This window comes from Arachis ipaensis, chromosome B4, assembly GCF_059453495.1.
Source record: "Arachis ipaensis isolate K30076 ecotype BB chromosome B4, ASM5945349v1, whole genome shotgun sequence".
In the NCBI taxonomy this organism is placed as follows: Eukaryota; Viridiplantae; Streptophyta; class Magnoliopsida; order Fabales; family Fabaceae; genus Arachis; species Arachis ipaensis.
The window spans coordinates 104883638-104955726 of NC_142439.1; the positions used below are offsets into that span (position 1 = coordinate 104883638).

The 72089-nt window shown below is 34.9% G+C and overlaps 2 protein-coding genes across 5 annotated transcripts; one reads left to right on the forward strand and one right to left on the reverse strand.

Moving 5' to 3' along the window:
• The first annotated feature begins 9118 nt into the window (after positions 1–9118).
• On the forward strand, positions 9119–12241 carry FHL (far-red-elongated hypocotyl1-like protein). Of its 4 annotated transcripts, none has more exons than XM_016343048.3 (4): positions 9119–9390; positions 10903–11228; positions 11427–11573; positions 11996–12241. In XM_016343048.3, the coding sequence occupies exons 1-4, from the start codon at positions 9353–9355 to the stop codon at positions 12067–12069; spliced, it is 585 nt and encodes a 194-aa protein (XP_016198534.1). In that variant the 5' UTR covers positions 9119–9352; the 3' UTR covers positions 12070–12241. The 4 variants fall into 4 exon arrangements, with proteins under 4 accessions (XP_016198534.1, XP_016198535.1, XP_088340336.1 ...); XM_016343049.3 differs by having other exon boundaries at positions 11439–11573; XM_088484210.1 differs by having other exon boundaries at positions 11334–11573; positions 11996–12197.
• An 11341-nt stretch (positions 12242–23582) lies between these two features.
• Positions 23583–29658, reverse strand: LOC107639517 (laccase-2-like). Its single transcript, XM_016343046.3, has 6 exons — positions 29475–29658; positions 29201–29352; positions 28711–28955; positions 27923–28054; positions 26336–27301; positions 23583–24033 (listed from the first exon to the last, which is right to left on the reverse strand). Exons 1-6 carry the CDS (start codon positions 29589–29591, stop codon positions 23903–23905), a joined length of 1743 nt encoding a protein of 580 aa, XP_016198532.1. The 5' UTR covers positions 29592–29658; the 3' UTR covers positions 23583–23902.
• Between the last annotated feature and the right edge of the window lie 42431 nt (positions 29659–72089).

Below are 72089 nucleotides of genomic sequence, written 5' to 3' on the forward strand. Positions count from 1 at the left end.
AACTAAGCCTCCAATCACAGTTGCTTCATTCAATTATATATATTGTTACGACCCAATACCATAATTGAACCTAGGCACCACTCCTAACCCAAAGGCACCCTGGTAACTGGTAAGGGACACCCAAGCCCAATAAAGAGGCCATCTAGGTCACATAAATGAAAATTTGGTCACAGCCCAAAAAAAAAATGAAAATCTGACAGGTATTTCCGAGCCATCAGCAACTAGCAATTACAAAACAGAGCCATCAGTAAAGTTGAACAAAAATTTCAAAGCCATCATCAACTAGCAATTACAAAACAGAGCCATCAGTAAATTTGAACAAAAATTTCACCGCCTCAGCAATTAACAATGACAACACATTAAAACAGAGTTATCAATAAATTTGAACAAAAATTTCACAGTCATCAGCAACCAGCAATCATCAAAACAGAGCCATCAGCAACTAGCAAACACAAGTCATTACAAGAAAATTGGAATAAAAATTTCAGAACTTAAAATGAAGAAATCAGGACATTCAGAAATTAAAAGGAAGAAGCGGAGGCGAAGAATTGAAAGCAGGGCCACTAACCTTCGACAGAGATACGGACGACAACTGGCGAGACGAGGCAATAGGCGAGACAACGACAAGCGGCGACCCGACGGCGAGCTGCTCCAATTCACGAACACAGAGAAGCTAGGGAAGATGGGGACGACGTGCCATGCTACTTGAGTTCCGGATAGGGGTAAGAGGAAGAAGTAGCGGCGCTGAGAACCTGGGGACGGCAGTAGCAAGGAACCTAGGGATAGGGTTTTTCTTTGCTTCAGAGAGGGGCAGGGGGTGCACGAATGATTGGGGGAAGAAGGGGGTTCACGAATGGTTTCGTCTGGTTTTTCTTTTTTTTTTTTTACAAAAAAACAAAACGGTGTCGTTTTATTAAAACCGGCCGGTTAACGGTCCGATTCAGCCAGCCGGGTTCAGCAGTTTTCAAACGGTTTTCTATCCAGCGGTTATAGGCAGCGGACTGGACCGCTTTACTGTCGGTTTTCAATTGAACCGGTTTGACCGACCGATTCGGTTTGATTTTCAAAACCATGGTATTTCGGATGGAATCATGTGAATTCTTTCATATTCGTCCAACTAACACTAACACATTGTTTGGTATAGAAGAATTTCGAGGGAAAGAAAATGGTGGAGAAGAAAATGGATAGAAAATGGATTTTCCATTATTTGGATCAAGAAAGAAATTGAATGAAAAATACAAAAGTATATATGGGGCCCATATTAAAGTTTTCTCTCCAAAGTTGCAAAAAAAACTGAGATTGAAGTGTAAAAAAGGGTAAAAATACAGATTTGCCCTTTCACTTTTTTATTAGAAAAATAATTTAAATACATTAGTATATTATAATTTATATATAATATATGTAAGGGTATTAATGTAATTTCACTTAGATATGATTTTCTCTTTTCTTACTTTTCTTTTCATCCAAACAAAAGAAAAATTTCATTCTACTTTCTTTCCTTTCATTTTCTCTTCATCCAAATAATACAAAAAAAAAATCAACTTCTTTTTTCATTTTTTTCCTCTCATTTTCTTTCTTTCCATTTTCAAGTGTTGAAATTCTTTATAATACTCCTACCAATCGGTACAAAGGCCAAGATTCAATGGAAGTTTCTGCTTCTCCTTCATGAAGGGTTCAACCCAATAACCCAACTGGACACACACATGTGCATGTATTCACAGGCATACAAATATATATATATATAATTAACTTGCATATCAATTAGACAAATATAAATTAGCAAGTTTCATTCTCAAAAAGAATATGAAGTAATTTTTTCAAATTATTAGCAAAAAAATTTAAAGATTTGTTGTATTTTAGAAAAATATTATCATCATTTCAATAGTAACATAGTGTAAGAAATCAATATCTCTCTAAAAATAATAATTCAGACATGTCTTAAAATCTCACTAAATTAAAGTTCTTATTTTTTTATTCATCATTTTTTTCACACCTCGATGTATAAACGCCAATCGTCAAATATATCAGGCTCATTTTTTTGGTTATGGAAGCTGTGAATGTGTTGTGCTTTGGTTATGAATTTTAGAGGTGCTAGACAAATTTGTGGGACAGTTTTAGCTCAGTTTTGGTGTGAAGAAATCGGACCATCCGATTTTCCTGGAAAAAAAATTTTGTAAACAAATCGGAGAGTCCGTTTTCCATGGAGGGAAGATTTGAATTTTGATGGAAGCTAATCGGACCGTCCGTTTTGTATATGTATTAATTTTTTTTATTTTCAGAAAATCAAATCGGACGGTCCAATTTGATTATTATATATTATTTTGAATTGAGCTTAAACAAGTTGCTGGTCCAATTTATGTGTGTGTGTATATATATATATATATATATATGCTCTTCTTTTTTTTTATGGTCCTGTATCTGTCTTATTGGGTATGAAGAAAAAAAATTGATAGTGAAGTTTCTGTTTCTGTTTAAGTGAGTGAGAGAAATGGATGATAGAGTCCTTTTGAAAGTGTATTATTTTGGTCAGATTTTGTTACAAACATCTGAAGGAGAAAAATTTATTTGTGAAGATTCGTTAGATGTTGTTATTCCCTTCACAATTTTATTTGAAGAGCTCAAAGGTGTGATTTGTGAGAAGATATATTCGGAGATGTCAAGAAAAATATCATGTATTTTATACAGATATCCCATACCGGTATTTGGTGGATTCGTTCAATTTCAAACAAAATATATAACGGATGAAACGAGTATGCAAGAGATGTTTTCAATGTATATTGAAAGTCGTTCTCAAATTTCGTTCATCGAGTTGTACATTGAATTCGAACAATCTGAGGCCGACCAAAATATTGTACGGGAAGATTACAATAGTGACAGCGAGGAAGAGTTCGAAAGCAATTACGAAGTTGTTGGTCCAAACGGAGATGAAGATCAAGGTGACGGCACTGTGGCTCCGAATGTGACAGACGTGGCAAATGCACTCGCAAACGAAGTGCTGTTTGAGGAGCCATCTTTCATGCAAGTTTTGAATTTGGAAGCCATGCATGCTCCGGAGTTTCCGGAATATATGAGTGCAGGTACGTAATTGCCTATATTTATAAGATTAGAATTTTCTAATAGTTGAGGTTGATCGATGGAGTAAATAGTTAAGTGACTTGTGAAAATATACTCAATTAGCATTTGTAAAAGTGTTTATTTAGTCAAGTTTAAGATAATAATATTTTTAGTTAATTAGTATTTAGGAATCAGTATTTATTTAGTTATTTAGTTAATTAGTATTTATTTTAGTATTTATTAAGTTATTTAGTTATTTTGTATTTATTAATCAGTATTTATTTATGTGTTTATGTTTTTATTTTATTAAGATTGAGATAATAACCTAATGTAAAATTTATTTATATCATTATTGATGTAGTGAGTTCTGATTTACTTTTAATTTCGGTTATTAAGATTTAGATAATAACCTAATGCATCAACTCAGTCTTGAAGGGTGCACGCAATCTCCCCATCACTGCACTTGTGAAAGCAACGTTCTACAGACTTAATGAGTTGTTCACCCAGAAAAGAGCCGAGGCAGAGGCTCGGATTAATGCTGGCTATGTTTTTTTTGAGCTTGTGATCTCAAAATTGCATGCAAATCAACTTGCAGCAGGAAACATCCAGGTTAATTACTTCGACAGACAGAATGAGGTCTTTAAAGTGCGTGAGATGCCAAGTGGACTGAAGTATGCCGTCGACCTCTGTCGTCAACGATGTGACTGTGGTGAGTTCCAGGTGGACCGGATTCCTTGTCGACATGTGTTTTCATGTTGTGCAAATCAATGACTAGATTGGCAAGTGTATGTGCATGACGTTTACAAGATGGACCAAGTTAGACGGGTTTATCGAGCTAGGTTTAGGCCACTCGAAAATCCTACTACCTGGCCTACTTACAACTATCCTCAATTCGTACCGAATCCGTACCTGAGATGCGTTATCAAAGGTTACCCCAGGATGACGCGCTTCTTCAACGAGATGGATACACGAATGTTACGTCATCTTAGGCGATGTAGGCAATGTGGGGCTGAGGGACACAGTCGTAGTAGATGCTGTCTGGCAGGTAGTGCAAGTGCCGACAATAATGCTCAGTAGAATTATATTTTGTGATATTTGAAACATTGTAACTTATATCAATCTACTCTATAAAATATCTGACTTTAGATTCTGTCCATACATTTTACAATATTCGAAACATTATAACTTGTCCAAGTATTCCATCACATGCATAGTAATGATACATATAATAATAGTTAAATGAAACTTAGGAAAGTTAACTCAAGCATAGAATAGTTAATTGGTACTTAGGAAAGTTAACTGATACATAGAGAAAACTAACTACACCAGAACTACTTTTTCGTTGCCCACTTTAAACCTTTCACATGATTCTTACATTTCTTGGCGGCCTTACTGAACACAGACAGAGTATATCGACTAGCGCTACGACGCGGCAGATCAATCCTGAGATTGTAGCCTTTGCCTATCTCATCTGGAGTACATGCCTCACCTGTATACACTTTAATTAATTAGACCATCCTAATTAATCAGACCATGCAAGTATATAATATAATCAATCCTAACTAAGATACCATACATGAATATAATAACATCAATTGACCAAACAAGTAAAGTAATAATAGGACCTGCATCATTACAGGATTCTTCATCCTCATCCATGTCCTCATCATCATCCTCGTCCATGTCCTCATCTTCATCTTCCTCATCGTCCTCGTCATCTGGTTCATCCACTAGATACTCATCAGTCTCATGCTCAAGTGTCTTAGCATTTTTTTCAATCAGAGTCATCGAAACACGGTGAGGATTTTGACTATTAAGAATTTCTCGACCACCATCACTCCTACTAGAATCACCAGATACCAACTCTCCAGAAGCACGCGAGGAAGTGCGACATGGATGCCTCACGTCGAAGGAATACCTACCCATCATGAAATTAGGCTGATGGCCATATTGTGTTTGGCCGGCATCTGAAGCCATGAACCCAAGCAACTGGCTAAAAGAAGCTCCGTCTCTTGAGTCAAAATGTGGCATACTCTAATACTGCTGATGTATTGGGAACGATGGGGTAAACTGTGTTTGAGGTACATATTGGCTTGAGGACTGAGATTGTTCTTGTGGAAGTGGAGGTGGAGGTGGGGGTGGAGGTGGAGGTAGCGGTGACTGTGGCTCATGCTCTTGATTGTCATCATCCATAACCTGATTACCCTCAACATCCTCTTAAACCACAAGATCTGACAAGTTCAAGTGATTGCCATATTTTGAACGGTACCAGTACATGTAAATATGTAAGGGATGCTGTGGTGCCATGGGAAGCTCAGTAAGAACGTGATTATACCTATTTGTCTACTGTAACACCCAAAATGAATGAGTCGTGGCTGTGGCTCAGTTAAGATTCTTAGGACCAGTCAAGACTTTTTCGTGTGCCTTGTCTAGATTCTGTTCCTGATGAGAAACTCCCTGAACGAAACTGAACTGTCGTCTAAACCTATTGGTTGCATGTCATTCAATACATTCAAAAGATACCAACGGCACCGTAGCACTCCACACAACCGAGTGCATGTAGATGTCTGAAGGAATTATATCCGGATCAATGCGATTAACAGCATATGCAACCCACACAAACTAGGAAAAATAAAGCAAACAAATGATTACAATCTAAATAACAATATCACTAAACCTGAAACAAATACTACTTTAATGAAAACACACCTGGCCTTCCTGAAGATCATCCAAGGCCTTCCTAAGTGAGCAAGCTTAAGATATCTATAGACTCGGTCTCCACGCTCCCAGTTACGCCACCTAATATGACTTATTTCATTAACACAATTGGATTCTAAATATGAAGATACGGGGTAAATGTAAGATGATGTTACCTGTTTGCAAGCGAAAAACTACGGGGTTCCCTAGGAGCCGGCGCTAGATATGGTAGGCGAATCCAAGCCCAACCGAGCAAAAGTGTTAGCGGACCATCGATTTCCTTACAGTCAAAACGTGATGCCCTGCATAACGCCCTGTACAGGTGTGCTAGGCATGTTGATCCCCAACTGTACTGTCTGATACTAGTAAAATCACGGAGCAGAGGCAGAAACTTTCAGTGCACAGATACCTCAGACTTGTCTCTAAACAAGATCGTACCGATTAACAACATAATGTGGTACTTCACGTACACCTGTATACTATTTTCATCACTCAACTGTAACCGTTCTTTTAAATCTCGTAGCCACGTCAGTTTTATGCAGCTTCCTCTACAGTCCGACTTTCTCGGTGCAACACCAAATTGGTGCAGACACTCCGCCTCTAAGGTTTCAAAACTACTCAGAGTCATCCCTGTGACTGGAAGACCGTCCGTCGGAAGACCGAGAATCATAGAGACGTCTTCTAGTGTCATGGCACATTCTCCAACCGGAAGGTGAAAGGTATGTGTGTCCGGGATGCCACCTTTCGACTAGAGCATTTACTAATGCTTTCTGATATTGGACTACTCCAATCTGGGCCACATGGTAAAAATCAGTAGATCATAAATGCTCCTCCACTCATTGTATCGATCCGGAGGAACAGGGTGATCACATGTCAACATCCGTGAATTCTACAAAAGCATAGCAAATATTAATTGAAATTCCACAACTATCATAGATAATTTTAAAAAATCCAATTAAAACAAATAATTTTATTGAATCCAATTTACTAAGTAATAATATTTTAACTTCTAAATTTAATTAATATTCCTAGAGCTTATTTCTAACTTACTACAAATAATAATAACCAATAGATACTTTAATTTCAATTTCTACCTAACTAATAATGTTCCACTGTGATAATATTAAAACCTCAACTACAATAACATATTTCTGTCAATTAAAAGGCTAACAATAATACTTTAATTATAACAATTAACTAATTAATTATAATTTCTAAAATTATTAAAAAAATTTTAAACAAATCATTTTAATAAATCTATTATATTGAAAAAAATTCTAAACAAGAATTAATTACATTTAAAACACATATTTTTAATTATTATTTAAACATATATTTCTAAATTTCTAAAATTAATTATAACAATTAACTACTTAATTATAATTTCTAATATTATTACAAAAAATTCTAAACAAGTATTTTTTTTATTACTAATCTATTATATTATAAAAAAATCTAAACATAAATTAACTAGATTTAAACATAGATATTTCTAACTATTATTTAAATATATATTCCTAAATTTCTAAACTTAATTATAACAGCTAACTACTTAATTATAACTTCTAATATTATTGCAAAAAATTCTAAAAAAGTATTTTTTTATTACTAATCTATTATATTACAAAAAATTCTAAACAAGAATCAACTACATTTACACTTTATTTAAACATATATTTCTAAATTTCTATCAATAAAAATAATAATTGAATCACATATATTTTCTTCAGTTCAACTTCTAACAACAATAATTATAATTAAATTTATAAAAATAATAATTATAATTCTGAAATATAAAAAAAATTTAACAAATAAACTTACATAATCAGAATGGGTGAGATATTTTACAATGTGAAATTCAGCACGATCAACATTTCTAGATTTTTGTTTCTTTGATATTTTAATTTTTTTTGGGTGCAGACAACATTCAAGGAAGAAGAAGATGAAGGAATAATGGATACTGGGTGGGGATGAAGGGAAAAGAGACTCGGAGAGTGGGTGTGCATGCAATGAAGGGGGTGTGTGTTGGGTTAAAGGACAGTGTTTATGGAGAACAACACGCATGCGACACGTGACTGGAGAGGAACAACTCGGACCGTCCGTTTTGTCACGAAAAACTCGCACCGTCCGATTACTCATTGCTAACACCACAGGCAGGTAAAGCACGCCTGCTCTCCATATCGAAGTCCTACTCCATTCTAATCTCCATAAAATTAAAAAGTGCATATATATAAATGTCATTAGGCCAACATTCAATGTATTATAATAAACGTTATATACATATTAAAAATTAATTATTAAATCAGTTATTATATATTTATAAATAAATATATGTATAATTTAATTTATTTTTAATATATATTTTATATTATATATATTTATATTGAAAATTGATTTTGGGGACTAAGAGCATTTTTAACGGGCTAAATTTTGGAACCTGGTTACTATTTTGGAGCCTGGTTACTATTTTGTCAGAGAAAAAAGAGAATTGGAGCGTTGGAGTGGAACTCAAGTGAATTTTTTCACTCATTTTAAGACGAGGGAGTCCCTCTAAATGGGGACTCCCATTAGCCAATCCACACTTGCCAAATGGCAAATTAGATAAAAAATAAATAATTGTATAAAATGTTAATTAATTAAATAATTATGTTAATTAATTAAATAATTATATTAAATATTGATATTTTTATTTAATTAATAATTTATATTAATTATTTAACTAATAATTAATTAGATTAAATAATTAAATTTTTATTTAATTAATAATTTATATTAATTATTTATATCATAATTAATATTAAATATTATTTATATTTATATTATTATATTAAATTAGCCATTGCAAAACTAACCATTGTAAAATTAGCCGTTAGAAACTAGTCGTTACTATGTTACTGTTATTATTAATAAATTAATATTTTGTTACTCTATATATACCACTTAGATACACTTCTATTCTCACGCTCTCTACTACTCTTCTTCATCTTCTTCCAAATTTACGAAATCAAAGTTCTGCTACTATTATTTTTTGTTCGAAAAAATAGATCCAAATCAACTCAACTCTTTCTTCAATTATTTTTAAATTTATAAATTTAAATTATATTATTGAAAAAAAATAATTATATTAATTTCAAGTATTTTAATTAATTAATTAAATGAGATCACAATAGAGACTAAAGTTAGTTCCTCCTAATGGAAAAGAAAGAAATATTTTAAATTCTTATTTACTGTTTATGACGCAAAAATTAACGTGGAGTTACTTTTTATAACAGGTGGCCATAAACAGGAATGTAATGAGTTTCTATTGGAGATAGTTTAACGATCCATTACAAGTTACATAGGAGAGTTAATTTCTTCCGTGCAATGCATGTGCCCATGACTCATGAATCATGACATAATGCAAAAAAAAAAAAAGTTGTGGAGACTGTATTCTTGGACGATATCCAATTATCCATATCCTCATCTCAGCGTGAAACATCCTTAATAAAGATCTCTCTCTCTTCTCTCTTCTCTCTTCTCTCTGTCTTCTCTCTCTCTTCATAAACTTCTCTACAGTAGTATCTGTGCTTTGATCAGCGTCTTTGATTCTTAGTAGATCTAGATGGAGGAAACTGAGGAGAGCCCATCTCAAATGAACAGGTTTATATATGGATCTTCTAGATCTTCGTCCCTTCTTGCTTTTGGTTTTGGTCTCTGTTTATTTTTACTTTTCGTTTCTTCTCTTTAATTTTCTGCATTATTATGTTAAGAGATTTGATGCTAATGTTGTTTTGAATTGATTATGGTATATCAGAAGCTAGATAAATGATTTTTTTTTTTTTTTTTGCTTATTTGAACTTAGTAAGTAAGTAAATAGATATTTGTACCTATCATCTGTTTGAGCAGAATATTATTTAATAGCAAAGGTTAAATGGTAAAGTAATTGTAGATGCAAGTGTTTTAGATTGCATATTGGTGCACAATATATGAGTTTTACTGTTCTGTTCAGTGAAAATTCAGCTTCAAACTCCAGAATTGTTCTATATTTTGGGGGAAATATCTCCTTAAAAATTCAATCTATGAATTACCCCTGTTTTTCTTATAAGACCTTCTCGGAGAAATAATTGCAAATTTACAATGCTTTGTTATTGAGTTCAAGAATCCTTCACTGTGTAGAACTGGAACTAGTAGATAAAAAAACCATTAGTGTGCACTCAGCATAACTTAGAGTGCGTTTTTCATTTTTAGTACTTTTTGTTTGGTAAAGGAAAAAGAAAAAATAGTAAAAACAGTAAAATCATGTTATTTGTTTTTACCTCTTTATTTTTCATAAAATGTTTCAAACAAAAAACACTGAAATTGAAATCGCAAACCAAACACACCCTTAAGCTTTTGGAAAAGATGGTTTATAGTTATGACATAGAACAAAAGCTTATATGGCCAAGATGTTTTATGCACTATCCACACTTCAAGCCCAAATGAGGCTCTTATGTGGGGAAATATATTAGATATATAATTATTGTGTCTCTAACCAATTGTTTAAGCATTTTTGATAGATGGTTCATGTCAAGAACCAATAACCGATTTTGAATTCCAAGTATGTAATTCAAGAAGCCTGGTTTCTTGAAAAATAAATGGCAGCTATAACAATAGCCTCTTTTTTACTGTGTAGGGATCAGCTCATTAAATTGGGTTCTATCAAAAAAGGATTTTCAGAAAGTCTATTAAAGATTTTGAAACAGCTTTTAGATTGTTCAGATTATAACTGATTATTTCTTGCGACAATTCTAACATTTTCGGTGCTGTATGGTGTCAGCTGTGGCTAGTGTTCTCAGTGCTTAGTGATTAAGCTTTTCTCTTAACACAAACTATTTAGTGACTAGGGTATGTTTGGCTACAGTAAAAACTGTTACAGAAACTTTCATCCATGAGAACAATTAGGAATTTTACACATCAAATTCATCAATGAAATTTTTTACCCTCTTTCACATAGGTAAGCAAATTTGACCAATGTTGCATTGACAAAATTTGAATGATTGATAACAATATATAACTCTGCTGAAAAATGAAATTGTCTAATTTCTAGTACCATTGTTTATTTCATTCTTTTTTTTTATCATATTATTGTTTCATTGTCCTTTGATTCTCATTGACATTTGTCTATTCTTTTAGACTCCAGGTGGACGGAATGTATGGTATTAGTTTTGCTGAGTTTAACAAGAAAAGAAAACTTCAGAGTGATCAATTGGATCTAGTTAGACCAAAACATAAATGGTGGGTTGGGAGCTTCTGTTCCGAACATGCTTCAATGTCTGATGAAAATCAAGTTTTAGAGAGTGTGCACAACCAGATGGTCAAGATTCGAACAGATGCAGCATTCCTTGATGAAAGGTCTGAACCTGAATCCGCAAAAGACAGCAATAGTTTTATGGAGGATTCTGATACTGCCATATCTGTGAATAAAGAAGCCAAACTCGATGCGGACACTTACCTATATGGTAGGCCTTCCACTTGTTTTGTTAATTGGAATCACCATAATATTTAGGATAATCACTCTCTTTGCATGTATCAACAGAAAAAGAAGGTAAGCTCTAATGAATAAGGATACATATGTCGAGAGTTAATTTTCCCTTCATCTTATCGTGGATCTTATTTACAAGTTTTCAATGATAATAAGGAGCACCTTCTGGAATTAGAAAACTATGCAGGCCATGCGTACTCGGAAGATGGTAAAGATGGCGCAGAGCTCGCCATAGAAGAAGAATTCGAAGATTTTCTTTTGTCTAATGGAGTGGATCCCAACATGTATGTCCTTTCATCTGGAAGGCGGAATGTCAACCGAGGTATATTCAGCATGCTCAAGATAGTTCTTGCTACAATTTTCAAGATAAATTTCTCCTCTAAATATATTTGGTTAATATTGTTAGGTTATGTTTTGTTGAGGGTAAGAAGCTGGTGAAAAACTTTCATGATATTTCTAAATTTACACATTAAAGTCATAGGTGAAAATTCAAAAATGCCATGTGCACACTAAAAATCAACTACCATGTATTTGTGTATAAATACATGTGTTGTGTAACTCATTTTCCATGTGTATTTTGTATTTTAACATGTATTTTATACGAGTGACTATTTTGGTGGCTGGTTTTTGGTTTACATCTAATATGGTTGGTGAAAATTTCCACCACATTATTACTCCTCAACCAAACATACCCTTAGACTAATTGCGAGGTTGAGACATGATAGTACTCTGGTTTGAATGCAGAAGCTCAATCAAGCACAAGGCCACCAACAATTGATCAAGAATTTGAGGAGTACTTTTCCATGCTTATGCTTTAGCATAGCACTTAGCAAAGGTTAACGATAATAAATAAAGGGTATAGTCATTTGATGTATATATAATGGTGAAAATGGCTATTGTATGTATTTCTTATATGAAGATTTACAAGACTAATTAACATTAGGCAGCTTTGAAGTCTTCATAAGATAATGTGAGCGTTCTTTTTTAAAACTTTCCCTTCTCTGTTTATTTCCCTCTTGATTTCCTTGCTGCTTCACTTTCTTGGCATCATTTTTCAATATATTAAATGATCCCATTTTTTATTTATTCGTTTCTTTGGTATATTTAGCTTTGTCTCTTGGTTTCCTTAGCTTCATTATTTATACCGTGGACCACGAGTTGTAGAAATGCGTGGCCTCTGTTATGTTATGTTAGAATAATTGCAAATGCAGCAGAACTGTAAATTCAAGGAGTAAATTGTGCATCCAAACTGTATCTGCAGTGGCTTCAGCTAAGCATCTGAATTCGGCCTCTGTGGATGAGCGACTTACAGTGCTTTGTTTCTTACTGGACCATAGAATTGGATTGCAACCAAGATAAAGGCAATATCCACTTGTGATCGATGATCCTCTAGTTCACTTGTCCAATCTGAATCTGCAAAAACTGGAATTCTACAATAAGTGATCTTGCGAAAAATGTATACCTTGATCAAGGCATCTAGATAGATATCTTAGAATTCTTTTAAGAGCAATCCAATGAGATTGAAGAGGGTTTTCAAGAAATTGACTCATTCGGTTTACAGAATATGCAATTTCAGGATGAGTAAGTACAACATATTGTGATCCTCCAACTAAGATCTGTAAAAGGTAGGATTTTCAAACACATTTGTCTCTTGAGAGGTGAGTTTAATATCGCTTACCATAGGAGTAGGGGTTGGTTTGCAGTGTTGCATTCCAACTTTAGCTTAAAGGTCTCAAATGTATTTAGTTTGACTAATATAGAGATAATGAGGTGAAGTTTTATTAAATTCTAATCCAAGAAAATAAATAACACTGCCAAGATCTTTTAACAGAAAAAGAGTATTAAACTAATGAAGTATCCTCTAAAGAGAAACCAGGAGGCTGTTGCATGTACACAATTTCATCCAAGTCTACATTCAAGAAAGCATTATTGAAATTAAACTGTTTTATTGGCTAGTCCTTGGACAAAGCTATAGATAGAACAGTTCTAATAGTTGCAAGCTTTATCACAGGGCTAAAAATTTGGGCATAATCAACACCCTGTTGTTGATGACAACCTTTGGCTACTAGATCCAAAACTGGTCACTTAAAGCCACGGGTTTTAAATACAATTGATAATTCAGTTCTTCACTTTTCCCTGTTTTTCAATTCTGTTTCATTTGCAATTATTCTAACATGATATCAAGAGTTTGAATCTTGATTACTCGATCCTTCCTTCATTCATCATGGCCATCACACCTTCAAATCTTATTGCCTCTACCCAAAAATCTCTTCTCTAATCCATCCCTGATAAACTTCATGAAAACAATTTTTCTACTTGGAAGTAACTTGCTTTTTTTACAATTCAAAGTCAGAATCTGCAAGATCATCTTCAAATCAACAAAAGCACCTGAATTTGAGTCTGATGCAGATAAGCTTGCTGGAAAAACATCCATCAAACATCAAGAATGGCTACTTCAAGACTATAATCTCTGCTCCTGGCTTTTATCATCATTGGATGATGAATTCAAGAATCAAATGGTAAAATGTGCTTCTGCTTATCAGATTTGGGATCAAATACAGCAATATTTCATCTCTTCGAACAAAACAAAATTGAGGCAATTCAAGAATCAGCTCAAGAATGTGAAGAAGCTTAATCTTTCTGCTAAAGATTACTTAATCAAAGTCAAGAAACTTGTAGATTCACTCTCACCCATAGGTCACAGTTTGAGTTCAGAAGATCACATTGAAGCAATTTGCTTGAAGAGTATTCTTCAGTCATTACTACTGTACGTGCTAAACCAGAAATGTACACAGTTGGGGAAGTTGAAGCTTTGCTAACCTCTCATGAGGATCTTCTTGAGAAATTCAAACAAACAACTCTTGGTCTTGCACAATCAAACTATGCTCAATCAGCATCTTTCAATTCTTTTTCTTCCACTCGAGGCTTTGATACCATGTTAGAATAATTGCAAATGCAGCAGAATTGAAAAATAGGGAAAAGTGAGGAACTGAATTATCAATTGTATTTTCAGAATGCTCATTAGTTCAACCCTAACTATAACATACCCTTTTATATATATAGCAGATAAGAGTCATAGGAAAAAATAGAAAGGAAAGCTCAGTCACGTGGCAAAGAAGAAACTGAGCTTAAAAATAGCAATAATAGTAAAGTAGTTATAACTTATAAGTTTGTTAGGTTAGTTTCTTTCCTATCATTATTATTAATATATGTCAATTCTAGTCAAGGTTCTAAAAATTGGACTCGTCATTGAACCAGTAAAATAGATATTTAAAGATTTAAAGATTAAATTAAAGTTCAACTTGAGATGAACATGATATAATTAAATGATATGCTTATATATATATTCCAAAAAATGATTATTCTTTCTTTGAAAAGATTAAAATTTTAATTTGTTTTTTAATAAAGAATCAGATCAATTCAAGTGGTGTTAACTGCATCTGCCTAAAAATATTTAAGAATACTAGTCTTATTAAGTATATTTCTTGTAATTTTCTCAAGAAGATGGTTTTTTCTTTCAATGACATCATTTTGTTTGGATGTTCTAGAGCATGAGAAATTACAAACATTATCATTCTTTTCACATAAACTTTCAAAAGCAAAATTTTGAATTCGCCCCCGTGTTCACTTCTAGTGAATATAATGTTTAAGTTCTGTTCATTTTGAATAACTTCTGCAAGTTTTTTAAATCAACAGAATGTCTCATTCTTGTTTGCAAGAAATAATGTCCATGTATAAAACAGAAAGTTAGAGATCCCTCCTTCACACAACGTTTAGCTATGCATCTTTCTGGGGGAGCCTTGTTACGAAAAATCTCGAAATGATTAAGGTTGCGTTTGTTTATAAGGACAAGACACTGAGACAGGGACATAGCAACACAAAATTATGTTGGCATATGAGACATAGGCAGAGACATTATGTTCAGAAACAATGAATTAATGTATTTTGTATCCATCTTGATAGGAAGGACATTGAAACACTAACGAGGAACACAATTTATTTTTTATTTTTTCTTTCATTATTCTTATTAATTTTTTATAATTATACATTTTATTATTATATTTTTCTTCTAAAATTTTTTGAATAAAAAAATGAGAATAAATTGGACTTTCATTATTTGTTCTAGCTAATTTATTACTAAACAAAATACAAACACTAATTTTTATATCTCTATCCTTTGTGTCTTGTTCTCAGTATTTTATCTGATCTTATTCTCAGAACCAAATGCAGCATAAGGGCTTTACAAAACATGAGCCATCTAAATAAGAGTAACAAACTTACCTTTTAAGAGGATTATATCCATCTATATTGAATTGTACTAGTAATCGTTGCTTTCTTCCCAAGATGAATAACCAGCTAAACCATAACAGTGAAAAAGAATAGAGGAAATATCTCTTTCACATGACAACATACCAAAGTGTTCCATGAGAATATAAGAATTATGGCTCTTTAGGCCAAATATCTTTCTCCTCTTGAGATTGATAAATTTAGAAATGTTTGTTGGGTAACCATATGAAAAGGCACACTTTTGAGAACATAAAAGAATATGTCTTAGGAGTAGGAATTACTATGGACATTTAAGAGATATTTTCTTCACACAGAATAATTGTAAACATATAGCTGAATGTAAACTGACGTATGTTCAGCATGCTCAACATAGTTCTTGCTACGACTTTTAAGATAAATTTCTCGTCTTGATACATTTGGTTAAAAATATTCTTTTAGGTTATGTTTGGTAGAGGATAAAAAACGCGTGAAAATTTTTATCTCATTATTACTACTCAACCAAACATACCCTTGGTAATTGCAAGGTTGAGACATAATAGTACCTAGTCTGAATGCAGAAGCTCAATCAAGCACAAGTTCACCAACAACTGAGGATCAAGAATTTGAAAATGGCTATTGTATGTATTTCTTGTATGAAGATTTACAAGACTAATGGTGAGCGTTCTTTTTAGAACTTTTCCTCCTGTGTTTATTTCCCGCTTGATTTCTTTGCTGCTTCACTTTCTTGGCCTCTTTTTTCAATATATTCTATATGATTCCATTTATTCGTTTAATTTCTTTGGTATAAGTAGTTTTATTCTCTTATTTTCCTTAGCTCAATTTATTCTCAAGTTAATTATTTTTCTTTCTTGGCAGTTGATTGAACTCCCTTTATTACCAAGACAAAGATTGAAAGGCTAACAATGGAGTTAAGAAAGATAGCAGTAAGGTAAAAATAAAATATCTATCTGATATATTTTTTCTTGTTTGGATGCATAGATATGATTTTGAATGGATTAAGAATTTTTCTCCTTAATTCCAAGAAATCATTGATTGTAAGAATATATTCAAAACAGAATTCTCTAAGTGTATTTGATGTTCTAAAACTATATATACATTATGTGATTCTAACTCCTAGGTTGATGATAACTTAAAAAAGCAATAACACCTTTTTTATCTCAGTTTTTGTCTCCTATTTTTCTAAAGGTAACATATATGTATTATAACTGTACAGTATTTACTAAAAAAACTAAACTATAGTTAATCAAATCCACTTTATCAATTTCATTTTGCAGGCATTTTCTATCAATTTCTTTGGAGAGTGGGGTGACAAGAGCCAGGTGAGCGTAGTTATAGAACATTTTTTCTCTTGCATATGCTCCATTCTTAGAGACTGCTTTATTCTTCATTAGTCATAACTTTGTTCACTTTCAACTGGCTATCAATTGGTTTGGTTGCAGATGAGAACCTATTTGATGTCCTTCTTAAAGTGATTCTATAAGTTTATACTTTATATTCTTAATTTTTTTGTTTATAATTTAGTATCAACCTATTTTTTTGAAGATTTTGATTATTTTTTCTTTGGTTTGCCATGATAGAATATGTGCTTTCAGAATATTATGCTAGAATTCTGCAAAGACATGATTTCTACAAATATATTTATGTAAGCAATATATTCCATATATGTGAGCCTAAAATTTTTTAGGATGATCAAAGTTTTTCAATTTTTTTCTTCAAAGGACAAGCACTGTGCACTGCTGCTAGTGCTGTTATTGGAGGAAAGAGTTTAGCATCTCAAATATCTGAAAAAATGGTATTAATTTTTGTTTCTTTTTATCTACTTAGCTTGTAGAGATTAGATTATAATGTGTAATTCTGATTTATCTATCACACTGCTGGTGTAGTATTAAGTTGTATGTGCATGTTACCTAAATGTTGTACTTCAATATTTGGTATCCAATCATTTTTCTCTCCACTGAAATAATGAAGGCTTCTTATTGGTTAGTGATTATTGATTGTTCTTAATGTATTTGAGATTGTAGCAAACTAGCTTCTTTAGCACATTGGATTGACTGTCAACAAATAGATCATTATAGTGTTACCATGGTACAAAGGGTGTAGGAAAGAAAAGAAGAATTATTTAGAAAAGTAACATTTGGTCTTATTCTCTTTTTGTGATTACAAGGTTTTTACCAATATATAGATTAAGAGTACGCTAATAAGTACGCTAATTATGATATAATATCCTAATAAATTACATTGATTTTTTTCTGACCCTCTTTGATATTTTTCTGATTTTGTTCCTTAATTACGATATTCTAATACTCCTCCTCAAGGTGAGTAGTGGGATCACCAATACTCAACTTGGTTAGTACTTTAGCAAGGGCTTGTCTTGAAACTGCTTTAGTAAGAATATTAGCCAACTGATTTTCTGATCTCACACATGGAAGCTCAATAATGCCATTCTCAATTTTTTCTTTGATAAAGTGTCGATCCACCTCAACATGTTTTGTTCTATTATATTGTATGAGGTTCTCTGAAATACTGATTGCGGCTTTGTTGACACATTTCAACTGGCTTGGCAATTGCGGTGGAAATCCAATCTCAGTCATTAATTTTCTTATCCACAATACTTCAGTTATGCCTTTAACGATCATTCAAAAATTTTGTCTTTGTGCTTGAAAGTGCTACAACTTTCTGCTTCTTACTTTTCTAAGTTACCAGGTTGCCTCCAACAAGTGTAAAGTAACCGGCTGTTGATCTTTTATCATTTGGGTTGCCCGCCCAATCTGCGTCAGTGTATGCCTCAACCTTCAAATGGCCATTCCTTTTTAATATAACTCCACTTCCTGGAGCTCCCTTCAAATATCGAACTATCCTCATGGTGGCTTTCATATGATCTTCTTGTGACTTATGCATAAATTGACTTACTATTCCCACAGCATAAGATATGTCAGGCCGAGTATGGGATAAGTAAATTAGTTTCCCAACCAGTCGCTGGCACCTTTCCTTATCCGCTAGGGTGGCACCTTCTACTATCTTTAACTTGTGATTAACTTGCATGGGGATATCTATTGGTTTGCAGTCCACCATTCCTGTTTCTGCTAGAAGGTCCAAAATGTACTTTCTTTGGGAGATAAAGATTCCTTTGCTGGATCGTAGAACCTCTATTCCTAAGAAATATTTTAGTCTTCTCAAATCTTTCATTTCAAAGTCTGTAAATAGGTTCCTTCTCAATTTTGCAATTTCTTCAACATCACTTCCCGTTATGATCATATCATCCGCATAGATTATTAGGCAAGTGATTAAATCTTCCCTTTTTTCAAAAAATGGTATGATCAGAGTTGCTTTGCTTGTACCCATACCTTTTCATGGCCAATGTAAATCTTCCAAACCAGACACGTGGAGATTGTTTAAGCTCATAAAGAGCCTTCTTTAACCGGCAAACTTTATATTTTCTAAATTCTGTTGAGAAACCTAGAGGAGCTTCCATGTACACTTCTTCTTTCAACTCTCCATGCAAGAAAGCATTCTTGACGTCAAATTGATGGAGTGGCCAATCTTCATTTGCTGCAATTGAAAATAACACCCTGATAGTATTAATATTTGCAACTGGTGAAAAATTTCAGTGTAGTCGATACCATAGGTCTGTGTATAACCTTTGGCCACCAACCTTGCCTTGTACCGTTCAATGGTGCCATCTGCCTTGTGTTTAATGGTAAAAATCCATTTACATCCGACTAATTTTTTTTCTATTGGTAGGATACACTTCTTCCAAGTTCCGTTCTTCTCTAGAGCTTCCATTTCTGTATTCATGGCTTTTCGCCATTCAGCTATTTCATTGGCTTTCCGAACAATTCTTGGAATGTCTTCTGTCAAGAGTGTGGTGGAAAAAGCCTTTGCAACATTTGCTATTCCTTCTCTAGCCACCCTTATTGGGTATCTTGAGTTACGAAAAACATGTTCTGGTGAGTACCGATAAGGAGGCATCCCTCTGTTTCTTCTTGGAGGAAGAATAAAAGTATTGGGCTCTGGTTCTTCATGTTCCAGTGCTATCTATTATTGTTAGTTGCCTCATTAAAAACAAGGAGTAAATTATCAGATTGATAATTACTTACCTCTTGTTTGACATTCTCAAAAGAACTCTCACTGGTTGTATGTACCGAGTTGTTTTCTACGTTGAGTGAAGTATTCTCGGTGGCTCCATCTACTTGCTCTGTTTGAATAGCTTCTGGACAACAAAGGTTATTTAGCCAACTTGGTGATTCATTATTGTTCTCCCCCTGAATGCCATGTTGGTGGCTGAAGTAAAATTCGGATTCTAAAAAATCACAATCCATGGTCACATGAATACGACGAGTGATTGGATTATAGCACCTGTACCCCTTTGGTGTGTAGCATACCCAACAAAAACACATTTTCTGCCCAAGGATCAAGTTTGGTTCTATTGACTTTGGAGATATGGAGAATGACGGAACATCCAAATACTCGAGGTGGTAAGGTTAGAATAGGCGGGATTGGAGTCTGAGTAGCCAAGATTTGTAAGGGTGTTTTGTGGTGGAGAACTTGGGTAGGTAGGTGATTCAGTAAGTAGGCAGAGGTCACTATAGCTTCAGGCCAAAAGGTTTTTGGAACTTGTGCATCAAAACATGGCTCGGGTCATCTCAAGTAACTTATGATTTTGCCGCTCAGCCACACTATTTTGTTGGAGTGTATTTGGGTAGGAAGTTTGATGGATAAGACCATTTTGTATAAAAAAAAGTGCGCATTGATTGGTTTATAAATTCCCCACCATTATCTAAGCGAAGTACTTGAATTTTCTTGTTGAATTGAGTTTGAATCATTTGGTAGAAAGTAAAGAATTTATCAGGCACTTTAGATTTGTGTTTTAAAAAATATACCCAAGTCATACGAGAGAAATCATCCACAAATAACACTAAATATTGAAAATTATTATGGAAAATAGGGGCTGGGCCCCACACATCAGAGTGTATTAGAGAAAAACTGGAATTGACTCTAGTGTTGGTTCGAGGAAAAGAAACTCTGTGATTTTTTGTACGAATACAAGTTTTACATTTGAGGGGTTCAGTGCTACTTGTAAAAAGACTAGGAAATAAAAACTTGAGGTACCCAAATGAAGGATGTCCGAGACGCCTGTGCCATAACCAAAGTTGCCTAGTAACCATTCCTTGAGCAAGCATGGCATGACCTGGATGTGCTACTTCATCAACGTAGTAAAGGCCTTCTCGCTCAGTATCACGCCCAATGATCTCCTTCGTAAGAATGTCCTGTAAAAGACAAAAAGTAGAGTACATGAGTACCACACAATTTATTTTCTTTGTTACTTGACTAACAAACAATAATTTTGATGATAGTGCAGGGACATAGAGGCAATTTTTTAGTCTCAATTTTTCTGAAAAAGTAATAAAGTCTCCTCCTTTAACATCAATTAATTTCCACTAGCTGTTTTAATATGGGCTTTTGAGGGTATAGTCAAGCTGTTAAAATCATGGAGGTCATGAGCCATAGTATCGGTAGCCCCACAATCGAAAATCCATTCATTTATTTTTTTAATTGGATTCTGATTTTGAGTCTCCCTTTCATATTGAGTTGCGGCTAGACTAAACAGCCAATGAGTTCAGTAGTCCTTGCCCTTACTACCGCTGCTGCCTTGCCATAGCAACTTGCTTCCTCTCTTCTGGCCTCGCCATTGCTTCCTCTGGGATGCTCACAATGGCGGCTCCCGTACTCTGATTTCTCGATGACTTGGAATTGTTTTTCCACTAATTTGGGTAATCCACAATCTTAAAGCAATTTTCTTCGGTGTGTTTCTTCTTTCTTCTTCCACCAATTATTTTTTTCATCAGAGTTGCCCATAATGGATAATTATCTCCATTTAATTTGAAATCAATTGAAAAATTGTCAGAATTGGTTTGTGATGATTGCATTCCAAGACTATTGCGTAGCATATTTGCAATTTGTAATGTCAATTCGTCAGAAATAGTTGATTTTGAGTTCCTAGAACCTAACTCTACTATGATACCATGGTACAAAGGATTTATGAAAGAAAAGAAGAATTATTTAGAAAAGTAACATTTGTTCTTATTCTTTTTTTGTGATTACAAGGTTCTTACCAATATATAGATCAAGAGTACGGCAATACGCTAATAAGTACGCTAATTATGAAATAATATCCTAATAAATTACATTGATTTTTTTCTGACTCTCTTTGATATTTTTCTGATTTTGTTTCCTAATTATGATATTCTAATATATAATACCAACTAAATTCATCATAAAAAGTTAAATTAAATAGATTGTTCAATTTTTACGTATAGAAACTTTTCAAATTTATATCTTTGTCTTGTTTCATGCATATGTAAATTTGACTGATGTAATTTGTTCATTTCAACCAATTTGATTGATGTAATTTGTTTAAATTTCTGTTCATTTCATATCAATTACTAATTTTTTTAAAGTTAAATAATTTTTAGTTTGATTGATGTAATTTGTTCATCAATAATAGTAGTTTATAACTTTTAAATTTGTTTAGTTTTAATTTTAAATGGTTTGTAACCGTTCAATTTGCTGCAATTTTTTAATTTGAAAATTCAATTTTTGTAGTGGTTTTAAACAATTAGAAAATTTTTTTAAAAATTGTTGAAAAATTTAACTCAAAACCCCACAAAGCAGACAAAGAATCGCCACTAAATTATGTCCTGGGGGTTCTATAAAACCGTCGAAAATAAGTTCGTACAACCTCAAATTTTGGAGGTTTGAGAAACTCCCACTAACCTCTTGGTGGGAGTTTCAAACCGCCACAAATCAGCTTAATCTTATAGTGGCACATTATCAAAAGTATTCATCATTATATACATCTTGTCAAGACAATAACGGAGGATATTATCCTTTTAATATGGCAAATTTTAAAAAATGTTATTTTTTTCATTGTTTTAGGCCTCTAAATCGTTGACTGCTTTGTGAGGATATTTTTCGACTTTCCTTAATTTGGAAAAAATAACTGTACCCAATAATCGCTAAAGAGGACTTTTCAGTAATGTGAAACTATCAAAGGAGTACTTATTTGTGTCTTTTATTCGTGGTTATGTGGTGACCATCGAAGATGTCTCATAAATCCATTATTTCACCCTAACAAGTTATCAAAGTTTGGAAAATCATTAATAGTAAAAATAATGTAGCATGTAAGGCAAAAGGTTTTACTGTCAACAGAACCATGAGCATCAACTAACGCATTCTCATAATTCCCTTAAGCAGCAATTGCTAAAAAATTTTAATAATTTTTTTCAAACATCTTAAGAGTAGAAATTATCATAGACGTTTAAGAGATATTTTCTCACATAGGATTAGAGAAAAAAAAATTGTAAATATATAGTATCACTGGTGATATACTAAGGGTGAAACTTAAAGTCTCGAATGGATTGAAGCTATTAGTTGTTAAACCAAAGTATATGTTACGAGAATCTTTAACAAATTTTGGATACTTTATATTAAACTGTTTCCATGTTCTATTATCTCTCAAATGTCTTAATTTCTATCCGGATAACTTTAGTCAGAATGTCATTATACGAGTCCTACTATTTTAGAGAACATGTATAACTTTCTCAACAATCAAATAAGATAGAAGTACCTTAATACATTTACGAATATTAATTTTTTTTTCTCGTTATCCTTGATCACATTCTTATATTGTTATTATTATTCTCTTCTACTTTATATCAAGATGTATTATAAAAACGTGCACTTACGAACTAAATAACTCTTATTTAAATAATTCATAATCAGTTTTATCTGTACTTAAATCTTTCATAGTCACAAATATTAGTAATAACTAATATACCCAAACCAAATATGTTTAAGTAACAGCTAGTACGTGCATTGTTTGAGTATCTCGATCCATATGTAAGATTAAACCAAGTTTCAAGAAATGATCATGTTATTGCCTGTAATTTGAAGCCTAATTACTTGATTTGTAGCTTATATAAACTTTGAGTAGAAGCAAAACAAATAGCAAATTAAGAGAACATTATAATAAGAAAAGTTGAGCTCATCAAATTTTAATAATCACATGATTGCTTTTGATTATTCAAAAAGAAAGCAATGCAAATTCCTCCTTTGACTAACACTTGTGAACTGCTCCTTAATTATCCCTAATCCAATTCAATCCCACCCAACCAACCAAACATGACAACCGACCGAACAGTTTTTACTATCCACATAACAAACCCCAAAGTACACATTCTTTATTTTCCCCTCTCACGTCATCAATACATCAAAAGAATCTCACAATTAAATTTTTATTTGACAAAAAAGGGGAAAAATCTTATTGGAGGAGCAAAGCCCAATAATGAATCCAGACCCACAAAGTCAACATTTTGGAAGATCAGACGGTGGTGGTTGGAGCTTCTGGTTGGGCTCAGGTCCATCTAATACTAGCCATGCCATTTTCAATCCCCAGCTTGTATGAATGTCTAGGTGACAGTGCATGAACCATACGCCTATTCATCACACGGCAAAGAAAATGAACATGAAATCACATTGAATCAATTATGACATAGCAAATGAGAAAAAAAAAAAAAAAACAACACTGATGTCTATTTCTAGTATTTTTAATTTTTTAGAAATACAATAAGCCAAAGACAAATTTTAAACACTATATCTCAGTAAATAATGATATTATACCATTTTTTTAGAAATAATCAAATCCAAAATTATATATAAATTAAAAAATAAATTATTAAAATGGTATTAAAAAATTTATATTACTAACAACAAAAAATTCTAAAAGCTGTTAACGACAAATAAATTTCTGAAATGTTAAAAGACGCGATTAAAAAGTTAGATATTAAATATATATTTCTTAAAAAAAATTAGAGATAAGATTTTGATACAAATTTTTACAATCATTATTAGAAAAATAAAATCTTTTCATCTTTAAATTTTAGTAAATTTATATCAAGAGAATTTTTTTTAAAAAGTTTTTTATTGTGAATTATTATAATTATTTAAAAATTAAAATTTGTTTAAATTTTTTTTGTGTATCTTCTAAATATTTATTTTAATATTATCACAAAATTCATATCAAATAAATACATCATTTGTTAAATATAATTTTTTTGTTACTTATAAAAATATAATTATAATTGATTATTTATATTATATTTTTAAATCATTCAAAAATTATCTATTCAATAACATATTTTAATAATATTTTTGTTAGCGGTTGAATTTTTTAGATATGAAATTAGTAGTTCATGCCAAATTAAAAAGCGACAACACTGATGTGAACTAATAACTAATGTACAATGATAATGTCACTCTATCTAGTTCTTTGTTACGGAAAGTGACAATGCCCAATTACGTGTTACATTCGTGAATTTTGGACTAGCGATACGTGTCTTAAATTTGACCTGATTATTATAAGAAAGCATAAAGTGTGCGATTTAATTGTTCACTTCCATTAAATGTTGAATCTTGGATTTATGAATGTCACTCTACCGCAGCCTTTATCTCGAAGAAACTGGTAAGATTCAATAAAGTAAGTAACAAGTATTGCCTTTTTTAACTTGCTTGAAACATTAAGTTAATTAAGGTTGCAAAGGTATATACAGGAATTAAATAGATGCACCTAGCCTTTCCTTCCTTTATTTATTAACACTGTCATTTTAATTTATTCTTTTGTGAAAAACAGTAAAAATAATAAAATTTTATTTTCTGTTTTTACTTCTTATTTTTACTGTTTTTTTTTTACAAAATTCAAAAAAAGTAAAAAACATTAAAAAAAAAAAAAAACCCAAACTAAACACACTTTTAATTTTTTTTTTATTTTTAAAACACAAATCAAATTCTTTAATTATCTTCATACTAAATTAAAACACATCACTTTTCTATAATCGAAAATAATACAACAATAATTTTTATATAAAAAACAAATCAGCCACTAGCTATTCCTGCTCTATATAATGACTACAATTTCAAAATGTTCATAAATTTATTGGATAATATAGGAAAATGAAAAATATCACATAAAACTATAAAAGAGATCATAGAGATGCTACTTATGTCAGCATCATTTTAAAGTTTAAGGTGATACCGCAATGTCAATCATTTTTTCTGTAATCATAGATTATGACAGACGTTCAAAGTCATTCAACAACCACCAAATATATGTATTATGTAGGCACCTATTATCATGCTCAACCTAGAATTTGAAGGTTATAGAATAATATTTTTCTTCACAATTTAAAGTTGATTATAAAAAGGGTTTTACTTTACTATCATCATTAATAAACAAATTGTCTTACGATAAAACAGTAATTTAAATAACAATATCCTTTACTTATAAATTAAAATTGTAAAAAGTTAATTTATTTATGTAATATAATGAAATTATAATATTTTTTACAAAGAAATTGTGATTTCTCTAGATAAATTGAATAATAAAAATATCTATATATTGAAAAGTTTTGATTTTAGAGTTACATTATATATTTATTGAAAAAATTAATTAATCTATGTAGTACTGGTAAACTAAAATAGTATGATTTAGTAATTTACTTTTTATATACAAGCATGATTGATTTCTCTTATTAACAGAGTATGATTTCAAATATCTCTAGACCAGGAGAGTGTAAAATGCTGCAGCTAGCGAGCACCTAATTAATGAACACATGCATGCATGCGCACGTGGATTTGATAATACGTGTAATGAAATCATTTTTTTCAAAAAAATATAAATTGATAAAAAAAACATGTAAATTATTATATGTTTAATAATTTGTGTAGTACTAGGAAACTAACCGGGGTTATCTGCTTGAAACCGAATTGCAATCCATCCGGCTGGTGGAACTCCAGCAGTGTTCCTCTGAACAGGATCCACAAGATTAAACTTCTCAGGGTCTTTGTTTTCATCATAGTTCCCGAAACCTTGCCCAACAACAAAGAAATCATAGCCATGAAGATGAAGAGGGTGGCTCTCAGCACCAAGAATACTAGTACCCTGCAACACCACCTGTACACTAGTGTTGAAATTCAGAACCACCAACTTCGTATCATTCGTAACCATTGTGTTATTCGGTGGAGTTCCTGTGTAATTGAAAGGGTTGATTGGAACGGAAGGAAAATCTGTCTTGAAAACACCGTTTGATCGTTTTGAATAGTAGGCTTGGATTAAAGACAACGAATTCGGAAGCGCGAAAGAGATGTTGTTTACGGAAGCTGCGAATTTCGTGTTGTTGGTTGGTCCTTGGCATGTTGTGTTCTTAGGGCAAGGACTAGTCCCTAATCCTACAGTGAAGAAGAATTTCTTGTCCACCATTTTAGGTACCTTTGAAGGGAACTTATCATTCCCTAAGCTTTTAAACTTCGCAGTGAATTTTGTAACGAAATCTGTTGCGTTTATTGGTGGAAGTGTTGGTTGAAGAAGGGGGAGGTTTTGAGGAGTGGGTTTGTGAGAAGGGTGGGTGTATTCAAGGATGGCGGCGGCAGTGGAGTTGTCGAAGGTGCCTCTGCCGGTGAAATAGGGCTTAACAGCCATGAGGAAAGTGGCGTTGGGGAATTTGGGTTTGGTCTTTAGGAGAACGTTTGTGGTTTGGCCTGGTGCTATTAGGATTGTGTGTGTTTCAAATGGTTTTGTGTATGAAGCATCTGCTTCAACAACTATGAGTGTGTGATTTGCTATGCTGAAGAAGAGTTCTTCGTTGAGTGCAGCGTTGATTATCCTTAGAAGATATGTTTTTCCGGCCTTCACCTTTAGCTTTAATGTATCTGCATACAAATAAAACTACATGATTATGGATTTATTAATTAGTGATAATATATCAAAATGAAGAATCACGGTCTAAGTTTTGTTATTTATGTATAAAAATATATAATTTAATTTATTTTTAATATAATTTATATTTTAGTATATATTTTATACTAATATTTAATTTTAATATACATTTAATACGTTTGTATAATCAAATTTATCAAGTTTTAGAAAATTTGAATATTAATAAATATATAATTTAATAATCATATTCACTTATATTTTAATATACATAGAAATAAAATATTATATTTTGACATGTCAGAGTGTGTAAACTGATCTCTTATAAAATGAAAATACTCATATTTCTCTTTATAATAGGTTTGAATGGAAGAATTGAACCTGACAATTGACAAGTTTGTTGTGGTTAATTATTAAACATTGTGCTTCAGTTAAAATGAGAAGGGAAAAAGCAAAAGATCTAAATATTTAGCGAAGTCATCATGATCCCCTGCTGCAGCTAAAATGCCTTGTCAATTCTACTCTTCCACGCTCTATCTTTTCAACTTCAAATTAACTTTAATTATTTAATTTTCTAATTGCACCTTTTAATTTCATTTTTTGTTTGGTTATTATACCTTTATTAGAGGAACAATTATAGAAAGGCCCCGGAAGACCATTGATGGTGTAAGCATCTGAAACATTGGGACCCCCTCCTGTTTGAAGGGCCTGACTTATAACTGCTTCTGGGTCAACGTTGAACCATTCACCTGAAGTCCCACAACTTTGCCAGTTAGTTAATAATTATATTCTTAAACAAAAAAAAGAAAATAATTATACAATTTTGCTACCGTATTTCTATCAATTTCTCTCAACCAATTTCTGTTAACTCTTGTTTATGACTATTTTTAATGGAAGTATCTTTCTAGATGTGTCTAATAAAAATATTTTTTTTATGGCTATGTCTAATAAAAATATCTTTATAATGTATTTTCTGAATATGTCTCCTTATATATGTGTTTAAAATATAATAATTAATTATTATTAACAATAAATTGACAAATAGTATATTGATATTCATACTTTTCTATAATTATATTACACGACAATAAAAAATTAATGTAAATTTAACTAGATCTTGAATTCTTGATACATTAATTATTTAAATATATCATAAAAAAAAGTGACGTTTATTTTAAAATCCTCCATTTTAAATAAATATCACTTCGACTTTTTTTGATATATTTAAAAATTAATGTATATAAATTTAAAATAGTTCTAAATTCAGATACCTTAATTTTTAATGTATTATAACAATAAAAGCGACTCTTAGTTTAAAATAGAGGGAGTTGGTTAGAATATATGATTTTTCAAATAATAGATATAAAATACATATATGAGTGGTGTGATGCTATATAAATAATACCGAAAATGATAGGGATTTCCTTATGTGGTTTCTCAAACGGATAAGGGTCTTTATGCTTAGGGAGGATTATGATGGGTCCATAAATGGTAGCTCTAAGCCATGAAATGTGAGCATGCCAAAGAAGGGTTCCCCTTTGGCCAGTAATGGTAAAATTGTATGTGTAGGACTGATTGCTTTGTATGGGACACTGTGTCACATATGCTGGTCCATCTGCCCAACCACTTGTTATCTGCCGAATCCCATGCCTGCAAAATTAAACTCGTGTGTAGTTTTAAATTAGAGTTATAATTATGAGTGCATTTGTACTTATGCTCTAATTATATGTATGTAATGGTGGCAGTTAGAGTCATTATGATATTATTACAAATAATGTAATGGGCATCATCCCAGTTCACAATAGCAATATTAGAAGAGTCGCAACTGTTGTTTTAATTAATCAGGAATTTGGGTTGGCTTCAAAATAAACAATGAGAACACAAAGCAAACATACCAATGAATGGTTACATTGTTGGAGACATGGTTAACCACCTTAACCAACACCCTATCACCTTCCCTTGCCACTAATGGTTGTCCTGGGAATTTCCCATTCACACTCAGAATAGTCCTTGTGTGACACAATCTTGTGACGTTCAAATACTCAATCTTCACATGGAAAAGGGTAGCATAAAAAATTAGTATGGTATAGTGATGAATAAAATAATGCAATTGATAGAAAGAACTAATAAACTTTCAGAAGCTAAGCATGAGTTTGTTAAATATTGTACATTGAATGTATAGTGCCTTGTTATGCCAACTGCAAACTCAGAAAATAAAGTTACAACCCAAAAACCAAAGACAAGAACTCTCATAGATGCAAATGATGGGAGGTGGAGAAAGTCCATTATGCAATTTCTTGTGTATGTGTTTTATGGTTGGGATGACTGAGTTCACTTCCGACTTCATATATATAGAGAGGATATTCCAAAAATAATGAGACACTTTAATTTGATCTTTGTTGTTATTTATTTATTTATTTTTGTTTTGTGGTGGTAATGTCTGGTAGACATAACTTTAGGTCTAGCTGAATTTTAGAGTGGATGTGAAGTAATAATTTTGAGGTGCATGCCATCCAGTACTTAAGATTTTTGATATCACAATGACTCTTATAACATTGGATGAGTGTATACACGGTCTTGTCTCCAAAAACAATATATAACATAAAAAGTTTGCTTCTAGTGTAAAGACTAATTAAGTGCTTAACGTGGATGCACTTGGATGCACCGTCCTTGTACAATAACTTAATACCGTTCATTTTGATTTTAGTGAGAATAAAAATAGTCGTTAAAAAATATTTTAATGACAATTTAATATTAATTATTTTATATTCTATATTTAAAAAATTTTAATAATCATAAAAAATATATAATAATTATTATAATATATATAATAATAATAATAAATATATAATTATTGTAAAAATATAAATTAAATAAGTTCTATAATAATTATTATATGGTGAATTCTATTTAACTCTCTAAATTAAAGAGTAAGTTACTCTTTATGACATGTCTTTTTATTATTAAATGAAATAAATTGACTTATCATGGTTAATTTTAACTTTTAATCTAGTCTAAATTTTGTTAAATTAATTAATTTATCATGATGTAACTTTTTTTTCAAATTATAATATCAAAATTTTTTCTTTTTCTTTCTTAAATTTTTTGAAAAAAATAATAAAATAAGTTACAAAATTGATTTTAGAGATTTTTATTTTTTTTTAAATTATACATTTATTAATCAATTTTACACAATTCTTGTTTTATTAATAAAATTTTAGAGATTTTGTGATTTTGATGGTTTAGGAGTGCTTTAGTATGAGCTATTAGTGAGTTCCATCCCAATTTTCCAGTAGATAAGGTAAGAATTCACTAAACCCTTGTGATTTATCAAATTTTATGAATCCTAAGTTGATATATGTGTGAAATTAGTTACACTAGAGTTGTTGGGTGATTTTGGTACACATTAGGACCTTGATTTTGGCTTGCGAAGCTTTTGGATAAACCTCGCTTGTTTGGAGCATGGGTGTCATTGAGAAGAAAACCCAAGTGTTAGGTGTGAACCGTCATCATGAAGGTACGGTTTAAATTTCATTTAAGTATCATGTAATGTGACATGAAATCCTAGGCTAGGTACCCCTAGGAATAATATTGAATTGTGCGATTGGATAGAAATTAAATGTGGTAATTGTGAATTGAGATGTGACTACTTGTATGAGAATGTAGTATGAATTAATGATTAAAATTATGAATTGATGAATTGTTGAATTATTAAGTTGATCGGATAAATGAATGTTGGGCCGGAGGATGTGAATTTGGGCCGAAGGCCATGAAAGATAAGTTTGGTAAGTGATGAATGTATTGAATGTTGATGCATGAGCTTGAAATGGTGATTATGGAATTGAGTATGTAGATATTGGTAATGATTTGTTAGAATAACAGAATTGAGGATTTGAGATGAGAAGTTGATGATTTAGAGTTGCAATGTATGGATTGAGTAGGTTCGAACTTGATTGACTGTAAATGATTGAATTTGATGGTTTGGGGATCATTTTGTTGAGTGTAAATTGAGGTGGCTTGTGAAACTTTGGAAAGATTGGTAAGTTCTGTTTTTAGTCAAAAACTAATTTTCGACCAATTTTGGCAGATCATAACTTGGTCCTCGGAGCTGAAAATTCAATGAAAGTAAATTTTTATGAAATTTATTTAATAATATTTTCAATGGTTCAAGAATGGTTGAAAATAATTTTTGTACAAAAAGATATAAAAGTATGAAAACTGGTTGAAAAAATGAATTTTGCAGGATATCAGCTTTTGAAAACCTGATATGCATGTGTATGCGAAATCACTCATGCGTACGTGAGCATTTGGCTTGGCTAAGTCCTCTTGCGTATGCAAACGTGGCTCGCGTACGTGACTATGTATTTTTAACACTCATGCATACGCGAGCTTTGCAAATTTACACCCATGCGTACGCGAAAATAGGCATGCATACATGACCACCCCTGTTTTTCTGAAAAGTGAATTTTTAAGTTCTCAGCTATTTTTCGAGCCTTCTAAACTTTTGTAAATCCTGTTATGAGTCTAGAGTCGGTGTAGTAGAGGGTAGAGGAGTTAAGAATGAGAATGTATGAGTTGAGTTAGTAAATTGAAGAAAGATGGATAAAATGTGATGAGAAATGAGGATGATGAGGATGATTATGATGATGAGGAAAGATGATGATTGATTTGATTGAGGAAGATGAGAATAATTATGATAACAAGAGATGTCGATGATTGATTCCGACTATGACTATGAATGCGGTGAAATAAGATTGAGAACATGTTTGATAACGAATATGGGGAGTAGGGAGCCTGAGTTTGGTAAATTGATGACGGATTGGAGAGGTTGAGGATAAGGGTGGGCATGGTTTGGACTTTCAAAAATCCAAATTGCATCCACTTTAGACCCGGTTTTGTGGTTCATGAAACTAAACTGGAACCGGATTAAAAAGAGAAACCGGTTCTAAACCAATTTAAAAAAATAAAAACCGATTTCAAATCGATTTTAATATTTAAATCCAGTTTTATATATAAACCGATTTTAAATCCGGTTTTTTAATATCCAAATTTAAAATCAGTTTTATTTTTGAAATCCAGTTTTAAAATCAGATTTATTAACCAAAAATCTAGTTTAAAAAAATTCATTTTCCAAACTAGATTTTTTAACTAAAAATCTAGTTTTAAAACCAATTTTTAGAAATCTAATTTTCAAACCATATTTTTTTTAAAAGTAAAATTAATACTAAAGTCTTTTTAAGCTGTATAGGTTCATTACAACTAGGATTTTGTTCTTTATAAATCTAATGACAATGCTAATCTATATAACATTTAATCATTCTCAAAATATCAAAAGGATACCATCGAAAAATCTTTCTAAAACAACAACCACAAAATGTCAAAAGATGCTAACAAAATCTTTAAACAACCACAACCTTTGAGAAAAATATATCTGCAAAAAACAAAATATATCTTTGTTATTTTGAGACAAAACCTTGAATGATAGTATAAAATCAAATGTGAATACTAAGCATACCTAGTCATCATTAAGATTATCGATTGATGTTGCCATAGAACAAGCACCATCATTAGAGGAAAATATATCTGCCAAGGGAATCAAATTAATTATCAAGTCATTCAACAACTTTTAATTGGTAACTAATTCCTAAATTCTAAAATAACAAGACAGTAAAAACAAAAATAAAATAAAATGAGAAGAAATATGAAAAAATTCTATACCTTGATCAACTTGTTGAAGAACTTCACCATCATCATCTAAAGCAGAGAAAAGATCTTCCTTAAGCCAATCTCTTGTGCAGACTAAGGCCTCTACCATTCGAGGTGTTAAGGAACCTGGTATGGATTGAGGACTCTTCCTCCAGTACTAAATGCAAACTCCGAAACTACCGTAGAAACTGGTATAGCCAATACCTTGTGAGCCGTATTTCCAAGAATTGGAAATCGGATTGAGTTGACCTTCCACCAATTTAGGATATCGAACTTATGGGAGTATGGCTCACATTCTTCTTGTAAATATCTATCAAGGTCAGATTTTGTGTTTGTTCTACGACCGGTTGCTTGCAGAAAAAAAGCCCATACCATGAACATCAGTATTAATGTTGTTGGCTTGAACATCTTGCGTATCAACTTCACTTGCTTCCTCAAAACATTGATATTACTGATAAAGTAACTTTATGCACTTGGACAAATTTGACCTCAATTCGCCTCCTTTTTCTTCTCCAAATAAGTAATCCAAGAAATAATTGACATACTCAATCTTTTGCATTGGATTAAGTACGATAGCAATCAATAATAAGATATTCACCGAATCAGGATTCCCCTAATACTTCTCATATTTAACTCTCATCCTTTCTGCCTTTGACATAGTAATGAAATCAACAGAATCACAAGAATGACGAATAAATCGTCCAATTGCAAATACTTTCTTCATATACATATCACTGATAACATATAAGGTATCAGAAATACGTACAGTGGCATCACTGAACACTCACAAAAATGGTACAATGGACTCAGCATTCTCCCAGTCTGAATCAGAAGGCACACCTCTCCCTTTTTCTCTACTCATCTCTCCTATATAGGTATTATCTTTCAAAGCTACCTCTAACATTTGATAGGTAGAGTTCCACCTAGTCTTAACATCCATACAAGGCAAGCCTTTATATTGGATTTTTTCTAGTTCAACACACTTTTGAAACCTAGTGGCTCTAGATGGAGAAGTTCTAACATATTTTACTGCACTACGAATTCTCAAGACTGATTCATCAATCTCTTTCAATGCTTCTTTTACAATCAAGTTTAGAAAATGTGCACAACACCTCATGTGAATAAATTCACCATTCAAAATAATTTTATTTCAAGAACTTAATTGCTGCTTCAGATATTTAATTACAACATCATAGACGATGCATTATCAATTGTAACACTAATTACCCGATGCAAATTCTAATTATTTTAACAAGACTCAATTGTTGCTCCTATAACTTCTCCTGAATGACTTGTTACTTGGCAAAAATTAAGTATTTTTTTTATGTAAATTTCAGTCCAAATCAACAAAGTGTGTTGTCAAACTCATATAAGTAAAATTTTGAATTAAAGTCCAAGTGTCAGTTGTTAGACATACTCTACCACAATTTGCTGAGAGAAAATCTTGCAACTTCATCTTCTCTTCAGCATAAAGAGCTCCAATGTCACGAGCTAATGTAGTCCGTGAAGGAATTTTGAATCTTGCTTGTAGGGCATGCACAAATCTTCGGAATTTCAGGCCTTCAACAAAGCGAAATGGTAGCTCTTCCCCAATAAACATTTCCACAAGTGCCCTTCGAGCCTCCTCTTGGTCAAATTGGAAGCACTGGGTGAATTTAAAATACCACAGTCATCTAGTCGGTGTGGTCGTTGTTTTTCTTCTTTTGTTCAAATCATTATTAGGATTTTTCTTGCATGTTCTCAAATGACCACCCATTGAGCTGGTTCTATTCCAATATTGTATTAAGCTACCACAATATTTGCATTTAGCCTTCATCTCAGTAGCATTCTCTACATCAAAATGATCTCAAATAGCTGACCAATTTTTTACGAACACCTGATGGTGGAGAAGATGGTTGAGTGCTAGCAGACATCCCTACTGCTTTAATATTTCTATTTTCAGTAATCTTGCTCTGCATATAAAGCAAGGTATATAAATCAAAATGAGAAAACACCTAAAATTGAAGTGATCTGTGATCCAACAATAACAAGTAGCCAAAATAAAGAAACACCCTAAATAAATGACTTGAACTTTTTTCTACAGCCAATCATGTAAAATAACTTACAGAACAAAAAACTATAGAAGCATAACTCTGAAGAGGAATTGAATTTTAACACGGTTGAAGTTTAAAAAGTCCAATTAATGTTCTTGTTAGAAACATTTTCAGTCAAAACTTATAAGAGTGATAATTTTCAGTTCTTTATCAGAAGCGACCAACCAAACTAAATTGAAATTTACTGTTATCAAAATGTATAAATATCACAATCAAGTAGGGATGGGTATGGTTTGGAGTTTCAAAAATCCAAACCGCATCCACTTTAGAACTAGTTTTGTGATTCATGAAATCAAACTGGAACCAGATTAAAAGGAGAAACCGGTTCTAAACCGATTTGAAAAAATTAAAATAAGTTTCAAACCGGTTTTAAATTCAGTTTTTTAATATCCAAATTTAAGATCCATTTTTTTTAAAATCTACTTAATATACTAAAACTGGATTTTCCCCCAACTAATGAAAGTGAGGTGTCAATTTCTCATAATTCATTTTTCCTCCAAAATGAATGCACTATTCTCTCTTGTAAATTTACTTTAGAAAAATATCTTTATTATAATTATATTACAGTTAGCATTTAATAAATAATACATAATTATAATAATTTAGAAAAATATCTTTATTATAATTATATAAAATCAATATTTAATACATTATTAAACTAGTTATCAATTATCAATCGAGAATATTTTTAATCATTTTAATTATATTGATACAATTCTAATTCTTATTCATTATACAATAAATTTATTAGTGACAAGTTGTTAATTATGCATATGAATATAGCAGGAATTAAAGAATATATATGGATATAAAAAATAAAAAATTATTGCATGATTGTAGAATAAAAAATAATCATATATATAAGGAAATAATTATAACAAAAAAATAATTTATATATGTGATTTAAATATTTTTATGTATAATTAATATATATGTATGCATAAATAAAAAAATATTTAGAATTATTTAAAAAAATTAATATATTCGTATGCATAAATAAAGAAACTACTGTAATTTATGAAGATTACACATGAACTTTTTTCTCTGTCCAAATGAATTTACTCTAATTATATTACAATTAGCTCATAAATAATGTATGATTATATTAATTTAAGAAAATATTTTTATTATAATTATATCAAATCAATATTCAATGTATTATTAAACTAATTATCAATCATCGATATTTTTAATCAGTCTAATTATATTAATTGATATAATTCTAATTCGCATTCATGTGCAATAATTTTATTAGTAGATAGTTGATGTACACATTAATGGTGATCCATTTAATTTGATATCAATTAGTGGATAATAATAATAATAAAAATAGAAAAGGTCTAGACGGTACATGCATTATATTTTAAAAAGGTAAAACATATTTTAAAAAAGATTAGGGTATCAATAATAAATTTTGATTAATATTAATATCAATAATTAATTCTTATAATTATTTTGTACTACTAAAGGCTACATATAGTGTTTCTTTTGTGGAATAAAAAGGTTGTGATTCATAATATTTTCGTTAAATTATATTATATGGACACAAAATTAATTAGTTAACAAATTGAATTTTAATTACTATGTTTTATTTTTTACTCATATTTTTATTCATTAGTTATTTTACTTTTTTATATTTACAGTAAATATTGAATGTAAAAAAGAAAAAAAAATATTGATTGTTATCTATTTTATTTATTTAGAGTCATAATTAAATTTGATATAATTGTAGCAAGTATCTAAAATTAATAGTAACATGATACTATAATTTTAAGTTGTATAATATAATAAAAAAGAACGTGACAATTTATATCTGCTTTCTATATAGCAATAATATTTTATATATTTATATATCTCCTCTTTTAGCTCTTTTTTAAAAATATTGGCATATAATTAATGTAGATAATATATATACTGAGCAAGTATCTCTATTGAATTAATCATAAAGGTTAATAAAACGTGATGTCATAATTTTTATCTAATTGTAGCAAGTATCTCCATTGAAAATATTCGCTAATTATTACGGTGTATAATTAGTGTGTGTGTGTGTATGTATATATATATAAGGAGTAATATTGAATTGTTACGATTATTTATCATCTAGAAAATTTGTTCCTCAGACATAGTTCTTCTTCTGTTTGTTATTTTTCATACCTAATGGCTACTAGCTACGATTCTATTAACAATGTTACCTATGATAGATTATGTAATGAAAAAGTTTAAAAAATAAAGGCAAGAATTATAAGGTTTTGGAAAGTTCCATCCAAATTTGACAAGAGCAAGACGGCTTACATATAAATGGTTCTCATTGATGATAAGGTAAGTTGATTATTTTCCATGATTCTTTCAAGTGATGCTAGGTCCAGTTTATAATTATTTTTGGTTCATATTTTAAGTTTATTTGATAAGTAAACCTTGCACGAATCAAAGACAGTGAGATTTCATAGATTTATAAGTGCTGGTAGCCTTTATATTTAATTTGGTTTATAGTGTGATAAAATTCATTGTTCAATCAAGAATTATTTGGCAAAGATGTTTGAGAATGATCTGATCGAGGGGAAGGTTTATGTCTTCTCAAATTTTCTAATTGAGGAATCAAACGGAATTTATTTTTCAACTGCACACATGTGTAGAATAACTTTTAAGAAGGAGTCACGTATAATAAATACGGTCGATGATCGTAAAATTCCTGACAATCATTTTATTTTTTTTGCTCATGTTGATATATTGAGACAAACAAATGAAAAATCTAACTTATTTGGTACGTAGTTAATTTGTATTATTATTATGTTATTCATTTATTTGTCCTTAATTTAATACTTTTTAATTCATTTTTTTCAATTAGATGTAGTTGGACTTTTGACTGGAAAAAATAGCTTATATTATGGTCAAAAGCAAGAAAACATTCTTATATCATGGAAAAAAAATTGACAAATTCTAGGTGCTAATGTGTAATACATTTTTATTGTACATTTATAGCTTGAGAATACTAAAATTATCATAAAAATTCGTATTATTTTATTCTCCTGATAAACAATTTTATAATTACATTAATCATATAATTTTGTATACTAACATTGATATAATATTATTTCGGATATATATTTTGCAGGCATCAAAAGATAGTGTTGAGTTGTTATTTAGTGGGTTTAAATTATTTATTGTTCATTGGAGAACTTTCTGCATTAGAATTCTCTAATGATTTGTTGTTCATTTTGTGCTGATCTTGATATGTTCTTACTTCACATTAAACCAACATATAAAAATTTGTTGGTGGATTTAAGTATTACTAGATTATTTATGGTCACATTGAGTATATATGTCTGATTTATTGAAGAAAATAGATTACTAAAACCAATTAATAACTATTTAGAGTTAATACAATTAATACTAGATTAAGAAAAAATAAATAATGTATAAATGTTACTTTTTTATTAACCAAATTATTATAATTTAAATTAATTTTAACAAAATAACTTAAAATTATAATTTCAATTTTATCACGTGCATGACACGGGTTATTACACTTGTTTAGTTTTAAAACCAAATTTTTTTAACCAAAAATCCAGTTTTAAAACCAGTTTTTAGAAATCCAATTTCCAAAACAGATTTTTTAACAAAAAATCCAATTTTAAAACAAGTTTTTAGAAATTTAATTTTCAAACCATAATTTTTTTAATAGTAAAATTAATACTAAAGTCTTTTTAAACTGTATAGGTTCAATACAACTTGGATTTGGTTCTTTATAAATCTAATAACACTGTTAATCTATATAATATTTAATCTTTCTCAAAACATCAAAAGGATACCACAAAAAAAATCTTCCTAAAACAACAACAACAAAATGTTAAAAGATGCCAACAAAATCATCAAACAACTACAAGCTTTGAGAAAAATATATCTGTAAATAACAAAATATATCTTTGTCATTTTGAGATAAATCTTTGAATGAAAGTATAAAATCAAATGTGAATACTAAGCATACCTAGTCATCATCAAGATTATCAATTGATGGCGCCATAGAACAAGCACCATCATTAGAGAAAAATATATCTGCCAAGGGAATGAAATTAATTATCAAGTCTATATTCAATAACTTTTAATTGGTAACTAATACCTAAATTCTAAAATAGCAAGATGACAAAAACAAAAATAAAATAAAACGAGAAAAAATATGAAAAAATTCTATACCTTGATCAACTTGTTGAAGAATTTCACCATCATCATCTAAAGCAGAGAAAAGATCTTCCTTAAGCTAATCTCCTATGCAGACTAAGGCCTCTACCATTCTAGGTGTTATGAAACTGTGGTATGGATCGAAGACTCTTCCTCCAGTACTAAATGCAGATTCCGAAGCTACCGCAGAAACAGATATAGCCAATACCTCGCGAGCCATATTTCCAAGAATTGGAAATCGGGTTAAGTTGACCTTCCACCAATTTAGGATATTGAACTTATGGAAGTATGGCTTGCATTCTTCTTGTAAATATCTATCAAGTTCAGATATTGTGTTTGTTCTATGACTGGTTGCTTGCAGAAAAATGCTTATGCCATGAACATCAGTATTAATGTTGTTGGCTTGAACAACTTGCGTATCAGCTTCACTTGCTTTCTCAGAACTTTGGTATTGCTGATAAAGTAACTTTATGCACTTGGACAACTTTGACTTCAATTCGCCTCCTTTTTTTTTTCCAAATAAGTAATTCAAGAAATAGTTGACATACTCAATCTTTTGCATTAGATTAAGTACGATAGCAATCAATAACAACATATTCACCGAATCAGGATTTCCCCAATACTTCTCATACTTAACCCTCATTCTTTCCGCCATTGACATAGTATTGAAATCAACAGAATCACAAGAATGATGAATAAATTGTCCAATTGCAAATACTTTCTTCATATACATATCACTAGTAACATATAAGGTACTAGAAATACGTACACTGGCCATCATTGATGGTACAATGGACTCAGCATACTCCCAGTCTGAATCAGAAGGCACACCTATCCCTTTTCCTCCACTCATCTCTCTTATATAGGTATTGTCTTTCAAAGTAAGCAACTTAAATGCTTTGCGATGCTTCAATGCTACCTCTAACATTTGATAGGTAGAGTTCCACCTAGTCTCAACATCCATGCAAGGCAAGTCTTTATATTGGATTTTTTCTAATTTAATACACCTTTGAAACCTAGTGGTTCTAGAGGGGGAAGATCTAATATATTTTACTGCACTACGAATCCTCAAGACTGATTCATCAATCTCTTTCAACCCTTCTTTTACAATTAAGTTTAGAATATGTGCACAACACCTCATGTGAATAAATTCACCATTCAAAATAATGCTATTCTAAGAACTCAATCACTACTTCAGATATTTAATTGCAACATCATTAGACGATGCATTATCAACTGTAACACTAAATACCCAATTCAAATTCCAATTATTTAAATAAGACTCAATTGTTCTCCTATAACCTCTCCTGAATGACTTGTCACTTGGAAAAAATTAAGTATTTTTTATGTAATTTCAAGTCCAAATATAAAAAGTGTGCTATCAAACTCATAAGTAAAAATTTGAATTGAAGTCCAACTGTTAGTTGTTAGACATACTCTACCACAATTTTCCGAAAAAAAATCTTGCAACTTCATCTTCTCTTCAGCATAAAATGCTCCAATGTCACGTACTAATGTAGTCTGTGAAGGAACTTTGAATCTTGCTTGTAGGGCATGCATATATCTTCAGAATGTCAGACTCTCAACGAAGCAAAATGGTAGTTCTTCCCCAATAAACATTTCCACAAGTGCCCTTCAAGCCTCCTCTTGGTCAAATTTGGAAGCACTAGTTGAATTTAAAACACCACGCTCATCTATAGTCAGTGTGGTTGTTATTTTTCTTCTTTTGTTCGAATCTTTTGTTCAAATAATTATTAGGATTTTGCTTGCAACTTCTCAAATAACCTCCCATTGAGCTAGTTTCATTCTCATATTCTATTAAACTACCACAATATTTGTATTTAGCCTTTTTCTCGGTAGCATTCTCTACATCAAAATGATCCCAAATAGCTAACCGATTTTTACGAACACCTGATGGTGGAGAAGATGGTTGAGTGATAGCGGACATCTCTGCTGCTTCAATATTACTATTTTTAGTCATCTTGCTCTACATATAAAGTAAGGTATATAACTCAAAATGAGGAAACACCCAAAATTGAAGTGATCTGTGATCCAATAATAACAAGTAGCCAAAATAAAGAAACACCCAAAATAAATGACCTGAACTTTTTTCTACACCCAGCCATGTAAAATAACTTACAGAACAAAAAATTGCAGAAGCATAACTCTGAGGAGGAATTGAATTTTAATAGGGTTGAAGTTTAAAAAGTTCGATTAATGTTCTTGCTAGAAACATTTTCAGTCAAAACTCATAAGAGTGATAATTTTCAGTTCTTTATCAGAAGCGACCAACCAAACTAAATTGAAATGCACTGTTATCAAAATGCATAAATATCACAACCAAGAAACAAACCAAGAATAAAAAACAAAATAAGAACAAAGATCAAGAACAAAATATAGTCTAGATCCAAGAATCACAACCAAAATCATAATAGTATTGATATTGAATAAAAAATAGTTCAAAAAAGCAACAAAATAAGAAAAAAACATAATACAATAACAAAAACAAAACAAATAATTTCACAATAATAAAAAATAGTCCAACCATCAACCTTAACCAGGATCAGAAAAATCAGAACCAAGAACAAAAATAATAAAATATTCAGTCCAACCATAAACCATAACCACAATCAAATTTTCTCAAGTCTAAGAACCACTAATCATCAAACTCCAGTAAAATTTGTGGATACAGATTTTTATTGTAACATATTTCTTTCAAAAAATAAAGGAAAAATCAAAACAGGGAAAAAATTTAAGAAGATGAGAAAATGGCAAATGAGGAACTAGAAATCCAGAATATGTAGAAGCAGATGGTGACCCACTGGCCCAGACGCAAGAAGAAGATCTAGTTGCTCGCACCTGTGACAGTGAGTCGGCGACGGCGAAACCAAAGGACGACGATGGCAAACGTGTAAGGAAGCACTAGAAAATGCAGAAGATGAGAAACAGAGGTGAGGCTATTGAAAGAGACAACACGGTGCTGGTGCCAGTGCTAGTGCCAGTGCTAGTGCCAGTTGCCTGCTCCGGTGCCAGCTGCGGCGGAGACCAAGAGGGAAGAGCCAAAAAGAGAAGACCAACACGGTTATGTGTGTGAACTAGATTGTGGATTCACGATTCAGTCTTAGATTAGGTTTTTTTCTAATTTTGGATTTTAATTTGGAATGGATTTAGATCTAGATTTAAAATTGTTTAAATGGTTTGAATTTGAATACCAAACTTTAAAATAGATCCAATGTAGTTTGGATTTTTTTTATTTAAAACTGTTTTTTTAAATGGTTTGGTTAGGATTTGGTTTAAAATCCAAAATCTGGATGTTTTTGCCCAGCCCTAGTTGAGGATTCCCTCTGAATTATATGTTATATACGAGAAATGAAGATTATGATGAGATTATAATTGAGAAGTGTGACAGACACTATATCCGAGAGTGAATAGGTGAGTTGAGGTTGAGGATTTCCTCTTTTGTGTTTGATTGAATTGAGATTTTGATGACATAGTGAGGACGATGGCTTTGTCCCATTCACGTATAGGCAAGTTGAGATTGAGGATTCTCTCTCTTGCTGTGATAGACAACTTGAGGTTGAGGATTCTGTCTCTTTTTGTGATGGGCATGTGGGGTTGAGGATTCCCTCTCTTGCTACATCAAGGAATTGAATAGAGAAGGTTGAGGATTCCCTTCAATTTAATTTCTGGCCGTGGTGTAAACGAGTTAGGTTGAGAATTTCCTATCGTTACATTATATTCTCTCTCTTATTGGGAGGTTGAGGGTTTCCTCCCAGAAGGTTGAGGATTCTCTTTGTGTTGAGAGATGATATCTGGGTTAGCTACTAAATGTTTCAGGTTTTGGCTATATAACCGACAGATGAGCTCATTAGCCATAGGACAGACATCATCATTTCCACTTGATTGCTTTGTTTGTGTTTGCTATACGTTTGGCTTGTTATTTGTGCATATTAAATGACTTTGTGCTAATTGCTTTACTTGATTATACTTATGGGTTATTTGTTTATCTTGCTTGTGTTTGCATATCTAAGAGGTCCCTCATGCTGGTGTCGGTTGACGCTGAGGGCTGTCCTTGATGAGATGAAATGATTGAATAATAAAGATAAATATTGAATGAGATGATTTGAGCTCCCTGGGTAGATGCAGTGGAGTGATTCCACTTGCTCCGGGTGGAGATTTGATGTGTTGACATAGGATCACTGAGTTCGAAATATCTGAGGGCTGCTCTGATGCGTGAGAATCTTATACCCTTTTTCTAGTTATTTTTATATTGTTTTAAGTTAGATTTTATTTACTTTTGCTTGATTTTAGATCAAAAATCACCTTTGGATGCTACTTTGAGTTTTTCTTGTGTTTTTATGGTTTTAGGTGAAATTCGGAGCAGTTTGGAGGAGCCTGGAGCAAAAGAAGGAAATACTGCCAGCACCTCCCTAGGTGCTGAACGCCCACTTGGCGTTTCACGCTAGCAGGGAAGTAGGGCCAGCAACGTTACTCTCCCTCTCTGGCATCTCACGTCCAAATTCTAAAGTAAAACGCCAGTAGCAGCCCGAATCACACTCAATTGGGCCTCCAAGTGGATTTAGCTCTCCTTAATTTTATTTTATTTTTTTTTTTTGTAATTTTTATTTACAAGTAATATCTTTTAGATCTAGCATTTATTATTAGGTTAGTATTTAAAGGAAAAGATCACTTAGGTTTAGGGTCTTCTTCCTTCCGCACTTTTCAGAATCCTGTTTTCTCTTTAAGTTATGAGCAACTAAACCTACTGGTTAAGGTTAGAAGCTATGTTTATATCTATGGATTAAGATTATTATTCTTCTTTTTAATATATGTTTGATTCAATTCTAAGGAGTTGTTTTCCTTCTTAATCTTATGAATTGGGTGGAACGGGAGTATGACCATTTTCTACATGAGTTCTTGTGATTCTCGGGAGAGTTATCTTGCTTGAACTACAGCTTAAAAACACTCCTCCTAGACGGCTAATCACACGACCTGATGGGGATAAGCAACATCTATTTAGTCGAAATTGGGGTGATTAAGGCCTTTGTGGTATAAACTAGTTTTCTGAACTTCACCCTCCGGTCCGAATTGAATGACCACGGGAGCGGCGTTTAATAAGGATTAGAGGAGATTAAATCACTAAAGGATTAGGGTTTGATCACTTACAGTTTGTCATAGAATGAATCATTCATCGTTAAACTAGTTAGTAAGAAGTTTTAATCTGGAAAGATAAACATCTCTGAGACCTTAACTGATTTCTCATCATTGTCTTTCACTAAACCTTTACTTGCTTTTCTCTATTTGCTTGTTTATTTGTTTTATGCGTTACAACAACAACAAATGTCTTTATTGTTTTCCTAACTAAGTCCAACAGGATAACCATTGCTTGCTCAGCCTGACAATTCTCGTGGGATCGACCCTCACTCACCTGAGGTATTAGTTGGATGACCTGGTGCACTTGCTGGTTAAGTTGTACGAGTTCTAATTTCACGCACGAAGTTTTTAGTGCCGTTGCCAGGAATTGTTCATGATTGACAATTACCAATTCTCTTGTTGCTTAGATTAGGTAATTTTTTTTAGTTTTGTTCATCTACTTTTTTCTTTTAATTTTCGATTTTTTCTTTTGTTTGTCTTTAAAATTTTCAATTTTTATCTTATTTATTTTTCCATTTTAATTTCGAATTTTGTTCTACTTATTTATTTTCCTTTAATTTTGAATTTTATGTTTGGTGTCCCTTTAGTCTTTTATCTTTTCTTTTCGAAAATTTTTGCATTTTTATTTTTCATTTTAGTCTATTTTCGAAAATTTTTAGGTTATTTGTTCATCTTTATTTTCAAAATTTTTTTGGTTAATTGCTTACTTTATTTTATTTTATTTCTTTTTACATAGGATATCTCACTGGGAGTTCTCTATACTCTGACGTTGAGACTCCCACTTTTTCTTTGTTTCTTGTTGTTTATGAGCAGGAACAGGGACTAAGAGCCCCTTCTCGAGTTTGATTCTGAACCTGAAAGAACCTTGATGCGGCGTTTGCAACAAGCTAAAGCTTACAAAGCCGGAGAGAATCTCAAGAAAATTTTTTTGGAAGGAAGTTGAAGAGACCACGATGGCAACTAATGGAGAGAATCCGAATGTTGAAGAGCAAGCAAGGAAGGTGCTTGGCTCATACACTGCACCTACACCTGACTTCTATGGGCGCAATATATCTGTACTTGCCATTGGTGCCAATAATTTTGAGCGTAAGCCTCAATTGGTCACTCTGGTGCAGTAGAACTATCAGTTTCATAGACTCCCGTAGGAGGACCCCAACAAATAAATATCTGACTTCCTGCAGATCTGTGACACTATTAAGACGAATGGAGTGAACCTTGAGGTTTATATGTAACGACCCAATTTTCAATATGTTTAGATCATACCGGAAACTGAGTGCTACCAATTTGTCTTCCTAATTATTATCTATTATTTATCATATGAGCCTAATTCGTTGTTAAAAATGTAGTTAATTTTTGAGGTATTTTTTTTGAAAACGTTTGGGATAATAGACAGAATCATTCATAATCAATTCACAACTGATAACATATAAAATAGTTATAAAAAACCACACATAAATACATCACAAGCAGTTGAAAACATTCGATTGTCCAGCCTTTATTAGAGTATAGACTTTTAGTTAGAACACCCCTAGATATAACTAGATAATAACTATATATATATATATATATATATATATATATATATATATATATATATATATATATATATATATATATATATATATATATATATATATATATATATATATATATATACATACAACATCCCAGGCCCTGACCTGTTCAAGAAGTCCCTAAGCTGGCACCCAGGCTAGCCTAGACTCTATACTCACCTAGTCCCTCTAAACTACTAAACTGAGGAAAAGTACATTCTAAGTCTTCAAAACTCAAGTCAGGTGGAACGTCATCAAAAGGTGGAATATCATCTACTACTCCTCTGCACGATCAGACATTGCCATATGACGTCTCTCTGTTACCTCATCAAGTAGCCACATAACAGGAGTCTCGTACACAGGATTTAGGTTAAAGTTTGCATACAAACGGGGTGCAGACGATGGCTGGTCTCACAGTACATATAAACATATAACAGAGTTTACTCTAAACTCAGAAGACTATCTAAAGTGAAATCCTCTTTGCAAAATGATCATCAACAAACTACGGAAGGGTACTCTTACTTCCATCTGAAGGGGAAGGGAGAGAGAAGGGGTAAGAACTGGGGAGTTCTTAGTAAGGCTGTGGTTATTAATTAGGTTCATTAATTCTGTGTTGTTTAGCAGATAAATAGCAGAATACAGAGAAGCGGTAAATAGAAGATACAGATAAATAGAGGAAATAGAGAAAACAAAATGCAGAAAACAAACAAAATAATACAAGAAAATAAAATACAAATACAAAGAATAGAATACAAACAGAGAAAACATACATTCACACAACAGTCATAAAAGAGGAAGTGCACAACCAATTATGTGCATGTCTAGCCCTAATGCAGGTAATGAGTTCATTTGTCGGTTACATACCCGCTCCCGACGTTACCTGGAGTCCTTTGACCAGGTAAGGCTTCCTTGTTGGCAATTCCCCTCACAAGAGTCCTTTGACTTGTGAGGTAAACCACTACAAGAGTCCTTTGACTTGCATGGCGGAGCTAGTTAACTTATATCTGCCCAACTGTAGGAGTCCTTTGACTTACAGGAGCACACACACACACACACTCACTGTAAGAGTCCTTTGATTTACAGGAGTATATGCTAGTTGTGTTTTCTCGATACCTCTGTAAGAGTCCTCTGACTTACAGAATAGCATTATAGCTAAGTATCCCAGGAAAACACTCTCAGTGGTCATACCACTATTTATCTGACTGCCTCAATGCATCAGATGAACACACAAATATCTCTGGAGTTGCTTAAATGCAACATATGACCTTTCAATAGGCAATTTCAATAAGAGTCTAGCCAGCTCGTCTCTGCCTTGAGGCCAATAACCAATGATTTTTTTTGTTAACCACATGTAGAATATCTTGTGTAGTCGAGTAGGCTAATGTCAATCCATCTTTCCTTTAGTGTGTAACCAATTTCTATATGTTTAGCTTCCCTTTTTTTCTCTCCTTTTCTTTTGCCCCTCTTTCCTCTTCTATCTATTTATTTGAAATAAGTAATTCTGCTTCTCACTCTAGAACGACTCCAACCCCTTTGGATAGATAAACTTATTTTCGAGTGATCGGGAATTTCTCACTGTGGGATAGATAAACTAAAAAGAGAGTGAGCACCTAAGACCGTCTTTTCATTAACTCCTGGGCAATCAGGTTCGGTTTCTCCCGAAGAGCCTGCATTCCATGCTTCCAATTCAAGTCCTGAAAACCTTCGCGCTAACAAGCCATTCTCTTCGAAACTCTTCCGAAAGTGCCACGGTGGATTCTAGAACAGGCGCTTGTGAATTTCCAAGTGCTTTCGTGTTGACAATTTGATAGTTGATCTGTCTCCTATGTCAATGCGTAAAGCTGCTGATGTCAAATCTCCAATAGGATGGTATAACTATGTTATATCCATGCCGAAGTTAGTTCGGTTATCTACCTTACTGAGAATTGCCTTTCATCTTCATTTTCTCTAGTGGTATCTGCTGCTTAAGATTTGACTTTTTCTTCCAAAACGGAAAGAAAGGTAAAAGTTCACCTGTTCGCCCTTCTTTAATTGAATTTTATGGAATGCTCAAGTCTAGTGAGAACAAAACTCAAGTTGATTCGAATGACTGGATCCGCTGGAACTAAGGCTATTTCCAATGCCCGAAAGTAAGGCACTTGAAAGAGTGGCATGTCTAAAGGGAGGCCTTTACTTAAGATTAAAGATGGGGGCACTATAGGCTTAAGCTCGTCATTCATGCAATTCCCCCGTCCATTGATTGATCACGCGAGCATCTTTTATAGAAGGGCAGCACATAGCAAACGAAAAAGCGTTCATCCTAGATTCTATTCCTCAAGAAAAATGTCTATCAATTGATACCTATTCATTCGGTCAAAGTCTCCATGACGTTTTCAGCCTTTGTAGCCCCTCGGGAGAGTGAGTCTACTTAGCGAACTGGCAGGAGGTGGAGATCGATTGATCAATACGAATCTCGAGAGTGGATGGTTGCTCCGTTATATGCATGCGCCCCCTTGTCCCGGAGGCTCTCCGGCCGTTGAATTGAGGAAGTTCAAGTTAGCAGCTCAATCGGATCCTATATTTATATTCTCCACTCCTTGGGAAGTTAGGGATTCAGTTTCACTTTGAAAGGATAGCTTCAAGTTAGAGAAGGGCTATATAGTAGGTCAATTTCTGCCCTTGATTTATTAGCTGTTAAAGAAAGAACATTTGATAGATCAGTTAGAGAATGCCTCTTGACCGGAAGAAGAGAGGGGACAAGTAAGAGAGGAGGCTGCTCTTACTGGTCTCCTAACCGGTGCTAGTGAAAGCAAATAACATAGTAAAAGAAGAAGAGAATGTCTTGAGAGAAGGAAGACTAGATAAATATCATTTTTTGGTAGCATCCGATTTGTAACTACTCGTATTAGCTCACCCAGTAATAAGTGCTTAAAACAAAGGCTGGAATAGAGATATATTGAATTTCCAACCAAGCAATTCAGATTGAAATATGGGAATTTAGACCGAAAGATATCCATGTCAATTAAAGATGTCTCTTTTTTGAGTTATAGGAACAGAGCGAATGGCTTGTTCTCTAATCTCTTTATCATATTACTCTTTTCACTTTGTCTCTTTACTCTGCTCTGATTACTCTTTTCTCTTTGTCTCTTTACTCTGCTATGGTTTTTCTGTTTAACGTTTGTATTTAAAGGTTATGTAAATTTCGGTATGAATAGTTAGCCTGTCCTAAGTATAGGTTCATTAAGTCTATACTGAAACAGTATAACTTTTCATATAATACCTAACCCTAGTCACAACTCAAGGACTAACTATATTGCCCTAGTTCGTTCACTAATCCCTGTCTATTGTTCTGTCATTAAAACTTTACAGAGTTTTCTTTGGTTTTTATCTTTTCTTTAACTTCTTATCTTTCCTTTATCTTTGCCTCACTATCATGTTATTACCACCCCTAAGTATTTTACGAAGGTAATTAAGAGATTCTGCGCTTAAAGTTGTCTTTCTAAAGCTTTTACAGAAAACTTCCTTTTCCGTATTATTTTATTATTATTTATTATTTTATCATTAAATTTTCAAAAATTATCCCTTTTTAACTTTTAACTTTTAAAATTCACTTTTTACCACTCGTAACTTTTAATATTTGTACTTTAACCACCCTAACTTTTAGAAATTACAAAATAACCCCCCAAACACCAAAAATTTTACTTCCTTGCCCTTTTCAAGATCTACAGTCAAAGTATTCTTTGTGTTCTTCATATTCTTTCTCTATTTTCACCCGTTTTTCAATCTTTTCAGTAACTGATTTTTACCAAAATTCATAATAAATTCCCAGCCACTAAAACCCCATCTTTTCCACATGATTTTAACACAAATTAAACCCCAATTTAGGCTCTAGGGTTTCGGTTTCCAGCTGCACTCAAGAACACAAATTCAAAGCTTGAATTTCATCAAATATCATCAAATTTCATCAAATTTTCAACAAGAATCACTCATATAAATCATCAATTCCGAGCACAGACAAACCATATCATAATCACACAACTCAAACACAATCAATCAAGATTAAATTTGTCAAACCCTACCTGGTTTTACTGCTCCTAATTCGGTTATACTTTCAAGTGGTCCTTAAGCACTTTTCCCTCCTAAATCACATCAAGAACAACTTTAAATCCAAAACCCCTCAACTAACCGAATCTTATAAAGCATGTTAGGAAGGGATTTCTCACCTTAAACTTGCTGGAAATTAACGTTTCTTGGCTCTCAAGTCAAGTTAAGCATGATTCCTAAGGAAGAACATCAAGAAAACATATGTTTAAGCATGCTTCCTTGAAAACCGAATTCAAAGGGGAAAGGAACAGCCATCTCACCTTATTTACAGCCTTGATAAGTTACATGGTTATTTAGAGGAAGAAGAAAGGATCATTTTGGTGAAATCGGAGTTTTGATTTGAGTTTTAGTTCAGCAGAAATCAAGCTTTGAAGATTTGGAACTAAGAACTTTTCTCTCTTTTTCTCTCTTGGAAATTTCGACCACAAGGAGCAAATGAACCAGCCTTGGGGGTTTTGGGGGGTGTAGAGTGAGTTGTGATTGGTTGGCTTGGAGGTGGATTAAAATAATATTACAATATCTCAAGTGTATAAGTACTAAAACTAGATGTATCGGAACACTCATAAAAACATCTCTAAAAATTCTTTTCTGAGCTACTAGCATAAATGACACTAGTAACATATTTAATTTTGAGAATAGAACATGTATGATGAGGCATTAGCATTGCTAAAGTCATTAGAGAGTTCTGGTGCTAAACTGCACCAGTAAACTATGAACCCGGTTAAACCGATTTTCCTATTTTTAACTAAAACAGACCAGGTAACCTTATAATATCATTCAAGCATATTCTAATACTAATATAATGATAATATTATACTATTACCTTTCTTCCCTCATGAATTGAGTCCGTTTTTGTCAAACTGAGACTATTTACGGAAACCAGAATCAAAACTCCTAACTGATACGGTTCAAAAACTAGGTTCATCATGATTGTGTTGTCGAGCTTGTCTCAAAAGAAGTTCTTGCTTAATGATGATGTAATGACAATGAGGATTGAGATGCTTGATGATACAATAGAGGTGTTCCCTTTACTGATCTCCCGGAGGATTCCGTGCCTTTAGAAAAGATCTCGCGTACTCGAAAAGCCGGGTTGTTACATTATAAGCTCATGCTCTTTCCTTTTGCTGTAAGGGATAGAGCAAAGCAGTGGTTTGATTCTCAACCCAAGGAGAGCCTGGACTCATGGGACAAGGTGGTCACTAGATTTTTGACCAAGTTCTTTCCACCCTAGAAGCTGTGTAAGCTTAGAGTGGATGTCCAGATATTCAGACAGAAAGAGGAAGAGTCCCTCTATAAGGCATGAGAGAGATACAAGCAGATGATCAGGAGATGCCCCTCTGACATGGTTTCAGACTGGACCAGGTTGCAGATCTTTTATGATGGGCTCTCTAAGATGGCCAAGATGTCTTTAGATTACTCTGCAGGTGGTTCTCTACCCATGAAGAGGACGTCTGAAGAGGCAGATGAGCTTATTGAGATGGTTTCTAACAACCAGTACATGTACACTTCTTAGAGGAACCTTACAAACACTGGGACTACTCAAAAGAGAGGAGTCATGGAGGTGGACACATTGGATGCTATTTTACTCAAAATAAACTCATTTCCCAGCAGATAAGCATGATCTCTCAGCACTTGACCAGGTTGTAGGTTTCACCTGTCAACACTCAAGATGCATCCTCTAGCATGACTGGGAGCTACACTCAAAGGGACATTTGTGATATTGCTCAGCCCACCATAGAGGAAGTAAATTACATGGAAAATTTCCCTAGAAATCCCAATAATGATCCCTATGCAAATACTTTCAATCAGGGATGGAGAAATCACCCTAACTTTGGGTGGAGGGAGTAGCAGAAGCTTCAATCAGGGTGGAACCAATCAAAATAGGTTCAACAACAGGTAGTTCCAACCCTCTCAGTAGCAGATGGAGACTTCAAAACACATCCTCTCTAACTTAGCCACAATAGTCTCTGACCTTTCCAAGACCACTTACAGCTTTATGCAAGAGACTTGGTCTTTAATTCGGAACTTGAAAATACAAGTGGGTCAGTTGAGCAGCAAGATACCTGAGAGACCCATCAACACTCTTCCAAGCAATATAGAGGTAAATCCAAGAGAGGAGTGCAAGGCCCTCGCCATGGGCAAGGAGGCCGTACTAAAGAGGAGCATGCTGCTGATGATTTGAAGGAGAAAAAGGCTCAAGAGTAGACTGGTAGTGCACTAGTACACGCCCCAGTAGTGATGAAGGAGCTTGAAGTACAAAACCTTTAGAACGTGTAAGAGGAGACTAAGGAGGAGCAACTTGCTCAATTCTTGGCAGTCTTTAAGAAGTTACAAATCAATATTCCTTTTGCCGAGGTGTTGGAGAAGAAGCCTCCCTATATGGCTAGTATGAAGAGCGTATTCTCTGAGAAGAAGGCCCTGAGGGGAGATGAAACTGTGGTGTGATAAACCCCAATTTTGTCGTTTATATTGTGTAGAATTTGGCGGGTTTTATCAATATTTTCTACATTTATTCATAGAAATTGCATGGTTTTGTGTTCTCTTCCTAATTTTGCTTCATGATGGAAAACATGCCTCTTTTGCCTTAAAAATGCCATATTTTGATCCTCTTCTATTATCGTTTGATGCCGTGATATGTTTGTTGAGTGATTTCAGAGTTTGTAGGGCAAGAATGACCTAGAAGAGAGAAAGGAAGCATGCACAAGTGGAAGGAACACGAAGAATTGGGCTTTGGAAAATCGGCTGCGACGCGCGTGCGTAGCCCATGCGCACACGTGGGTGCAAGGAGCTAGGCATGGTGCGCGAAGATTGACGCATCCGCATAGATTGGTAATTTCCCCATCGATGCGTACGCATGCTTCACGCATACGCGTGGATCGTGAAACTCAGGCGACGCGTACGCGTGACGTGCGCGTACGCGTGACAAGCCTCACGTGACCTCATTAAAGAAATCGTGGCTGGCGATTTCTGAGGCTCTAGAGGCCCAAATTTAAGCTGATTCTGCATAGAAAAAATCCAGGAACTCTAGGGGAAAGCGGGGGGATCATTCATTACACACTTAGAGAATTTTTGGCTAGTTTTTTGTTCTTGTTCTTTTAGAGAGAGAAACCCTTATTCCTTTCTAGATCTAGTTTGATTTGATCTTTTCTTGTTGAATTCTGAATTGGGTTTTGTTGATTTCTAGTTTTGATTACTTAATTTGAATTCTCTAGTATAATTTTGTTGAGATCTTATGTTAGATTCATGTTTCCTTGTTATTTCCCATTTTCTATTCATCTTATGAACTTTGTGGATCTTGGATTGTTAATGATACATTGATGTTTTCTTATGATTAATAGTGTTGTTTAAGTAGTTTCCCATTGATAATTGTTAGTGGGTATCTTTAATTTCCAATTTACTTGCAAATTGAATATGTCTTTTATTAATGCATACCATGTGTTTGATGAAATGTTTCCCTTGATTATGGAGTAGTTTTCTTTATTCTTGGTCTAGGCTAAGGGAATTTGACAAATTTGAGTCATTGGGTCTAATAGATTTGGTGATTTGAGAACCCTTAGTGGTCAATTTGATAACCATTGATACTAGCCTACTATTAAGTTAATTAGTAGCTAGGTTAGGGCTTATGGATTGATGTTGATCAAGCCATTTGATATACTTCAAGTATAGAAGTAAACTTAATGAGCTTGGTTCCTCACAATTGTCAAGATATGGTTATTAGACAAGGATGGTGACCCCAATTCCTATGCCTAGCCAAGAGTTCCTTTTATTATTCATATTTGAAACCCAAAAATTTCCATTGCATTAATTCTAGTTATAGTTACTTGCTTTGTTTTAGATTATAATTATATTTGATGTTCTCTTGTTACTTTGAAATTTCTCATACCTTGCTTTAGTTACTTGATTTAGTTTCTTGCACTTTAAGATTTCTTGCTTGTTAAGTCTAGTAGTTTAATTTCTTGATCATGACTCCCAACCCCAGAATTCTAACCAATGTTGATGCACATGTTTGCCCATTCCTTGTGAGACGACCTAAGGTTTGAATACTTCGGTTTACTTTTATTGGGGTTGAACTTTGTGACAACCATATATTTTAAATTTGATCGAGAGTTATCAGTTGGTTTGGAATTATGCTTACAACGGAGTTCTATTTCTATTGAGAGAAATTCTAGACCGACAATAATTCTTGCGTCAAATTTTTGGAGCCATTGCCGGGGAATGGTTGCAACGTATGCCTTGACATTGGTTATGTGAATATGTGAATAGCGTAGATAGTTTACTTGCTTTCAATACTTAGTTGTAGTTTATATTTCTTTTATACATGTGCTATGACTCCCAAGTTTGATGACTCGGTCTCAACCGAACTATAGCTTAGCCAAGCTTGACCTTGAGATTGAAAGAACTTTGTTACACACTCGGTAAGCTAGACGGCGGTTGGACTATACGGCTAGTACTTCGGCCTCTCTTGAGGAGCATACCGAATCACTAGACGGAACCGAGAGTGACTTGGAATCCGCTACTTTCTATTCTTCTGTTGGCACTACTAATACATCTTTGCATCCTACAGGTGAACAATACATGGCGGAGCCACGCCGAATCACCTTGCATGAACAAGGGGCTCCAGATATCATACTTCAACCTTTGCAAGCAAGGTATCCCAATCTTGATCCAAACTTCGAGTTGAAGAATAGCTTGATAAATCTACTCCCCAAGTATCATCGGCTTCCGGGTCGAGACCCCATCCGACATCTAAGAGATTTTCAAGTTGCTTGTTCTACGGCTCGAAGGCATGGGGCCGATGAGGTTGCTATAATGGTTTTTGCGTTTCCCTTCTCTCTTGAGGGATAAGCAAAAACGTGGTTCTATTCCCAACCGGATGAGATTGTGACCAATTGGGATTTCTTGAGAAGAGAGTTTCTAGACAAGTTCTTTCCGCCAGAAAAGACCGACTACATCTGGAAAGAGATCTCGGGTATAATGCAAAAGGACCAAGAGATTTTGTATGAGTATTGGATTAGGTTCAAGAGGCTATTGGAATCTTGTCCACACCATGGATTGGACACTCACTTGCTCATTAGTTATTTCACCGGAGGTCTTTGTGCGGAATATAGAAGATTGCTCACCGCCTCTAGTGGTGGTTTCCTTTCCAAAAACAAGACGGCGGGAGAAGCTTGGAGCTTGATAAATGATGTTGCCGAGGCCACACAACATGTAAGGGTAAGAAGCAATCTCCTCAAGAGTATAGTGGAAGCACCTTTTTCCGAAACAAGCTTAACCAAGATGCTTGGGGATATGACTACTATCCTTACGGAGATGCACAAGGAACAAAAGGCATTCTATTCCATCCAAGCCATCCAAGCCCCATCCCAAATTGCCCAACTTGAAGGTCCTCCTAGAATTTGTGGTTTGTGCTCTAGCACCACACATTACACCGATCAATGCCATCAAATTCAAGAGGAGTATACCCTTGCCGTAGCCAATGTGAATTATAACAATCGTCCACCTTATCCCTCTCAAGGCTAAAACAACTACTCTCATGGCAATAACTCTAATCATGGGTGGAGGGACAATGCACAAGGGAGTAATCAAAATCAAAGATGGAACAACTCTTCTTCTCACTACAACAACAACCACCAATCTTCATCCCAGTACCACCATAACAGCAACAACCATCAAGCCAACCAAAATCACTACAACCAAGCACTTAATCAAAACCAAAACAACTACCCCAAATACTAAGCACCACATCATAGGCAACAATCCAATCAATCATCTTCTTCCTCCACTACTCAAGGTGATGACCCCAACCGTGCGCTCACACAAGAGCAAGAGAGACTTAAGGGTGTGGTAGAGAAACATGAGGCTCAATTTGGTACCATAACTGCTCAATTATCCAACATTCAAGAGTTACTCTCAAGGATGGCCTTACCTTCCTCCAACAACTCCAACAACCCTCAAGCTCTTCTAATATTCTATTTCAACCCCTTCCAAACCCAAAGGGCGGCCTTAATGCCATTACTCTATGGTCGGAAACTACATTGGAGGAGATACCTCCTAAGGTCATGGAAGACATTCATGAGGAAGAAGTGGTTGTTAAAGTTCCACATGAAGAAGAGGAGGTAGACACAAGGCATGAGGAAGAAGAAGTGAACCTTAAGGAACCCAAGAAGAAGGCTATAGTGGATGAATCCATTCCTATCCCATTCCCTTCCATGGTAAAGAAGGCCAAGAAGACTCCGGAGTTTGATTTAAACATGCTTCAAGTATTCAAGAAGGTTGAGGTAACCATTCCACTTCTTGATGCTATTCAACAAATTCCAAAGTATGTAAAATTTTTAAAGGACTTGTGCACACACAAAGATAGGATTGGCGAGTTGGAATCCTTGTCATTGGGTAGTTCAATTTCTTCGTTAATGAAGCCTATTCTGGAAAAGTGTAGTGACCCCAGACCATGTTTGGTGTCTTGTCGTATTGGTGGACGTACTTTTCATGACTATATGTGTGATTTAGGAGCTTGCGTGAGCATCATGCTACTCTCCATATTTGCAAGGTTGAAACTAGCTCCATTGAAAAGGTCAGCCGCCAAGTTTGCCTTAGCCGACAAGAGTGTGATCACTGTAATAGGAAAAGCAAAAGATGTACTTGTGGCAATCAAGGACTTGGTATTTCCAGTTGATTTCTACATCCTTAAGATGCCTCCAACAGAGAATAGAAGTTCTTCCTCCGTTCTACTTGGTAGACCCTTCTTGAAGACCTCTAAGTTCAAATTGGATGCCTTCACCGGCACATACTCCTTTGAGGTCGGAGACAAGACAATCAAGTTCAACTTGGATGAAGCCATGAAACACCCTCCCGAAGAGCATTCCGTTCTCCGATGTGATGTAATCGATGAGGTAGTAGCCGAGGTATGAAGAGAGGACCACAACAAGTTGTGCTACCCTATTGTTGAAGAGACAGATGACCATGAAGGTGAACAAGAGAAAGTTATTGAGAATGAACTCGAGGAGCTTGATGAAAAGGAACCTCAACTTGAGGCAAAAAGTGAATTGAAGCCTCTTCCATCTCATTTGAAGTATGCATTCCTTGAGGACAAGCAAAAGTTTCTGGTAATCATCGCTAGTGAGCTCTCTAGCCTAGAAGAAGAGAAGCTCCTAGAGGTCCTAAGGAAGCACAAGAAAGCAATCAATTGGAGCTTTGCCAACATTGTGGGGATTGACCCCCGCTGTGTATGCATCGTATCTTTCTCCAAGAGGGAGCTTGGTTGGTTAGCCAACCTCAAAGAAGGCTCAATCCCACTATTCTTGATGTGGTGAAAAAGGAGGTTACAAGGCTACTTGATGCAGGTATCATATATCTGATTTCTGACAGTGAATGGGTGAGCCCGGTCCAAGTTGTTCCAAAGAAATCGGGCATCACTGCGGTTAAGAAGGATGATGGTGAAGTGGTTACCAAAAGAGTACAAAATGCTTGGCGTGTATGCATTGATTATAGGAAGTTGAACGCCGCAACAAGGAAAGACCACTACCCTTTGCCCTTCATTGACCAGATGTTGGACCGACTTACGGGTAAATCCCATTATTGCTTTCTTGATGGTTTTACTAGTTACTTCCAGATTCACATTGTTCTTGAGGATCAGGAAAAGACCACATTTACTTGTCCCTTTGGCACCTTTGCTTACGAAAGGATGCCATTTGGGCTATGCAATGCACCCGCCACTTTTCAACGGTGTATGACTAGCGTCTTTTCCGATCTTATGGAGAGTTGTCTGGAAGTCTTTATGGATGACTTCAGTGTATATGGAACTTCATTTGATAGTTGCTTAGAGAACTTGGCCAAGGTCTTAACTAGGTGTGTTGACACTAACCTTGTCCTAAATTTTGAAAAATGTCACTTCATGGTGAGACAATGCATAGTGTTAGGACACGTAGTCTCTGATAAGGACATTTCTGTGGACTCGGCCAAGGTCGATGTTATTACCAATTTACCTCACCCCTCATCTGTGAGGAAGGTCCGTTCCTTTTTGGGGCATGCAGGATTTTATAGGCGCTTTATTAAGAATTTTAGCAAGATTGCATTGCCATTATCGCGTCTACTCCAAAAAGACGTGGACTTTGAGTTTGATAGTGCTTGTGCGGATGCATTTGAGGAGCTAAGGAGAGCTCTTACCATGACACCAATTGTGAGGAGCCCTAACTAGACGCAGCCATTCGAGATAATATGCGACGCGTCAAATCATGCTGTAGGTGCTGCGGTTGCACAGCGCGATGGTAAACTCCCTTATATCATTGCTTATTCCTCCAAGACATTGGATGCGGCACAATCCAACTATACCACTACGGAGAAAGAACTCCTAGCTATTGTTCATGCATTAGATAAATTCATATCTTATTTGCTAGGGTCCAAAATAGTGGTATATACGGATCATGCAGCTTTAAAGTATTTGTTGACAAAGAATGAGTCAAAACCTAGGCTCATACATTGGATCTTGCTTTTTGATGACAAGTCATCTTAGCCTAGTTTCACTAGCCTTTTTCTTTAGTTTTCAATTGAATTATGCACTTTCTTGAGCCATAAGCAAGCTAATTGTGTAGATTTTCATGTTTCCTTTGATTTAATCAACCATGTATGAATTCATGCTATTTCATGAGGTTTTATACTATAATTGTCACATATTATGAAAGAATGAATATCTCATGATTTTAAGCATAGCTTTGATGTGTTTGGTTGATTAATGATAGGTGAAGAAAGCTTGGAGAAAGGTTGAAGCAAGAAGGAATAGCTAGGAGTAAAGAGAGGACAATGGAATAAGTGAACTTGAACCAGGAAGCAAAAAGCTGGACCTAAAGTTAGCCTCAAACTTTTGCACAAACTTTTGGGTGAAAAGTTAGCCCCAACGTTAGCCCCTAACTTTTGGGCTAACGTTGGAACTTGAAAATCAACCCCTGGGCACCAAAAGTTTGCGCCAACGTTAGCCCCTAACTTTTGGGCTAACGTTGGCACATGAAAATCACCCCTGGGCACCAAAAGTTTGCGCCAACGTTAGCCCCTAACTTTTGGGCTAACGTTGGCACATGAAAAATACAAGGGGAGGAGCAAAAGTTTTCGCCAACGTTAGCCTCTAACTTTTGGGCTAACGTTGGCGCCATAAGTACACATTAGGAGGCCAACGTTGGAGCAAAAGTTAGACCCCTAACTTTTGTCCCAACGTGGATAGCAGCAAGTTATGGTGGCTGATATGAAAAGTTGGAGCAAAAGTTAGCCCCTAACTTTTGCTCAAACTTTTACTCCAACTTTTGCAAAACTCCAACCCGGTTCATTTGGTTCACTTTGGTTCTTCTCCAAACTCCAAGAGCATCAACCAAGGCCTCTTTCAACCCAATTCTACCAAGAGCAAAGGCCCAACTCAAGGCTTGAAGATCATTTGAAGAAAGTGTATAAATAGGATAGAATTCAAGTTCTTCGGAGAGCTTTTCCTTTGAATTTTCATAAGAGTTTTCGGAGAGCTTTGGATATTGAGTGATCTTTAATTTCTTAGTCTTGGGGAAGGAGAATTTACTTCTCTTCCTCTTAGTTTTATTGCTTTAAATTTCAATTACAATTGTCTTGGATCTTGGGTTGGAGAATTGAAGAAATTCTGTTTCAATCTCATCCTTGGATCTCTCTGCTTTATTTACTGCTTGATTGAATTTAATTTCTGTTAATTGCTCTTCATCTACTTTCTTTGCAATTTACTTTTCCCTTGCAATTGTTCTTGTTGGATCAAGGAAGGTAGTGAGATCTAGACCTGGTTTTCTAGTCTCTGGACCCCTGAGATCTGAAATTCCAATTTACATTCTGTTTTTTGCTTTTCATGTTCATTTACTTGTTTTGCTTCAGATCTGATTCAACCCAAACACTCTTTTACTTTTCTGTTTGATGCAATTTACTTTTCCTTGTTTAAATTCTGCAAATCCAATCCCCAATTCCCTTTACAAATCCAGCCGTTTACATTTCTTGCACTTTAAGATTTCACAATTTACATTTCTTGCATTCTAAGTTTCTGCCATTTAATTTCTTGTTCTTTAAGATTCAGCACTTTAATTTCTTGCTCTCTTTAACTTCATGCAATTTACCCATTCCCTTTACTTTCCATGCAATTTAATTTCTGCAAATCACAAATCACTCAACCAAATCTTGATTCGCTTGACTAAATTAACCACTAAGCTAAAATTGCTCAATCCTTCAATCCCTGTGGGATCGACCTCACTCCCGTGAGTTTTTATTACTTGATGCGACCCGGTACACTTGCCGGTTAGATTTGTGTGTTTTGGGAGAAATTCATTTTTCCACCAAAATACTCATCAAGTTTTTGGCGCCGTTGCCGGGGATTGATTAGATTGACAATGATTAAGTGAGGTGGTAATCTAGATCAAGCACTTTTTCTTTAATTTTGATTAACCCACTAACTGTTTGATTTTTTGCTTAAACTAAATAACACTTCAATCTAGCAGTAGATTGAAGTGTCATTGGTTTTGTGCATTTCTCATGCTCTGCTTGTATGTCAGGGACAAGAAGAATCACACCCAATTTTCATGAACAAGACGAAAGAACTCTCAGGAGGTTAAGAAGAGCTGAAAGAGGGAAAAATATTGTTGGAGAAGAGGAATCAGACGAGGAATTTCAAGAGATGGAGGGACATTCAACCAATCCACCAGGTGGAGCAGACAACAATAATGACAACCCACCCTAGAGGAGAGTTTTGGCCTCCTATACCTTTGCAAATTCTAGACATTGTGGAAGCAGCATCTTAGCTCCAAATGTCAATGCTAACAATTTTGAACTCAAGCCACAACTCATCACTTTGGTTCAGAACAATTGCTCTTTTGGTGGAGGACCACTTGAAGACCCGCACCAACACTTATCCACTTTCTTGAGGATATGCAACACTGTCAAAACTAATGGTGTGCCTCCTGACAGTTACAAGCTGATGCTATTCCCATTTTCTCTCAGGGACAAGGCCACTCAATGGTTGGAATCTTTTCCAAGGGACAGCATCAACAACTGGGATGATTTGGTAACCAAGTTTCTTGCCAAGTTTTACCCACCTCAGAGGATTATAAGGTTGAAGGCTGAGGTACAAACATTTACACAAATGGAGGCTGAACCCATCTATGAGGCATGGGAGAGGTACAAGGCTCTAATCAGGAAATGTCCCCCTGCCATGTTTAATGAGTGGGAGAAGCTGCAGAACTTCTATGAAGGCTTAACACTGAAATCCCAGGAAGCTTTGGATCATTCAGCTGGAGGTTCCTTGCAACTCATGAAAACTGCAGAGGAGGCTCAAGAACTCATTGATATGGTGGCCAACAACCAATATTTCTTTGCTCATCAAAGAGGCTGCCAACCATCACAAAGGAGAGGAGTAATGGAGCTAGAAGGAGTGGATTCAATCCTGGCTCAAAACAAATTAATGCAGCAGCAAATTCAACAACAATTTGAGCAAATGACCAAGAGGATTGATGGCCTCCAAGTTGCAGCAGTTAACACCAGCCAACCATCAGGCACATGGGGGCAAAATGAAGAAATCTAAGAGGAGCAACAGCAGGAACAAGTCCAGTACATGCATTCAAGTCCAAATGAATTCTATGGTGATACCTACAACCCCTCATGGAAAAATCACCCCAACCTCAGATGGGGAGACACTCACAACCAAAACCAACAACCATGGCAGAGGAACTCAAACCAAAACAACCCAAGAAACAACCAAAACTACAACCAGCAGCAGACTAACCAAAACACATACAGAAAACCTCAAAACAACTACCCTAATCTCAACCAGTACTAATCCAACAACCATTCCACCAACTAAAATGTTTACCACCCACAACCCACATCTCACAACCCACCACAAGCACCACCTGAACCTCAAAGACTCACCAACTTAGAGACCTTGATAGAGAAAATGATGAAACACCAGGAAATAACAAACAAAAACCATGAAGCATCATTAAAGAGCCTAGAGAGGCAGATTGGGCAGCTCTCCAAGCAAGTATCTGTTGAGAGACCTTCAAACTCACTGCCCAGTGACACAATCCCAAATCTCAAGGAGGAATGCAAGGCAATACAATTAAGGAGTGGGAGAACATTGATAAGCAACAATGACACTACACAGAAGCAAGCAGAGAGCATCAAAGAACCAACAGAGGATGAGAAGCAAACAAAGGCAGATGGAGCTAAGGAGCAAGTTGTGATGCCAAACAAAATCACTGAGAAACCCAAGGGGAAAAGCAACCAGCCACATAGCTCAAAGGAAGTAACCCAGGGACAGCAGCAAATAGGAAAAAGCATCACACCTCCACTGCCTTATCCCCAGAGGTTCAACAAAGAGGTTAAAGACCAGCATTTTCACAAGTTCCTTGAGATTTTTAAGAAGCTGGAAATCAATATTCCCTTGGCTGAAGCACTTGAGCAAATGCCTCTGTATGCCAAATTCTTGAAGGAGCTTGTCAACAAGAAAAGAAGCTGGGATGAGAAAGAAACCATAGTGATTACTGAGGAATGCAGGGCCTTGATTCAAAAGGGGCTTCCTCCCAAGCTTGAGGACCCAGGGAGCTTCCTGTTGTCTTGCACCATTGGGGAATTGACCATCACTAAAGCAATGTGCGATCTCGGAGCAAGTATTAACTTAATACCATCCTCTCTGGTGAAAAAGCTGCATATAGAGGAGGTCAAACCAGTACAAATGTCTCTGGAGCTGGTAGATAAGTTAATGGTATACCCCAGGGGTGTAATTGAAAATCTTTTGGTCAAGGTGGACAGTTTTATATACCCTGCTGATTTTGTGGTTCTAGAATCAAACGATGATTATGGTGACTCTGTTATACTGGGAAGGCCATTCTTGGCCACTGCTAGAGCTATCATAGACGTAGAAGAAGGGGAATTAACTCTCAGGATGCATGACCAGAGTGTCACTCTGAAGGTATTACCAGAGGCACAATTTAGCAAGGAGAAGAAAGACTATATGAAAAATGACCAGGAAGGTCACAGCAACATCCCAATGCTAAGGATTGTGCAGACTGATGAAGAAGCCCAAGAGGATATTAGAGTATTAGCCACTGAAAAGAGAGGTCCCCAAGGAAAGCCTACGGCCAGAAAAGAAAGATCAACAAAAGGAAAGATGAAACGCAGAAACAAAGCAAAAAGGGGTTGGAAGAACAGAAAGATTCCAACAGAAGGGCTTTCCAAAGGTGACAAAGTGCAACTGATATATCAACAGCTGGGGGCAAATCAACAAACCGAGGACTACTACACTGTCAGCAACATACTCTCATTAGAGCATGCTGAAATTGAACACCAGAGAACAAAGAAGAGGATCACGGTCAGAGGAGACAAATTGAGGCCCTACAAGCACCAACCACCATAAAAGAAAGCCTCAATGTCAAGCTAATGACAATAAAAGAGCGCTCCATGGGAGGCAACCCATGCTTTAAGATTCATATCATTTTAAATTCAATAAGTTATGATCATTTGAGCATGAATTCTTTTCTCTTTTCATGAACATGTCCATTGACTGCATGCACTGTTTTGAAACATATGCTAAGTTGGTGTGCCTTCAAGCACACTAAACCAATGTTACAAATAATTCCATTTTGCATGCTTGGAGTGTCTTGACAAAGCATATGGCCAAACACTAAGTTTGGTGTCCACATAGCTTCATGAAAATTAGAAATTCATGCATCAATAATCATACAATTGTTGCTTTCCAAAATCTTATAAATGGAAAAATTCTTTTCCGGTAATGAAAGCATCAATTGTGACGTACCCTTTGACAAGAAACAAGTTTGGTGTTCATCAAACCTTGATGCACCGATTTAGGGACACAATTGATCCTTCATGAAAAAAAAAGAGAAAAAGAAAATTAGGAAGAAAGCAATTCTTATAAACATTTAACTAAGAGTGACAGTGGGATTTCACTAATTGAAGGAAGAGACACAATTTCTTTATACATGACCAACCATTAAGTTTGGTGTCCTCCAAGGAGAGTCACGGTTCAAATGGATATGAGAATTGATGATTCATATAATATTAATAAAAGGGACATTCTTGCCACGGTTGGACAAAACTAATATATGTTGTCTTGTGGTGATGACTAGGTGGTCAAAGAATCTTCAATGAAAGAGACAAGACAAAGGAAAGCATAGCATGAGGACAAAATCTCATCACATGCTTCAAAAAGGAAATCTGCCACTCCTTGAGAATGATCACGGCAAAAGCAAGTGAAGAAGCAAGTTTTGTCTTCATTTATCCTTACATGCACACCTTTGATTCCTATAAGTCTAATTGCATCCTAGCCCTTCATTGTTCATTTAAAAACATACCACCTTCAAGCCATGCACATGACCGAATCACTCTCACCCTTGGAACTTCATTCTCTTCATCACTCCTCAACATAACAAGCTCGGTTCAACATTTCTCTTGCTTTAAACTCCAACCATTTAAACTTGCCTTCATCATTTCTTGTCATAGCAAGTTCGGCCTAAATTTCTTCTTGCTCCAAACACACATCAAACTCTCCAACATTCTTCACACTCCTTCTAACCTCACAAGACTCAACCAACCAAGTGATCATGGCCTCCTCCTCAAGAACTAAACGAAGAAAAGGGAAAGATCCCATGGTGGAGGAAGACACACATGAATATGACCAACGGAGATTCAAGTCTTGGTTCCATCAAATACAAATTGAATGGATGAACGAGAAAAGAATCTATCCTGAGATTCCACTCTTGTTGCCGGATGATGGATGTCAAGAAATGAAGGACAAAATTCGAAAGAGGAGGTGGGAGGAACTTGCATCACCAGCCACCCGAATCAATGCCAATATCATAAGAGAGTTCTATGCAAATGTCTCAAGGCTTGACATGCGTGAGCCCCCAACGTACAAGAGCTATGTGCGGGGGGTGGAAGTAGACTTTAGCCCGGATGCAATCAAGAAAGTCTTGAGACTAAAGTCAGTCTGCTTTAGTGAACCGGGATACCAACAAAGATTGAATGAGGATCAGGATTATGATGAGATTGCGAGAGACATTTGTATGGAGAACTCAGAGTGGGAAAGAGATGACAAGAACAAATATAAGTATTTGAAGAGATGTAACCTCACCCCGGAAGCAAAAGGATGGTATGAGTTGATGAAAAGATCAATTCTGGGCACAGTGAACACCTCAGAAGTTAACAGGGAGAGAGCCGTGATGTTGCATTGCATCATTGTGGGAGGAGAGATAAGAGTTCATGAAATCCTTGCAAAAGACATTCAAAAGCTGGCTGAGAAGAATTCGGCCGGATCTTGGTTGTACTATCCGAGTACCATTTGGAGGTTGTGTGCAAAGGCTAAAGTTCCAATGGAAGAGGAGAATCCAATGTGGTTAAGCCAAGGCATGCCCATAACCATTGAACGAATGATGATGCCCCCTGAAGCACATCAAGGCCGAAGACCACATGGAAGAAGGGAAAGAGAAGAACCAATGGAAGAAGATGAGCCACACATAGAAGAAGAGCCACAAGAGGAGGAGGAACAGCCGCACTTTTTCCCACATGGCAATATGGATATGACTCAAATGCAGGAAGCAATTGGAAGATTATCACAACAGTACATGAGAATTCAAGAAAGGCAAGAGGAATATCATTTACTATACATGAAAAACCAACAAGCACAAGAAGAACGGGAGCTAAGAATGATGAACAAACAAAGTGAATTCGAGTCAAGATTCCTTGTGATGCAAGAAGAACATGCTTTTCAATCTCATGAATCATTTGGAAAGTTGGAACAAATGCAAGCTGAAAATTTGAGAGCTCTCAAAGAATTCACAACACTCCAAGATGCAAGGTATGAAGTACAAGCCGATTACAACATCAATAGCCAAATCAAACTAAACTATATTGGAGAACATTTGCACAACATGGATCCAGCTTTCCCAACTTTTGATGAATTCTTCAAAAAGAGAAGTGAGGTAGAGGTAAGCAATGCTATGAGACTTGAAGATAGAGTAGAGGAAGCAATGAATAGAGCTGGGTTCTGGCGGGATCAACAGACAACAGACATGGACACAGGGAACACCAGCAACCAGGTGTATGAAAGAAGAAAGAAAAAGCATGACAAATAAAAGGTGGGCTTGATCCTTGTTCAACACTAAGAAAGCATGCATTGTGTCTGTTTTAAGTGGTCCTTGCATCTTTAAGTAGTTATCATAATTAGTAGTCTTTGCATTTTGTTTGTTTCTCTTAGAATAAGTAAGCTAGTCTATGTGTGTGCTTGTGTGTTTACTTTCACTTAGCAAAAAGTATGTTTTGTCCCCTGCATCTTTAAGTTCAATAAAAGAAATGTTTGAATGTGAAGTAAGATAGTCTCTATTAGATAGAAGTAGAATAAAAGTAAGTGGTGGTATGTGTGTGATTGTATAATAGCTCACTTTTAGTGAATAAAGAGCCAGGATATCTCCTTCTAAGTATAGAGTGGCCTACTGTCTATGAATCTCAATCGAATAAAAATCCTTGGTTAGAAAGAAAAACAAAAAGAAAGAAAAAAAAAAGAAGTGACAGAACAAAAGAAAAACAAAAAGAAACAAAGCTGGACACCAATAGCTTGAACCTTAGAATATATGCCTGTGGTGTCTTTGTATTAGGATCTGCTTGGATTACTAAGTTCTTTGGAGTGCATTAACACTCGGTGACTTGGGTTAACTAACACGGGATCATCAGCTGAAAGTCCACTATCAAGAGCAACCTAACTACAAGGCACTTAGTAGCCCAAAGAGGTGCTGGGCATCAATGTTCTAAGAAGGAATGTGAGCCAAGTGTCTATAGTGAATAATGTGTCAAGTATAAAGAAAAGGAAATGAACTTGCTACACATGACACTCAAATAAAGCTTATAAACAAAGTAATAGCTAAGGATAAAGGAATAATGAGAGGTCATAGCAGTATGTTACTTGAAGCTTGAAGGAGACTTTCTAGGCCTAGGAGTCAATAAGAAGTGAGTATTTACATATCCACACAAAATCCCATGAACTATCAATAATACTCTGCTAGCATGAACAGCCTCTTCCATTTCATTCTTTCTTCTCAATAAATCTTTTCTTGCTTGGGGACAAGCAAGCTTTAAGTTTGGTGTTGTGATGACAAGTCATCTTAGCCTAGTTTCACTAGCCTTTTTCTTTAGTTTTCAATTGAATTATGCACTTTCTTGAGCCATAAGCAAGCTAATTGGGTAGATTTTCATGTTTCCTTTGATTTAATCAACCATGTATGAATTCATGCTATTTCATGAGGTTTTATACTATAATTGTCACATATTATGAAAGAATGAATATCTCATGATTTTAAGCATAGCTTTGATGTGTTTGGTTGATTAATGATAGGTGAAGAAAGCTTGGAGAAAGGTTGAAGCAAGAAGGAATAGCTAGGAGTAAAGAGAGGACAATGGAATAAGTGAACTTGAACCAAGAAGCAAAAAGCTGGACCTAATGTTAGCCTCAAACTTTTGCACAAACTTTTGGGTGAAAAGTTAGCCCCAACGTTAGCCCCTAACTTTTGGGCTAACGTTGGAACTTGAAAATCAACCCCTGGGCACCAAAAGTTTGCGCCAACGTTAGCCCCTAACTTTTGGGCTAACGTTGGCACATGAAAATCACCCCTGGGCACCAAAAGTTTGCGCCAACGTTAGCCCCTAACTTGGTGGCTAACGTTGGCATAAGAAAAACCTCCCTGGCCACCAAAAGTTTGCGCCAACGTTAGCCCCTAACTTTTGGGCTAACGTTGGCACATGAAAAATACAAGGGGAGGAGCAAAAGTTTGCGCCAACGTTAGCCTCTAACTTTTGGGCTAACGTTGGCGCCATAAGTACACATTAGGAGGCCAACGTTGGAGCAAAAGTTAGACCCCTAACTTTTGTCCCAACGTGGATAGCAGCAAGTTATGGTGGCTGATATGAAAAGTTGAAGCAAAAGTTAGCCCCTAACTTTTGCTCAAACTTTTACTCCAACTTTTGCAAAACTCCAACCCGGTTCATTTGGTTCTTCTCCAAACTCCAAGAGCAATCAACCAAGGCCTCTTTCAACCCAATTCCACTAAGAGCAAAGGCCCAACTCAAGGCTTGAAGATCATTTGAAGAAAGTGTATAAATAGGATAGAATTCAAGTTCTTCGGAGAGCTTTTCCTTTGAATTTTCATAAGAGTTTTCGGAGAGCTTTGGATATTGAGTGATCTTTAATTTCTTAGTCTTGGGGAAGGAGAATTTACTTCTCTTCCTCTTAGTTTTATTGCTTTAAATTTCAATTACAATTGTCTTGGATCTTGGGTTGGAGAATTGAAGAAATTCTGTTTCAATCTCATCCTTGGATCTCTCTGCTTTATTTACTGCTTGATTGAATTTAATTTCTGTTAATTGCTCTTCATCTACTTTCTTTGCAATTTACTTTTCCCTTGCAATTGTTCTTGTTGGATCAAGGAAGGTAGTGAGATCTAGACCTGGTTTTCTAGTCTCTGGACCCCTGAGATCTGAAATTCCAATTTACATTCTGTTTTTTGCTTTTCATGTTCATTTACTTGTTTTGCTTCAGATCCGATTCAACCCAAACACTCTTTTACTTTTCTGTTTGATGCAATTTACTTTTCCTTGTTTAAATTCTGCAAATCCAATCCCCAATTCCCTTTACAATTCCAGCCGTTTACATTTCTTGCACTTTAAGATTCCGCAATTTACATTTCTTGCATTCTAAGTTTCTGCCATTTAATTTCTTGTTCTTTAAGATTCAACACTTTAATTTCTTGCTCTCTTTAACTTCATGCAATTTACCCATTCCCTTTACTTTCCATGCAATTTAATTTCTGCAAATCACAAATCACTCAACCAAATCTTGATTCGCTTGACTAAATTAACCACTAAGCTAAAATTGCTCAATCCTTCAATCCCTGTGGGATCGACCTCACTTCCGTGAGTTTTTATTACTTGATGCAACCCGGTACACTTGCCGGTTAGATTTGTGTGTTTTGGGAGAAATTCATTTTTCCACCAAAATACTCATCACTTTTGTAAGAGTTTGACATTGAGATTAGAGATCGGAGTGGGTCTCAAAATTTGGTTGCAGATCATCTAAGCCGCCTTGAAAATCTTAAATATGACCCATTTCCGATCGATGACTCATTCCCTTTGGATAGTTTGCATGCTGTTCGGATAGCTTTCCTTGGTTTGCACCTATGGCGAACTACTTGGTTGCTAAGATCTTCCCCCCCAACTTTTCTAAACATCAAAGGGACAAGTTGAGGAGTGATTCCAAATATTACATTTGGGATGACCCTCACTTGTGGAAGAGGGGAGTAGACCAAGTAAGTCGAAGATGTGTCCCGGAATTTGAAATCCATCCCATTCTTGAAGCTTGCCATTCATCCGAGTGTGGCGGCCATTTTGGCCCACAACAGACGCCTAAAAAGGTTTTGGATTGTGGATTCTGGTGGCCAACCTTATTCAAGGATGCTAACTAATTCTGTGTGTCGTGTCACCAATGTCAGAAGTCGGGAAATGCATCCAAAAAGGATGAAATGCCTCAACAACCAATGTTGTTCTGTGAAATCTTTGATGTATGGGGTATAGACTTTATGGGGCCATTTCCCAACTCAAGTGGGTATCTATATATTCTGTTGGCAGTTGACTACGTATCAAAGTGGGTGGAAGCGATACCTACCCGCCTTGATGATGCTAATGCCGTGGTTTCTTTCATTAGAAACAATATTGTGTGCCGCTATGGGTCGCCACGAGCAATCGTGAGTGACCAAGGTTCTCACTTTTGCAACAGGAAAGTAGAGGCACTACTCAAGCGCTATGGGGTATTGCACAATATTGCAACTGCTTATCACCCCCAAAGCAACGGACAAGCGGAGGTGTCCAACCGGGAGATTAAACAAATTTTGGAGAAAGTGGTAAATCCACAAAGGAAGGACTGGAGCTCTCGGTTGGGAGATGCACTATGGGCATATAGGACGGCCTATAAGACCCCATTAGGGATGAGTCCCTTTCGAATTGTCTATGGTAAGGCATGCCACCTTCTGGTGGAGATTGAGTATAAGGCCTATTGGGCGGTTAAGCAGTGTAACATGGATTTCACCAAGGCGGGTATAGCCAGAAAATTGCAACTGGAGGAACTTGAGTGCCTTAGGCTAGAGGCTTATTAGAATGCAAGGATTTACAAAGAGTAGACTAAGTCATTCCATGATCATCATATCCGCAAAAAGGATTTCAAGGAAGGTGACGACGTTCTCTTATACAACTCCAGACTTAGATTCATACCCGGAAAGCTTCGTTCAAAGTGGGATGATCCATTTAAGGTGAAAGAGGTAAAGCCTTATAGTGTAATTGAACTATTCCACCCTCACAGTGGCACAACATTCAAGGTGAATGGCCACCGGGTAAAGAAGTACCATGGCTACAAGTCGCCAAAGGAGTTAGAGGTGTTCCTGCTTACGGATGCACCAAAAGGAGGGGAAGCTTAAGCGCATGACCGTCCAACTTAAGGACGTTAAAGAAAAGTGCTTGGTGGGAGACACCCCACCATGGTAAGATCTTTCTTGTGTATACTTTCTTGCTTCTAACTTTAGATTCTTGTGGATTATGTGATTTCTTGGTGTTGTTGAGCTGCTTAGGCATGCTAGCTTTTGTTGATTTTGTTGAATTGTTACGATATTCATGTAGATTTCATTAATCTTGATATGGATAAATTGATAAGGTTAGAGAAAATGCTTTATTTTGAGTAGTGCATGAATTTGTGAGTGTTTTCTTGACTATCTAGCTTGAACACCTGCCAGGAATGTGTTAAAAATACCTTTCTCTATGTTGTGAAAAAAAGGGGTATCCATGCGTGGGCGTACAAGACACGCACGTGTCGTTGGCCTTTTGCAACTATTGTTACTTCAACCAGAGAGTTGTGCCACATTGAGCCAGAACTGAGCCCCACGCCTAACCCCTCTCACGCGTACGCGCACGCGCACATGACACGTACGCATCCCTGAGCCTGATCGAGCAATCCACGCGCGAGCGTGCTAGACGCATACGCGTCAGTTGCGTTTCTCATTCTCTGGTACATTTTACCCGAGAGTTACGCGAGAACTGGGCCAACACTGTACCCTCCGCATAACTCATCCCACGCGTGCGCGCACATGATGCGTACGCGTCCCTCTGCTGATCTGCGCATCCACGCGTAAGCGTGGATAACGCATCCGTGTCGATCCCGCAACTATAACTCTTGGTATATTTTTCCCGAGAGTTGTGCGAACATTGCGCGACCACTGTGCTAGGAGCACAACTCCCACCCACGTGTTAATGTACTTGACGCTTACGCGTCAATCTGCTTTCTGCCAAATCCACGCATGCACAGACTGTGCACATGCGCGTCGATATGCCTACAGCCAATTCTTGGTACTTTGACCAGAGAGTTGTGCAAGATTCATGCTGACATTGTGCTACTGGCGCAATTGCCTTCCACGCGTGCGCGCTCCTAGCGCGTACGCGCCTCATCTTCTTCTGCTGCCCACGTGTACGTGTGGGCGATGCTTACGCGTCCCTGCTTCTCTTTGCTCATCCACGCGTACGCGTGGAGGACGCGCGCGCGTCGATCTCGCGGCGTGACTTACCTGAAGCACGCCTGTTTTCAATTTTCTCCCTTCTTCTTCTCCCATTCCTATCTTCTTCTTCTATTCCCATCTTCTCTTCTTCTCCACCCACCTCTACCTCCATTTCTCAGCCTCTTCCACCGGCGGCACTTACTATCGATGACCACCACTTCCGGCTGTCCCACACTCTTCCCACACTCCCCTCTTTCCCCCCATTTCTCTTTTCCTCTCTTCCCTTACATTCTACATCACTTTCTTTCCTATCTCAAGGTACTACTCACCTTTCTTCTTCTTTGTTTTGTTTCAATTTTTCTTTCTTTAGTTGTATTTCTTGCTTTCCTTCTTAGTTAGACTCTCCTTCGTGTATTCTTGTTTATTTGCTGCTTCCTT

Excerpts from the sequence above, each read along its gene's own strand:
- FHL (XM_088484210.1), top strand. The coding sequence starts at position 9,353 with ATGGAGGAAACTGAGGAGAGCCCATCTCAAATGAACAG. Across the intron at positions 11,229-11,333 it reads TGCGGACACTTACCTATATG|GATACATATGTCGAGAGTTA; the intron begins GTAGGCCTTCCA and ends CTAATGAATAAG. Across the intron at positions 11,574-11,995 it reads AAGGCGGAATGTCAACCGAG|AAGCTCAATCAAGCACAAGG; the intron begins GTATATTCAGCA and ends GTTTGAATGCAG.
- LOC107639517 (XM_016343046.3), bottom strand. The coding sequence starts at position 29,591 with ATGGACTTTCTCCACCTCCCATCATTTGCATCTATGAGAGTTCTTGTC. Across the intron at positions 28,956-29,200 it reads AACAATGTAACCATTCATTG|GCATGGGATTCGGCAGATAA; the intron begins GTATGTTTGCTT and ends TTAATTTTGCAG. Across the intron at positions 24,034-26,335 it reads GTTTCAAGCAGATAACCCCG|GCGTATGGTTCATGCACTGT; the intron begins GTTAGTTTCCTA and ends TGTGATGAATAG.